This window comes from Palaemon carinicauda, chromosome 1 (assembly GCF_036898095.1).
Source record: "Palaemon carinicauda isolate YSFRI2023 chromosome 1, ASM3689809v2, whole genome shotgun sequence".
Taxonomy (NCBI): domain Eukaryota; kingdom Metazoa; phylum Arthropoda; class Malacostraca; order Decapoda; family Palaemonidae; genus Palaemon; species Palaemon carinicauda.
In genome coordinates, this window is record NC_090725.1 from 69,926,398 (window position 1) to 69,988,818 (window position 62,421).

Here is a 62,421-nt window from a genome sequence, read left to right on the forward strand (position 1 = left end):
GTTACATTACAGGATCCCAGAAGCCACATGCAAAACGTTTAATGTATTATAATCGATATCATAATAGAAACAGGTCGTTTAGAGGCTCGAAATAAGTTAAATTTGATCGCCAAAATTGAAACGCCATCAGCTGATATGGGTTGAACGGTTACTTGCTGAGCGCACCGACTGCTCACACCTAACCCCTCTCCCCACAGCCACCTGGGACTCTCGCTACTTCCTTCCCACAGACCGACAGCTCCCAACACACGAGTCCCTCCAGCTTATCTCCCTATAGTTTAATCATATTCTCCTTTTGCTTTTCTTGATATTGTATTTCCTCAATTGATTCTATTATTACTATACTTACGTTTCAAGTTATATTTTCCTCTGAAATATGTAGCGAAAGGATTTGCATATACCCATGATCAGCAAGGCTGTAATAATCAAGGTCACCCATACTAGGTAGGTTTGCTGTAATCATTCAGACTAAAGTCTCCCACCATCATCAATTCACAGTGGCCAGTGTGGTGATCAAAATGGCAAAACACCAGGCATTACTAAGGACATGTCCGAGGCCCATGTCCTGCAGTGGACTAGAAATAGAGTATTGTTGTTGTATAACACACACACACACACACACATATGAAACCATTATCTGATACAGATTAGGTGTTAAAAAAAAAAAACATTGTCGGAGAATGTTAGAGGTAACCTGTGTAGACAGAACTGAAGGAGAATCACTTTTTTTTTTAATTAATGTTGGAGCCAGTGATGTAGAACGATTGTTGGAGATAGTGATGGAGACATATTGTTGGAGACAGTGAATGAGAAAAAATTGTGGTAATTTTTTTATACTTATTTTTTCAATTTATTTGTAAAATTTTTTTATTTTGTACTTAGCTTTTATCTATTCTTTTTTAATATTAGAACATTCTTTGAATCTTTTTTTTTATTGAAGAAGGTATTGAATTGGCTTACAAATTAATTTTTAATGAATTTGTTTGGACCGGGTTGAAATCGACCCATCAAAACCTATCCAAGGTGGTGAAATAACAATACCTATCCAGGGTTATTAAATTGTTATTTCTAATTATTATAAGGTTGTTTAATTGATTTGTATAATTAATTCTAATATGAAATTCTTCTTGTTGTACTGTAAGGAAACCTTAATCTAAGAAATACAATATTCAAGTTTTAGTGATAAATTTCATATCCATTTAAGCACTTTTTGAAAAGGATGTTTATGGCACAATTTATTTTTGTTCTGATTTCAGAGAGAAACCTGATAACTTAAAAGACATAGCAGCTCTTCGAATAAAAGCTATGTCAAAAAAATACTACAGTATATTATGTTAATAATAATTTACTACTTGCCATGACTAGCATAAAGATAGAAAGTCAAGCCTATTGCATAATTACTTGTTGGGGTTGGGTAGATTTAACCCTAGAAAAAAATGTTAATCTTTCGGGAATCTGCCACAATTAACGCCACTAATCCTTTGATAAGAGTTTTCATTATTGGTATTGCAAATTCTAAATTTTTAACTTATCAAAATGATACTATAAAGTACCCTTGACAGAAAATGCTAAGAAAGCTTCTGCCTGGCTCATGTCTGTAGTTAATTTCAATACTATTCTTCCCCTTTGAAATGACAAATGCTGTTGAAACATTAACATCTTTAATGTTCTGTTTCAGATGAGAAATGTTGCCTTTGATGACATTGGTCCACGATAGTACTTAGAAAGAACATTAAAAAGATTGTGAGACCTGTTTCTTGGCCTTAGAATAAACCCGGTAGAAAACTACCATTGGGAAAAGTTTCGTAACTTGGGTCATGGATGTCGGGAGCAGAATGATTGCACCCAAGTATGATAGTTGCATGCATCACATTATTGCCTACTCCTATAAACAAGGCAGTACAGATCTTATTACTCTTCAGAAGTTGCTGTACCTCTGATTAATATCGTCAGCCCTAAGACTGACGCCAGTGGACAGATTATCAACGTGCCTTTGAAGCTATCAAAGTTTTGTCTTGAAGTCTTCGTTTTGAAGGAATCTGAATCGGACAAGCTGTTTATCTCAAAGTAGAAGCTAGTGATATGGCTGTAGGAGCAGTTTTGATGCGGACCAGTGACGATAATGTACTACACCAGATTTCTTATTTAAGTAAAGTGAAGCCGCCTCAGTTCCTAGAGTACAGTGGAAAAGGAAGCTTGGGCTCTCCTTCATGCTCTTGAAAAATATTGATTCGTATATAAATCATCTAATTATTTCATATATATAAAATTAATGGATAATCCATCTCTTGTATAGTTTTTTTCTGACCGTAATCCATTTTCTTTTGTAAGTAAAATTAAAAAACTTCAAAATTAACTCTATGGGCCTTGGTCTTGCAGCAGTATAACATTGGGGTATTGCATATCAAAGGCAAGATTAAACCTCATTGCCGACATCCTTCCCAAATGTTGACTTTTGCTTCTGTATACAAAAATTCTAATCTATTAGTTTGTTATTTGGATGTACATGCTGTCTCCCCTTAAGGGGAGGGACATGTTAAGAGGCATCATGATATTTGTCTCTTTTTGTGTTCAATATGTACTTTCATGAAATTTATGTAATTGTATTGAACTGTTATTGTTTGCATTTTGTTATTCTTGCTGCTGTACTTTAATAGTTTTTTTTTTTTTTAAGAGTAGATTCACCGAGTCTGTGTAACTGTAAAGGTTAAATTCAATTATCTCCAAGTATTTCGTAATTTTCTCCCGCAGGAATTGGTTTTTATGTCATTACTTTATTTGATTAGGAGTTGTACATTAAATTTTCTCATGTGGTGATTTGATTATTTAAAGATAAACCTACATATATATAAATTATTTCTACATATAAGTCTTATTCAAATATAAGTTAGGTTAAGTTTTCCTTTAGTTTTTGTCTCCTTTATTATATATCACATCTTATCATCTCACACTCTCTTTAGACAAATTCATTATTGTTACCAATGGCATAACAACATATACATATAGATTATTTGTGTGTCGAGGAATGCTGTGCTGCCATCTTTTGTATATGTTTTTACTCCAAGGACTAAAGAAGTTATTACTTTGTTTATTTGGTTGAACTTTTTTTTTTTTTTTTTTTTTTTTTTTTTTTTTTTTTTTTTTTTTTTTTTTTTTTTTTTTTTTTTAATTCTCAACATGGAGAGTCCCCGGCATTTCTCTTATCACTACTTGACACCTAGCTATCCGTAACAGTAAGTACTGAAAAGACTCCTTTATTCAAATTGTTCTATGTATTAGTGTATTATATAATGTCATGTGTTAAAGTGATTTACTGTTTATAAGGGTATACTGTATAACTAATGAAGATTGTTTGTGTATTGGAAATGTCATATGTTAACCTGTGAGTATTTGATAGTTTATAATGTATAAACAATAAGGTTCGAATCAAGTTTTACTTCATTGTGCATTTTCTGCAGTCAAGAACTTTTATATTATATCAAGTTATATTGTTGTAAATATGTTTATATTTTGCAGAACTCCTTAGACCTTGGTCAGTCCTCTTCCTTATTGGTCCTAGACCTTAGACTCTTGGTCATTGGATCTTATTTCATCCTTAGATACACGTGATTCTTCTTCATTATTGGTCCTAGACCTTAGACTCTTGGTCATTGGATCTTATTTCATCCTTAGATACAAGTGATTCTTCTTCATTATTGGTCCTAGACCTTAGACTCTTGGTCATTGGATCTTATTTCATCCTTAGATACACGCGATTCTTCTTCATTATTGGTCCTAGACCTTAGACTCTTGGTCATTGGATCTTATTTCATCCTTAGATACACGCGATTCTTCTTCATTATTGGTCCTAGACCTTAGACTCTTGGTCATTGGATCTTATTTCATCCTTAGATACACGCGATTCTTCTTCATTATTGGTCCTAGACCTTAGACTCTTGGTCATTGGATCTTATTTCATCCTTAGATACAAGTGATTCTTCTTCATTATTGGTCCTAGACCTTAGACTCTTGGTCATTGGATCTTATTTCATCCTTAGATACACGCGATTCTTCTTCATTATTGGTCCTAGACCTTAGACTCTTGGTCATTGGATCTTATTTCATCCTTAGATACACGCGATTCTTCTTCATTATTGGTCCTAGACCTTAGACTCTTGGTCATTGGATCTTATTTCATCCTTAGATACACGCGATTCTTCTTCATTATTGGTCCTAGACCTTAGACTCTTGGTCATTGGATCTTATTTCATCCTTAGATACACGTGATTCTTCTTCATTATTGGTCCTAGACCTTAGACTCTTGGTCATTGGATCTTATTTCATCCTTAGATACACGTGATTCTTCTTCATTATTGGTCCTAGACCTTAGACTCTTGGTCATTGGATCTTATTTCATCCTTAGATACACGTGATTCTTCTTCATTATTGGTCCTAGACCTTAGACTCTTGGTCATTGGATCTTATTTCATCCTTAGATACACGTGATTCTTCTTCATTATTGGTCCTAGACCTTAGACTCTTGGTCATTGGATCTTATTTCATCCTTAGATACACGTGATTCTTCTTCATTATTGGTCCTAGACCTTAGACTCTTGGTCATTGGATCTTATTTCATCCTTAGATACACGTGATTCTTCTTCATTATTGGTCCTAGACCTTAGACTCTTGGTCATTGGATCTTATTTCATCCTTAGATACAAGTGATTCTTCTTCATTATTGGTCCTAGACCTTAGACTCTTGGTCATTGGATCTTATTTCATCCTTAGATACACGTGATTCTTCTTCATTATTGGTCCTAGACCTTAGACTCTTGGTCATTGGATCTTATTTCATCCTTAGATACAAGTGATTCTTCGTCAGACTGTAATCACGTACAGTACTCTTCCTTATCATGATTATACTCGCAAGATCTTCAGTAGACCTTTATATTATTATAAAACTTCCTGGTGTTATACACGAAGTTTGTTAATTTTGTATGTTTCAGTTTGTAAATATATTTTAAGTTAATAGAATTTATATTAAAAATTAAACATTAAACAAGGAAACTTAAAAATTAGCAATCAAATATATTTTCAAAAGAACCAGAGTTCATGGAATATAAAATGTAAAACCATTACTCGACAATGTGTGTGTGTGTGTGTGTGTATATATATACATATTTCTATGCAAACTCTTAATTCATTCTTTACTCGTAAAAGCGCATAACTCTTGAGGTTTCCAGCAAGGTAGAGGGAGAAAGATCAGTGGCCTTTAGTGAACTCTCAAATGGTAGAAATGTCCTTTGGTCCAGTGCAACCCTTTCAAGTGGGAGAAGGGTGCGAAGTATCTCACGATAAATAAATAAAGATCTTAAGTAAGTTTAAAAATCCAGAGTAAAGCTTAACATCATGGAAACTTAGTGTCCAAAATTGAACTAAGATGGCAAATTAGAGCAGCCTTTGTCAGTTCTTGTAATATATGGCCTGGATATATGTATTCACTGAAAGAAGACTTGACAGGATTCGAAAAAAAAAAAAGACTCAGATGGAGGAACGTGGTTTCTACATTCTGGGAGAGAGCATGGCAGTCCATGTCAGCAAGAAGGTTTTTCTTTTTTATTTTTTCTCACGAACTGATAATAGGGAACACATTCCTTGAACACAGATATGCGGAAAATATAGCAACCAACTTGACCATTTATCAATAATGTAAAAAGTCACTACTAGACACTTAAGACACTAAGTTGAAGACCAGGAAAAGTAATGAAAACCTAACTTATATTTCTCAGATATGACATTGAAAAACTAAGATAACACAAGTAGTAAAAAGGATTATAGTGCCAAAACAGATTTTCAGGCTTAGAAATGTTACCTGTTGATAAAGTACAAATATATTTGAATATTTATTGCAAAATAAGTTGAAATCTTTCTGGAATCTGCCAACATCACAATCAGACAGCGAAAACTATCAATCCTAGATTTTAAGATACAATCTACTTTCAGTTTATGGTGATCGTTTTACTATTCTTAAGCATATCTTACTAATTTTACATCGTACAATTATACAAGTTATGGAAGGTAATATCCCTAGAGGCATTAACTCATAAATTTGCTAAGGCGACTCTATAACAAAAAAAAACAAAAAAAAAAAAATCTTGGTGATTAAATATAATATAGTTAGCCTTAAATTAGGTTTTCTCTAAATAGAAAGTAGCGCCATTTTCTTTTACTTGAGCCCACTTTTCTAGGGGTAACTTGCTTATACATTTCACTCGTCTACTGTATATCATTTAAATATCAAATTATATTCTTATCAAATTAAGCTTTGAAATGCCAACCTAATAGTAGAAAAAGGCCGAAAATATAGCATTCAAGGCTAACTAATTATAGTTATCAAATTTAGGTAACTAGCATCCAGGTGATCTGATGATAATATGATTCATCACCTCAAGTTGAAACTAATTCAGTGTTGCTTTAAGTGTGGTAGAGTAGAGATGTCTGCGCGCGTTTTCTATTTCGGTTCATCGGAGATACATAATTTTAAGCTGCAGTGGTACATCATTGTGAAATGTAAGTACAACGTTTGATTTCAATGTGTAGCATATTGATTAATATTGTTCTATGGATGTTTCCTCTGTTTAGATGTTTTAAATTCCGCGCTTTCTAGTTGGGAAAGTGTAGCCACTAGCTGTTGCGGGCGGCTTTCGTCTGCGTAAATATTCACAAGTTTTCCTTTATAGATAAATAAATAAACAAATAATCAATGTGCATACTATTGCCCCGAATTAAACGTTAACATCTGAAAGTAGTTTTCTCGAACGTAGATTTCCATTATTCAAAGGTATATAATCATAAAGATTTCATTTATTCTGATACAATCTAAGTTCGAACCATTGCATATTTCCATTTCCTTAATAAGTGGTAACTTAGTTTTGTTAGCAAGGTCTAGATTTTTAGGCTGGGAATTCGTCTATATTTTTTTATTTACCAAACGAAATTAACAAAATTCCTTTTTAAGATTTTTCAATTTTAGTCATTATGAGCAATAATGACAGACAAAGTCTCAATTTTTATCATATTTAAAATAATCTTATAGTAACCTTCGTAAAAGATATATTTTATATGAAATAATTTGCAAATTTAACAATAGGATTAAATTTCTTAAGAGTAGGCCTACAAGCCAAAAATGATAAAATAAATATCGAGAAATCACTTAATAGAATCAACAGCCAATATTGAAAATAAATTTAGTGGAAGGCTCTATATATATATATATATATATATATATATATATATATATATATATATATATATATATATATATATATATATATATATATATATAATATAGTACAATGGGTTTTTATCCTATATTATTGTATTAATTGAGTTTTGTTTCCCTATTGGAAAATCGTCTTCCAGCAGGAACTAAAGATTATATTACGTTTTAGGTCAAATATAGATATTTCCAGTACTGAATCTTCATTGTTGATTAATTATTTTCAATTTGAAAAGAAAACACTGTCTTTAAAACGACGTTTTAATGTTATATAAGTTTTAAAGAAGTTTTTTTTTTCAGTTATGTCTCTTGCTTTGTGTTCATATGTAATAATGAACACATAAAAGCATATGATCTTTAGGTAGTAGTTTGTTCAACCAAATTTTGATTCCATTGCATATTTAAGATTTATTTATTTGGTACATTATAATTTCATTTTATGCCACGTGGCAGTTATGGAAACTGGTCTGCCACTTGTTTTACCAAACAAGAAAACAAAATCCCTTTAAATTATCTGATTTTGAAGGAAAATGTGGCATTAAAAGTATAAAAACTGGATTTAAACTTTATTTATCTAGTGATTTTTTATATAATGTAAATTTAATACGAAATTATTTTTAACATTAAACAATAGAGATATTTATGACTATCTAGAAAAGACAAAAGTTGCTAGCAGTGGTTAAAATTTTAGTTTTTTACCAGTTCGTATTTCAAGAACTCATTATATTAGGGTCGTGAATTAAAGTAGATATAATATCTATCACATACGTTTTAAATTTCATTGATTATATTGAGCAAATCTTGCACATAATACCTTTGCATAATTCGTAAAGGTATCTCGAATAGTTACTTTTACTGTCAGCAGGTGTCCATACCATCGCAGTGCCCATGAATTTCTTGGGATTACGAGACTAATTGAATAAATAAATACTGGAGAATCATTGAATAGAATGGACAGCCAATATTTTAAGAAATCATTATTAATGTTACAGTAAACAGTCGGATGATGTCTTTTGTAGTATTTTAATACTTTAGTTTGGTTTCCCTGTCAGAAAATCGTCTGCCAACAGAAAATCTATATTTTATTACGTTTTGGGTTAAAAATAGATATTTCCAGTGTTGAATATGCATTATTGATTAATTAAATTCAATTTGGAAGGAATATATTGTCTTTATAATGACATTCTACTGTTATATAAGCCTGTAAAGAAGGTCTTTCAGTTATGTCTCTTGCTTTGTGTTCATATGTAATAATGAACACATAAAAGTACATGATCGTTTGATAGTATTTTGTTCAACCAAATTTTCATTCCATTGCATCGTTAAGGTTAATTTATTGTATATATTATATTTTCATTTTATGCCACGTGGCAGTTTCGGAAACTGGTCTGCCACTTGTTATACCAAACAAGAAAGCAAAATACCTTTAAATTAACTAATTTTGAAGAATAATGTGGCATTAAAAGTATAAAAACTGGATTTAAACTTTATTTATCTAGTGATTTTTTATATAATGTAAATTTAATACGAAATTATTTTTAACATTAAACAATAGAGATATTTTTGACTATCTAGAAAAAATAAAAGTTGCCAAAAGTTTTTATAATTTTAGATTTTTACCAGTTTCTATTTCAAGAACTCAACATATTAAGGTAGAGAATTAAAGAGAATATAATATTCATCATATACGTTTTGAATTTAATTAATTATAATGAGCACATTTTGCACAAAAATACCTTTGCATAATTGTTAAAGGTATCTCAAATAGTTACTTTTACTGTCAGTAGGTGTCCATACCATCGCAGTGCCCATGAATTTCTTGGGATTACAACCCTAATAGAATATATAAATACTGAAAAATCATTGAATAGAATAGACAGCCAATATCTTAAGAATTCAGTTTTAATGTTACAATAGGCAGTCAGATGATTTCTTTTGTAGTATTTTAATATTTTAGTTTGGTTTCCCTGTTAGAAAATCGTCTGCCAACAGAAAATCTATATTTTATTACGTTTTGGGTTAAAAGTAGATATTTCCAGTGTTGAATATGCATTATTGATTAATTCAATTCATTTTGGAAGGAATATATTGTCTTTATAATGACATTCTACTGTTATATGAGCTTATAAAGAAGGTCTTTCAGTTATGTCTCTTGCTTTGTGTTCATATGTAATAATGAACACATAAAAGCACACGATTTTTAGATAGTATTTTGTTAAATCAAATTTTAATTCCATTGCATCTTTAAGGTTAATTTACTGTGTATATTATATTTTCATTCTATGCCACGTGGCAGTTATGGAAACTGGTCTGCTACTCGTTTTACCAAACAAGAAAACAAAATACCTTTGAAGTATCTGATTTTGAAGGAAGGTCCGGCATTAAAAGTATAAAAACTGTAACTAAACTTTATTCATCTAGTGATTTCTTATGAAATATATATTTAATACAAAATTATTTTAAACATTAAACAATAGATATATTCATGACTAATCTAGAAAAGCCAGAAGTTGCTAGCAGGTTTTAAAAAATATATATTTTTTCCAGTTTCTATCCCAGAAATCCAGTATATTACGAATGCCAATGAAAGTACATAATTACTATGATATACGTCGCAAATTTCCTTCATCATATTGAGCACGTCTTGCACAAAATACTTTTGCATAATTCACTAATTTGATCTTTATTATTAGCATAATTAGTTAAGTTTTCTGTCAGTAGGTGTCCATACCATCGCAGTGTCCATGAATTTCTTAAATTAAAAGCCTTAAATGGAAAATAAACATCTATAAGTCATAAAAGGAAATAAACATCTCACATTTCAAAATATTTAAAATTAGCGTTATATAAAACAATTGGATGAACTCTAGTTTTGTTTCCTTATTAGAAAATCGTCTGCTAGCAGAAATCTAGATTTATTTAATGTTTTAAGTTATATGTATAACTTTTTAGTGTTGAATATTCATTATTTATTAATTATAATTAATTATAAGATAATGTAGTCCATTTATAGGACTAGAAAATCAGTCCTTAAACAGAATAAGGAAACGATTGTCAGTCAACTTTCTTGTTACTATTCATAATTAAGTTATAAAATATAATTCCACGTTTACTGTACTGTCCATGGTTTATAAAAAAATTAGTATTATTTTATAATTTACAGGAGCAAATCGTAGATACGAAACTATATCATATTTTTTCTCGAGATTCTCGAAGTCACCAAGTCAGTGTTGCCAGATACGGGAATTTATCCCTAGATTTGGGGATTTTGGATGTCTGATGGAGATATTCTGTACCAATTTCTACGAAGAAACAAACATTTATATTGTTGCAATTAGTTATCTTGCACTTATATGCAGTATATTACTAAACCCTACGTGACCAGAAGAAAATATATTTGTGAAAATGGGGATTTTTTTATCATGAGTTTTAGGAATTTTTACACTAACCCTACAGGCAAGTGGCAACACTGCACCAAGTGAGTTCCAACTGAGAAAGAGGTTCCAGAGAATCTGAGATTTTGGAAGAAAAATGTCTCCCATACGTCATTTGTTTCTCCTCCATGTCAACAAGGAACGGCGATATATATTGAACTGTACTGTGAATTTCTTCTGTTTCATTTACTGTGAAGGTAATGCTCAATAACTTCATGATATTCAAGTTATTTTACAGTTAATGTTTGTCTTTTATTCTTGGTGTGAGATTAGCCTGATAGAAGTGTATCTTAAAGTAGGCCTATATTTCTTTCAAGACCAAGAAGTAGGATTATATTTTCTGTTAGAAATCACACCCTGTAATACAATACAACTTTACCGAAATGGTACCCTGTAATACAATACAACTTTACCTCAATTTCATGCTAGATTAGGCCTACCCTTAGAGTATACTTAACGGTACAGATTTGCGTAGGGCGTATCTTGGGCGTTTTTTTAAATAGGATTTAATAAGGCAATAAAGCAAACCAAATTATCTTAATGCTCTGGAAACCATAGGATGCATAGTTCCTCGGTGAATTCAAGTCTTATGTCTCTTTCCTGTACCATCTCTCAGTTCAACCCAATTCTCATATGCAATCTCCCGCAGCCTTTGTTATAGCTGCTGCCTTTATTATTGCTGCTGCCATTGATTCCCAAAATCCTTCTCAATGCTATCTTTTCGTGTAATTCACTACAAAAATACCGTATTTTCAAAGGCAAGACATTTTACATCAGCTGTTACAGTGCTGTACCACGACTGGTGCCCACAAGTTGATATCGATCTTACAAGTGAAATGTATATTAGGATTTTGATGTAATTTGGTAGTCGATTTGACCTTTAAACTGTTTTAGCCTGGCTATTGCTTGCTCTGCCCTCCCTAATGTCTCCTTGAATTCTGTAACTAGTGATCCATTGCTGGTAATGATGGTTCCTTCGTTAAGTTGTATTGTATTACAGGGTGTGATTTCTAACAGAAAATATATGTTTTCTTATAGTAAATAACGTGATTTAACCGAATTTGACCTTCATTTCAACCGCAAACAAACTGATCAACCAATTCGACTAACTTTAAGTTGACAAATTGGTTGCTGTTATTACATATGAAATGAAGGTGAAAAACGGTTAAATCACGTTATTTTCTACAGGAAAACATATATTTTCTGTTAAAATGGCTAAATATAACCACTGTTGTCATATGTGTTGTTAAAATATTTAAATATAAGCACTTGTTCAACGGTGTCACTTCACTCACGAATGTACTGCGAACGATAACATTAGCAGCTTTACCAATGATACACAGTGTTATCAACGATGCCTGGGACTGTTACGGTAATAATACCAGTTACACAATATATAAAAATTACAAAAAGGGTACAGAACCTAACAAACCCACCTAACCTAACCTAGGGGTTCCCAGGTCACAAAACTCTCGTATATACTAGGAATGTTAAAATAAGGAACGTTACCAATTATACACTGTTAACAACGTTACAAAGGTATTGCTAACGGTAGCAATGCTACGGTAATATTATCATGTGTATTTTAATGAATTGTTCCTATACACTTTACACTATATAAAAAGGTACAAAAAGGGTACAGAACCTAACAAACCCACCTAACCTAACCTAGAAGTTAACAGGTCACAAAACACATATAATGACTTTTGTTGAATGACTTAAGAAGGGGACGTCGAAACTTGCGGGACACGGGAGTGTGAGACTGACGGTTTAACTTTAAATATCTTCCATGGGGATAGGCGACTTTTTCCTAAAAATGTACCTTTATAAGAAGTAACGGTATAACGACACCGACATTTCTTTTTGGTTTTAGGTATCTTGGTTTCGGTATTACAATACAACACGTGAATGTCTTTCTTGTAAGATAGGAGGGAACGGCACTTGGGACACTGTAAACGGTGAGGAATTATATCGTGTACTTTAAGGAAATTATCAACATTGGATGAAGAATCATAAAAATCACCATGGAATTTAGCAAATGCGTTTAGGTATGGAATACTGTACTGCAGCCGTTACAAGTTTATATAACTTCCTCCATGGCAAAATACGAAAAAATAAATCTCACTTGAAATGACGTACACCTTACAAGGACAAAGGTTTCCAGCGAAAAGGATTTGGTGGAAGGGGTATGAATAGACCATTTAAAGAGATAAAGGAAGGGGGTAGGGAAATATTAACTGACAACCCCCTTGTGTAAACTTTGAATACGTATAGGATCGTGATTGGTTAACGGGAAAACAATGGAGTCTAGAGGGTAAACATGAATGAACTGGATAGGGAAACTTGTATAGAGCAAGTATTTATGTGAAATCTGGGTTGTGACAAAGAAATAAAAGGAATAAAACCAATATAGGAAGATAAAATGCGATGTATGATAAATAATATTGAATGGGAATATAAAATGAGTTGATTTTATAAGGTATAGGATAATAAAACGAGTAATTCTAGGGTCAAAAGTAATATGTATATGGGGTTATTACATAAGTAATCATGTAATAGACTTGAACAGAGCTGGTAGAGACGGAGAGTTACATTTCACGGTTAGGGAAGAAGAAATCTTATTGGTGGGGGAAAAGTTTCTGCGTAGGGAGGCGGGGTTTTTGCGCAGAAGATCGAAAACTGGTATGTGCGAACGTACGTACGTGAGTGTGCTAATGTTAGCATGGAATGCTAACATTTGTTCTACATCAGGCATTGGCAGCACTGGTTACTGTATTTTTTCATGAGGAATAGTCTTTGCAATGACGCCCCAAAGTTTATACAGCTATACTGTTTTGTCTTTTCCTCCGGTTATTATAAATCCAAGAAGGTAATGTATAGAGAAGAAAATGCTTGTTTTACGGCTATACATCATTTCCCCAGTATGTTTTCCCCACCCAAAACCACGAGTTCCCACTGAGGGTCCCCCATAACCATAGGATATAGATATATATTTCTGAAACTATTCATTTGCGACGAGAACGAGTGTCATTTTCGAAGAGAGCGTAATTTTTTCTATAAGAACAAGTAGTTTTGTTACTGTTACATTGCCCTGTAATATGCTTGATCTCTGTCTTTCTCGAGTTGATCACCAATCCAATCTTTCTCCTCTCCATTACTAACCTATCAATCATTTCCTGTATTTCAACCATTGTAGAAACAATTAGAACTATATCATCTGCGTATTCAAGATCACATAATCTCTGATCCACTTAACAGTGAATGCCATTATTCATTCCTTGCATTACCTTGTTCATAACATAATCAATCACCATAATAAACAACAGAGGGGACAGTATTCCACCCTGTAGTACTCCAGTCTTGACCTCAAATGTATCTGTAAGACTACCATCAAGTTCCACTATGCATAACCATTATGAGGTTTACAATCTTTTCTGGTATCCCATAGTGCCTCATATTTTTTTAGCATACTACGTGAAATGCTATCAAACGCTTTCTCAAAATCCACCGAGCATAATTACAAAAATAAAATTTACAAAATACTCTCTCTTGTTTATATTGTAGTTACCTAACCTCACTTTGGTGCCGCTATCATACCCATTCTTACCTTACATAACCTTTTCTTAACTACCTTACCTTGCTTAACCTCACTTTACCTAACCTTACTTTACTTAACCTCACTTTACCTACCCTTACTTTACCTACCCTTACTTTACCTACCCTTACTTTATCTAACCTCACTTTACCTTACCTATCCTTACCTTATCTTTAAATAGGAACGATTTCCATTTGTATTTGGCATGTAAACAATGTACAAACGAGCTACAAGCGAGGGGTGTGCTCTACAACGCTCACAGTGTCACACACAGGTGACGTTCATAAGTCATGGTTCTCTATCTCCTCCCAAGTCTTGATCGGCTAGGAAGAGACTGATTAAGTTTGAACAGTAATTAACTGGGTCATTGAGTTTAAAATGGAAAATCTTCACTGAACAGCCTGATAGTTCTGTAAATCATACTGATAAATGAATGTAATGAGGATGGTAATATGACATCTAGTCTAATAACAGGTTGATCAAACATTCTTCAAACTAGTCAAGTTACACAAAGCAATAATTACACTGATGAAAGTAATGCAATGTCTGATATAATATCAGGTCGATCGAGCATTCTACGACATTGGATATAGACATGTTAATCATGAGATGAAAAATCATAGTCTTCATGCCATTTGGGCGTTTTGACAGTCCTGGATGGCCGGCCCACGGCGAGACCAATTGGTGGGATGGGATTTGCTAGTTGGGGTGGAGCGGCTGGCGTTGAAGGTCTGACACGACTTGGTGTTGCTGGTGGGGGCAGTGGAGTTTGGTCGTTCGGCGTTGTGTGTATAAGCTGGCGAGTGTGGTTGGCCGGCTTTACAGGCGTGAGTGGGGGAGGTTGATTGACTGATGTTGGGTAATGTTGGTCAGCCAGCAGTTGTGGTTGGTCAGCAGGCGGGTCTGGCGGTGTTGATACGTGTCGGTTAGTCTCCTTCGGCTTGGTCGGGGCCGCGCTTGCAGGTGGTTGAAGGGGTATGCCACCATAGGTTATATTTTGCGGCTCTGTCGGGGTCGTAACCGGTGTGAACTTTCTCAGGAATTTCCGATTGCGCAGCGATACTTGGCCCGAGCCATCAACCTTTACCACGTACTGGTCGTACTGCCTTACCTCGACGACTGTCCCGGTCCTCTCCCATTTGGTGGGATGTGGGCCAGTTTGATTCTGGATGCGAACACGGTCACCAACCCGTAGGGGTGGCAGACGGCAAGTGTGTTGTGACCAAGTGTCCATCATGCGGACATGGCGCTTGCGTAGGGCTTCTTCCCTGGATGTCAGGGTTTCGTGCCATGTAGTGTGGGGGTTGTACTTCCCAGGAAGGATAGGGATGAGATCGCGGATCGGGTGACCGAAGACGCACATGGCTGGGGAGATTCTTGTGTCCGGGTCTGGAGTGTTCCTGTACTGGAGGACTGCTTTCTGAACGGCATCTGTGTCTAGGTCTCCATTTGTCCCCATGTTGTTAGTAATCAGGCGCTTCATCGTTTTCACTCCGATTTCCGCTCGGCAATTGCTGTGTGGAAATGCTACTGATGACAGTCGGTGGTGGACACCCCAGTCTCTCAAAAACCCACGTGTTTCGGTTGCCGTGAATTCTGGCCCACCATCGCTTCCAAGATCCTCAGGAATTCCGTACGTGACGAATGCACGGCGCAGGTTGTCAATTAGTCCTTTGGCACCACTGGTAGACTTTGATATAAGTGGCCAGTTCGAGTATCGGTCCACAATTACCAGGTAGTGGGCGCCCTTGTGAGTGAAGTAGTCGGCACACATTGACTGGAATGGGTAAACAGGCAAGACGGGTGGGGTATTGGGGGCGGATGGTTGGGAGGGGGCCATGCGGTGGCAATCCTCACAGTTATCTCTAGTCGCCTGTATGTCTGTGGTAATGCCTGGCCAGTACACTGATGCCTCTGCACGAGCAGTCATCATGGAAACACCCTGATGTGCCGAATGTAATGCGGATAGGACACCCTGGCGCAAGCACGTCGGGATGATAACACGATCTTTGAACAATGCGACACCGTCGAAGGTGATGAGCTCGTTCCGTAGGTGGTAGTACGCACGGAGGTGTTGTGGCATGTCATCTTTTGATGTCGGGAACCCATGTTCGATGAGCTCTGTGAGCGCGTGAAGGGCAGGATCGCTTGCTGTAGATTCCCGTACACGGTCCCAGGTGACCGCTGGAAGGGAATCTAGGCCTGTGAGGTATGCAGGCTCTTCAATCGTGCATGTGTCACAGTCCCTCATGCGTATGCCGGCAAGGATATCGTGGTGGACCGACGGTATGGAGTGGTCGCAGACTGATGCATTGTCGTCAGGGAGATACAGTTTTTCTGGGTTGGTGTCGCCTCTCGGATGACGTGAAATGGCATCAGCTGCTTTGTTGCGCATCCCTGGCACGTATACGATGCGGAAGCGGTAGCGCAATGTCTTCTCCTTTAGGTTGCGCAGTCGGGGATTCGGGATGTCATCCAGGGATCGGTTCCCCAACACCTTTAATAATGGCTTGTGATCTACCGCAATGACCAGGTTTGAGCAGCCGAGGACAAAGTAGCGTTATTTGTCAAGGGCATCGGCTACCGCCAGGGCTTCCCCCTCTATCGCGGCATACCTGGATTCGGCTGGGTGCGTGAAACGACTCCCGACTAGGGTCACCTTCCAACCTTCGCGGCAGCAGAATGGCTTGTCTGTTGGGCATTGGCAATGTTTTTGGAATAGCCAGAACCCGATGCCTTCTTTAGACCAATCGGTCGCAAGGCATGTCGGCTTGGTTTTGTCGAAGATGTGCACCCCGTTGGTAATTTCATCTACAATGGCCTCTTTAGATGCTTGGAATGCGCTTTCAAGATCGTCAGTCCACGTAAATGCTTTGGCGGGGTTCAGTAGCTCGCGGAATGGGAGCATGCGCTCAGCCATACTGAAAGCATAAGACACTTGGTTTACTAGGCCAAACCACAATCGAGCGTCAGTAATGTTCTTCGGGCGTGGAAAGTCTGATATTGCCTGCAGGTATTTCGCACAAGGGCGCACACTGTCCATTGAGATGGTGAAGCCGGCGAATTCTACCTCGCGACAGCCAAACAAAAATTTGTCGGGATTGAGGGTGATGCCGTGTCTCCCGCAGACGTCGAGCCAAGTGACTGCCTGGTAGAAGCTTTCCTCAATAGTGTCAGCCCACAGTAATGTGTCATCAACGCATTTCGTCATGTCACGGACGTCGGATACTATCTCATCATATCGCCTTGAGTAGCCATCGCCTGACGCGGCATAGCCTTGTGGGGCGACACAGTATCGATATCTGCCCCAGGGTGTGATAAAGGTGGTCATGTGGCGGTCCTCCTTGTGCAGTGGTACACTGTGGTATCCATTCCAGGCATCGAACACTGTTTTTAGTTTCCCTGGTGGGACACAACGGTCCTGATGAAAGGGCGATTGGGTGTGGTGTGTTTCACGAGTGGCATGAGCATTGAGAGCCTGAAGGTCTACCGTCCTTCTAGGCTTCCCCGTCTTCTTGGCACAGACTACCATTCTGTGGCACCATGTCACCGGCTCTCCTACGGGCACTGGCTCGATAACTCCCATTTTGACGTCTTGGTCCAGACCTGCTTTCACGGTTTCTTGCCAGTGTAACGCTACTGGAATGGGGGTGTGATGGGCAACGGGCTTAGCATCTGAGTCAACCATCAAGCGCATCGGTGGGCCCGCCATCATGGGGAGGGGCTGGTGGACGCACGTGTTGAATGTGCTGGAGGCATAAAGTTCCTTCAGGTACAGTGAACCCTCGCTACTTCGCGGTTCGACAATCGCGGATTCACCACTTCGCGGGGTTTTCCCATAACCCATATATATATACATATCGCGGATTTTCCGGAAAATTCGAAAATACCGCGAAATCTGAAGACAACCAAATACGATATTTTGTTACCTGTAATTCCATTAATACTGTAATTAGTAATATCTGCTCTTACTGATTGTTCATTGCATTACATATGATATATAATTCAGCACAGAAAGAAATAAAACACGAAAAGAGAATGTGATCATACGATAATTTAGTACGTAGTAAAATTACAGTAAATCGAACATGAAACGCAAATCAGATGCAGTCATACCATATTAGAATGGTGTGTACTGTAATGGATGTGCTTCTTTTCCATGAATCTTTTGTATGTATACGTACGTAGTACAGTACTGCATCCAATAATATTCTTTGTTGCAAAAATCACATTTCGAATACTGTAAGCGTACGAGAGAGAGAGAGAGAGAGAGAGAGAGAGAGAGAGAGAGAGAGAGAGAGAGAGAGAGAGAGAGGGGCGTAAAATAGCGTACGTAAATTTTTATTATTATTATTATTATTACTGTTGTTGTTGTTAATAAAATTATTATTGTTATTATTATTAATCATTATTATTATTATTATTACTGTACAGTATTATTATCATTATTTATTATTATTACGGTATTGTACTTAATCTACGTACGTTCAGTATGTGCGGGGGCATCTTCTATGAGTAACCAACGCGCCATAGTACTGTAAGACGGGTTGTGATTGGTTCAAGCGCTGATAGATGACGAATCAAAACTCAAGTTTTGTTATCTAGCCTGTGATTGGTGTTTTGCCCGCATCTTCTACCCGCAGCATCAAAGTTCTCGCGGGGCTGCATCGTTCACTTTCTCTTTCCGCGTATTGCTGAGTAGACGTTCTTAAGTTTGTGAAGTTTAATCTGTGCTGTGTGCGACTGTTTTAAGTTGAACTTTTTGTTGAACTTTCTGTTACAATGCCTCCCAAGCGTTCTGCTTCTAGTAAGGCTGGTAGTGAGCCTAAACGCCACTGAAGGATGATGACGATAGCTGAGAAAGTTACGCTTCTCGACATGTTAAAAGATGGTAGAAGTTACGCGGCCGCCGGCCGCCATTTTGGCATCAACGAATCCACCGTTCGCTACATCAAGAAGGACGAGGCGAACATTAGAAAGACTGCTGCAATCACCTTTAGCAGATCAGCGAAGCGAGTCGTTACAACGCGTAATAAAATGATCGTACGCATGGAAGGTGCTTTAGCTGTGTGGATTGCCGACTGCCGGAAGAAGAATATAGCGTTGGATACAAACACCATCCAAACAAAGGCTTTGAGCTTATATGAGAATTTTGCTGCAAAGGAACCTAAAGACGACGACGGCAACCATGCTGAAGATGATGATGATGCAGATGATCCTCAACCAGGGACATCCACTGATTCCCAGCCTCAAAAACGTTTTTCCGCAAGCAAAGGATGGTTCGCGAAGTTTCAGAAACGCTTCGCCCTGAAAAGCGTTTCCCTGCATGGGGAGTCTGCTTCCGCTGACACTGCCGCTGCTGAAACTTACGTGAACCAGACTTTCAAGAACATTATCGCTGAAGGTGGATACAAGCCGGAACAAGTCTTTAATATGGATGAAACCGGCTTGTTTTGGAAGAGAATGCCGTCGCGAACTTTCCTGTTCAAAGAGGAAGCCAAAGCCTCTGGCTTTAAGGCATTCAAGGATCGCGTTACCCTCGTGATGTGTGGCAATGCTGCTGGATTTTTGTTAAAGCCGGGGCTTATTTATAAGTCGAAAAATCCTCGCGCTTTGAAAAATAAAAATAAGAATCTCCTTCCCGTGTACTGGATGCATAATCAAAAAGCATGGATTACGAAGATGCTGACCTCCAACTGGTTCCACCTGTGTTTCATCCCGCAAGTCCATGAATATCTCTTAGAGAAGGGCTTGCCATTCAAGATCCTTTCTCCTTATGGATAACGCTGGTGGACACGCAACTGACCTGTCGCGTGAGGGCGTTCAGGTTGAGTTCCTGCCACCCAACACCACGTCATTAATTCAACCAATGGACCAGGGGGTTATCAGGGCGTTCAAGGCCCTCTACACGAAGAATACCTTGGCGGACCTCGTTGCGTGTGTGGATGCTGCCCAAGATGACGAGGATGAAGACTTCAACTTGAAGGCGTACTGGCGGCAGTACACCATAGCCACGTGCCTGCAGAATATTCAAAAGGCACTTCAAGAGATGAAACCTGCAACCGTAAATGCGAGCTGGAAGAAGCTGTGGCCCGATATTGTTTACGACGACAAGGGATTTACTCCGTCGGAAATCCAACACTCTGCAATACGGAAATCTGTGCAGTTGGCTGCCATAATTGGAGGTGACGGGTTTGGCGACATGACGACTGAAGACGTCGACGAGTTGTTGGACTGCCATTCCCAGCCCCTAACTGACGCAGACCTCGAAGACCTGACGAAATCGGCAAGTGAGGAAGAGAGTGAGGGTACCCAGGAAGAGACCCAAGAAAATGTCGAAGAAACGGGCTTAACATTAGAACGGCTTGCCAAGTTCTGCAACCATATGAAGGAGGCGAAAGAAATGTTACAAGAGTGGGACGAGGATATGGTTCGCTCGATGCAATTCTCAAATAAGGTCGATGACATCATGACTCCCTACAGGATGCTCTTGGATCGAAAAAAGAAGCAGCGGCAACAACTTCCGATCACAATGTTCTTCCAGCCTCGCAAAAAAGAGCCAGTTCCTCCTGCTAGTACGCCTTCGGAAGAAATTGAAGAAGTTGAAGAGGTGTCCCAGGAAAAGACACCTCCGTCTGAAGAGACGTAAAATACTATCATTGACTGCACAGTAGAACACATCATCAGCTTCATCATCATCATTTCTACTGTGCAGCAAATTCATCGCCATCGTCATTCAAGTTTTTCTTGAACTTCTTTCGTGGTGAGTACAGTAACAATCTTTATTTTTTACTTTAACCTGTTTTATAGTTTAGTAATGTACGTACTGTATGCATTAAGTTAAAGGGAAGGTTTTAAAAGTCTACATGTTGTAACCTATCATATTTTTTTTGTTTAAAATTTACATTTACGTACGTAAACCAATCTCTCTCTCTCTCTCTCTCTCTCTCTCTCTCTCTCTCTCTCTCTCTCTCTCTCTCTCTCTCTCTCTCTCTCTCTCTCTCTCAAATTGTTTTCCTGCTTTGCTACGTACAAGTACTGTATAATTTATATTTGTAAGGTAACATATTTTGTAAATGCTTTTACTGTAAATACTGTATGTACTGTATCATTATTTATCACTATCATCATGCGCGTTAAATGCCTTGTTTGTTCTGAGCGTGGTTGTTTACTGAGCGTACACGCCGTCGTTTCAGGCGGCGTCATAAAGAAAAAGATTTCATTTGGAAGTCCTAAGAAAAATACGTAAACTAAAACATTGGTAATAAAAAAATCAACATACAGTACTGTATAATCAATATAATCGATGCAAAAACTAACCTATACGTACATATATGTGTACGCTAAATGAGTTTGTTTCTTCATTATGATCAGAGATGAACGTAAACAAAACATTGGTTGCCATTTTTTATTGTGCTTTTTAGGTGTTTAGGAAACACATGATATAAAATCGCCTTTAATATTTGTGCCTGTTTTAGTTTAGGGTGCTGTAGTACATGCATTAAGTGTTCTGTACATTAAAGGGTGGTTTGTTAACAGTACTACGTACAAGGGAAGGTTTTAAAAGTCCGAATATACATGTTAAATAAATAGGTAAATATGCTGTCACTACTTCGCGGATTTTCACCTATCGCGCCCGCGTCTGGAACCTATCTACCGCGATAAACGAGGGTTCACTGTATTGTTGAATGGCCTCCCTGTTACCTTCTGTGGCCGGCATGGGGATAGACGTAGGTTTAGGTGGGGGCGCCGTGCGCCGAGGACAATTGCATTGAGATGTCACGCCATTGTCACATGTATCATTTTGCGGTGTACAATTGTCTGTGGTTGCCGCACTGCACGACATCTCACCCAGTGTGGGGAAATCTTTGGAGATTATGCCAAGATCGACGCAGGCGCTGCGTGACAAGAACACACTGTCGGTCGAATCCGTGACATACACTATTTGCCGAGATTCGGTTTGCGGATCTCCGGCGTGTGTTCCGCAGAATCGGACGATGGCTGTCCCTAAGATACGGATATCTTGTTTATTCACAGCCTTCATTCTCATCGAGACCGGGAGCAGGTCCGCGGTCGTCAGGCCCATCTTCTCGATAACGTTAACCCCGACCAGACAACTCTGGCAACCGGTGTCGGCCATGGCAGGGAGTGTTGCAGGTCTTGCGCGCTTGACCGGTCTGAATCCCAGGGCGAGGTAATCCCCTGCATGGATGCTGAGTCGGAGGTTTATGAACGGCTGCGGTTGGGAGTTCCGCCTGAGCCATCTGTCGCACATGTTGTCATACAGGTGGTGATCTAGTGCTAGCAACTGTTCACCGTCGATCGTTTGGATATCTGACATGGCACACAACTCTACGAATGCTGCCGTCTGTTCGTCGCATGCGTCTGCGTTGGCAGATTCAGCCGCCAATTTACTCCGGCACATTCGCTCTATGTGGTTATCGCGATTACATTTGTGGCACTTTCTACTGTAAGCCGGGCACTCAGTCTTCCTGATTCGCCAGGGCGCATTCTTGCCATGGCCCTTCTCACCACAGTACCCGCAAACAGCTTGTCTGCCACCGTCACTTGCATCCGTCTGACGTGCATCACCCCTGTTTACTGCGTTTTGGCGCTTGATGCGGCGATAGGAGCTGGTGACAGCCTCCGCGCCATGACTGTGGGTGTCCAGCAATCGGGACGCAGACTGCTTACCAGACTTTCGCTTCGATGAACCTGATCGTTTCCTCCAGGAACATCTCCTGCCGCTGGTCGCTAAGTAGATCCAGCTGGATGTCCTGGTCAGCGATACCTCGTGCAAGCACATCTTTGATCACGTCGTCCGCAAAGTTTACGTTTAGTCCACATATGCACCTCCTGACGTATTTGCACGTGTTTGCTTGGGCCTTCACGCGGGCGTGAAATGCCCGTATTGGTTCCTCGCGGCCCTGTCGCATGTTTGAGAGAGCCGCCCGCGCCACCATTGCGTTCTCCCCGCGCACCGCGAGGGCTTTTATCGCACTAAGCACCGCATCCTCCGATTCGCCTACCAGGCTCCTCCCCGCGGCGCTGGTGATGTCCTTGCGTAGACTCTCCTCATAACATTCAAGGAGCTGTACCACAACATCATCCCCTTGGAGCCCGGTTCCCTTGCGGTATTCGCCCCAACGAGTTAGGAAATAGTCCCACTCCCCACTCGTGCCGGCCGCTGATATCGTTGGGCGCTTAAGTTTTTCAACCTTGGTGCTTGGCGGGTGGTATTGAGCTACTGGGCCCTGGGCATGAGTCGTCGTGTGTGCGTTCAGGAGCGCTGCGGTAATGATGGGCTCTGTGGATGCCTCGGTTCGATAGGTGCATCCAGGCACTGGGCAACCAATGCTTTGTGCGGCCATTTTGCTGCTTATCACTGTGAATTACCTACTAGGGAATTACTGACAGAGTGAATCACTTTAATCACTGTAAACCATTTGGACACTACTGACCTTTTGAGTCCTTTTTGCTGTATTCACGTTCTCCACAGGTTTGCGGGTTTGTTCATATCGTGGTGTAGGGGGACACAATCAGGTAGATCTAGTAACAGACTTAACTTTAATACACAGCAACACTGTTCTTGACAATTCCCGGTTGCATTAGATTCAAGTCCATTCACTTTTGTTATGGCCACGTTTAGTTTACCCTAGGCTGGCACTAGTCACCACATTATCACTCAGCTCGTTGCATCACTTACAATAATGTCTTTTAACAATGACTTCTCCCTCGGATCGTTTGTACATAAATAGGAACGATTTCCATTTGTATTTGGCATGTAAACAATGTACAAACGAGCTACAAGCGAGGGGTGTGCTCTACAACGTTCACAGTGTCACACACAGGTGACGTTCATAAGTCATGGTTCTCTAATCTTACCTTACCTCATACTACCTTACCTCATCTTACCCTACCTTACCTCATCTAACCTTAACGACTCTCACATTACCTACCCTTACCTTTCATACCTATACTTTATCTAATCTTAACTTTCCTAACCATACTTTACCCACACATAATTTACATATACATACTTTGCCTGTCCTGACCTTACCTACTCTTACCTTGCCTGCCTTCACCTTACCTACTCTCTTACCTACTCATACCTTACCTGCTCTTACCTTACCCTTACCCTACCCAAACTTAACCTTACCCTACCCAAACTTACCCTACCCTTGCTTACCCTACCCTTGCTTATCATACCTTACACCCTTACCTTAGCTATCCTATCCTTACCGTACCTCACCTAACCTTAACTTAGCTAACCCACCCTTACCCTACCCTAGCCTACCTTACCCTACCCTTCACTAACCTTACCCTACCCTTCACTAACCTTACTCTACCCTTACATTACATTACCCTACCCTTACATTACCCTACCCTACCTTACCCTTCCCTTCCCTTCCCTTACCCTACCCTTACCTTACCCTAACCTACCCTTACATTACCTTACCCTACCCTTACATTACCTTACCCTACCCTACCTTACCTTACCTTACCTTACCTTACCCTGCCCTGCCCTACCCTACCCTGCCCTACCCTACCCTACCCTACCCTACCCTACTTTTACTTAACTAACTCTTACTATACCTCATACCTGTGCTTACCTACTCTTACCATACCTATCCTTACTATACCCTATACCTACCTTTAGTTACCCTTATCTATGCTACCCTAACCTACCCTACCCTACCCTACCCTAACAACATAACATAAACCTTACCTTAGCTTACCTTGCCTCCCCTTCCCTACAATACCCTAACCTACCCTACATTGTCATAGTTGAGCTTTTACTTAGTGCAGTAAATATAGAATGGAAGGGTAAATATATGATACTTTAATTTATAGCCAAATACATGAACCAAATATTTTTCCTACTTGCTATCTAAGCGCCTTTTCTGGGGCCTGCCATTAGCATTTCAGTGAATAAATCAAAGGTTAGGAGTAAAAATATAATTGAGGAAGACCCTTGTCTGGTATGTAGATGTATGGTGGCATAGAGCAGGAGACCAAATACTTCTTAATGATTTCACATGGGGATTTAATTTATACATTTTTTCAAGCTGGAGTTGGTAATTGGTTATGATTAGATATGGTGGGAGATATGTTCTCTGTTTAGGAGTAAAAGAGTCATGTTTTAATCCCCTCTATATATGTTCATTCACCAGGTGAAAAGTATCTTTAATGTCAATTTTATACAATTTTTTTTTATATTTGACTGTTACATTTATACAAATATATTAATTCAACAGAACAAGAAGCACGAGCAGTTCCACAACTTCATGCAGGAAGCAACTGCATTATACCTTCACCTAATAGTAGAAAATGGACTCCAATAAATAGTCCCGTAGCTACTGAAAGACATCAGGCTTCGACCTCTTAATTTTTGGTAAGGAGAAATTGCTATTTGTTACATGAGCCAATGTTTTTATTATAAGTTTGCATGTGAAACAGTTTTAGGATCAGACAGGCTATTCCAGGCATTTGAAACCCATTGGTAAGTAAAGAGAAAGACCTGGAGTCATAGCATAGGTAATGTGTGTGTGGTTATGTTTGCTAAAGTCCCTGTGTTCCACCTAATACAAACTCTTTTGATCTTTACTATGGATATAATACTTTGGACAAAGCTGAAACTAGTATAACAGTGTGCCGCTAATTAGTGGGATGTAGTGGGTTATATGAGGTCACTTTTGCTTTTGGCTCTGTAGAGTGAAGACGTGGTGCATGTCTCTCCCCTTGTCAGCTCTTTACATAAAATTGTCTATTTACATCAATGGTTATTTACTTTTTCAGGGTGTAGTCAGTGATCCTTCCAGTGAGAGCAGTTCAGTAGATGACGGGAGAAGTACTCCCAACTTCTTACTTCGGTGTCTCATTCCCTCCGCGTTTTCTCTGCTTGTTAGTTCTCTTCCGATGGACGAATGGGTAAGAGTGGTGATCGACTGAACCCTGGACAACTCTTAGGTGCAGAAACAGTCACTTCCCCTATACTGGGGAACACTCTCTCGTTGCCGCATGTGCAACTCTTTCCTTCTTTATGGCTTTTGGGTCTCCCCTTTAAAGAACAGCCTTTGGAGATGCTACAGTTAAGGGAACAGTCGGAGGGCACAGCTGCCTTCCCAGGGGTTATTCATGGTCTTCCCATCCAAGATTCTGGGTGACCCTCCAGAGCTTCTTGTGAACTTAGTTTCAGCACCCTTCATATCTGCGGCTCTTCCATTTGTTCATGCAGATCCAATGCATAAACATGAGCAGTTGCAGACTACCAGTCACTACCTGTTAGGTGATCCTTTCGATATGACCCAGAAGCTGACCACTGTCACACTTCTATGCTTGCTGATTACGTGGCGCACCCTCAACATGAGTTGACTCAACGCGTTGAGGTCTTACAGCATAAGAAGCATCAGCTTCTCCACCCAGGGTTGTGCACCTTTCTTGTTCACGAGCAAGGCCCTCCTCACCTGTGTGGTCAGCCCTCATTGTGGTTTTGGAAACAAATGCTTGATTCATCAATGTCTCTTTCCAGCTCTTTGGAGTAGGCCTATTTGCTCTTTGGAGCACCTAGATGGTGATTTATGCTGACCGCTTGTGGTCGCCACCTCTCCCATCGTACCCCTAGTGCACAAAAAGTCTCATGATCTACACCCTTTCAGAATTATTCCTGCAGATGGTGATGCCTGTGACCAACACCTTTCACTACAGGCACAACAAAGCTCTCTGAGGTTTGTGAAGCTAGGCCATTCGCGACCTCCACTTCGGGCTTCCTTCCCTTACGGGGAAGAGCCTTCCTTTTCTTCTGTGCGTCTGCACGCAGGAAAGCTTTCTGAGCCTTGCTTGCCACCACCCGAGCTTGTGCATCCTCCTGAAGGAGCATGCAAGGCTACTCGCCAACCTCCTGCAGGAGCGCTGATGAGAGTTCATGCTTCATCTCGTGCAGCTTTTGCAAGTGAACGCACAGACGCCTCTCACCATCAACTCACCAGTGCACAACAAGTCTCATGAGACATAACCTTGCTGGGTTATTGTCACAGATCTCCACTCCTTACTGGATAGAGAGCTCTTTGAAGCACCCTCATGGTAATGCCTACGGACTGGTTACATTAACCGCCTCTCGCCATCATTCTCCTGGTGTACGACCATTCTTGAGACATAATTCTTGGGATTTATTGCCTCAGACATCTTCTTCCTATGGGATAGAGAGCTCTTTGGAGCACACACATGGTCTTGGCGTCTGACCCCTTTCTATCTCTGCCTCAGCCCACCATGCCTCAGGGTACAACGAGTCTCATGAAATATAACCGTTCGTGGTTATTGGCCCAAGCCTCTACTCTTAACGGGATAGAATCAGCTTGCTCTTACGTTCACAAGTGATGGCAGAAGTGTTTGCTTACAGGTGAGTTTCAACACACTCTCTCTTTGCCAGCTGCATGAGCTTCTCGTGGGTGCATGCATGCTTGCGAACATGTTCATGATGCTACTGCTCGTGAACGATCAACTCCTTTTGAGCAATTATGTTGCACATTGACAAACACAAATGCGTTCACGATGCTTAAGCTAATGTACGATCACTTACCCTAAGGCAGGACATTTGTGATTTGACACATTCACATGTGAGCTGGTGAGCTACTACTGCCAACGAAGGCTGTTCGTTTCACCAGTTGCATGTGCTAGCCACGTGGGCACATGGATGTACGCTCGTGAAGAGTAGCAAGGGCAAGTTACCATCATGCAGAACCTACTGATGTTCCTTTGTATGTAAAGGACAATCTTGGGTTAAGCCAATTGATGCCTGGATCCAGACAAATTAGAATCTTGTTCCAATGCATCATTAGCTCTCTCTATCAGCCAATGTTGTATCTCCTGAGAAAAGTCAGGTTCTACAAGAACCACTGCCTTTCCATGAACCCCAGACATAGGAAGTCTGCTCTCAAGTGGGCTCCTCCTCCATCCCAGTCAAGCCCTCCCTAATATCTATGGATCATACATGTAAGTATCAAAAGTACTTGTACTTCAAAACTATACAAAGCGAGTCTGTTCCCTTGAGAGGGAACAATTGGAGCTTATTCCAGTTAATTCGATCGGGAAGCATCTACCTCTTGTCTTAGCTATACCTATCACCAGGAAGGAGGAGGTCTCATTTACTATTGGAGCTTATTCCAGTTAATTCGATCGGGAAGCATCTACCTCTTTTCTTAGCTATACCTATCACCAGGAAGGAGGAGGTCTCATTTACAATTGGAGCTTATTCCAGTTAATTTGATCGGGAAGCATCTACCTCTTTTTTTAGCTATACCTATCACCAGGAAGGAGGAGGTCTCATTTACAATTGGAGCTTATTCCAGTTAATTCGATCGGGAAGCATCTACCTCTTTTCTTAGCTATACCTATCACCAGGAAGGAGGAGGTCTCATTTACAATTATTTATCGATGTTAACTGATGGAGTTCGGGTGCAACAAACCATCCAGGTTGCTCCCCAGTCTTTGGCCTCCCCGAGGATACCTAAAACATGGGATTCCTGCCATAAAATTGAGGGGTACATATACCTTCTATAGAGGAAATTTTTCTGTGTTTATTGGTCAGTAACCCGACTTAACACACAGACTCAATCTTGTCTATTGGAAATAGTTGCTTGCAACCGATCGTTTGCTTGACAGCAATCAGCTTGGGAGGTTTTCTGTAATGCTTTTATCCGCTTGAGGTAGCTGGTTACTCATAGACGGACATGCACGGCCAACTCCCACCCTAGCGAGGGTAAGATTTCATCCTGATTTTACAGAAGCAGTTGCTTGCAGCCAATCTCATGACTTGACAGTGATCTACTTGAAATGTTCCTTTGTTAAGCGATCTCTTGGACACTCGCACTCGCATGGGAGTTGCCCTTTTGCTTGATAGTCAAATGATCCTTGTTCCTCTCAATTGAACCAACCATAGTGGTCGGAATATAAGTCATCTACAATGATAGATAAGATCAAGTAGCCCTTATTTTTCTTCCCTTTGCTTGTGGTGACAAAGTCACTCCTTCATTTGATGAATCTGACACTAAACGGAGGAAGCCACATGATCGAGCAACTTTTCTTAACAAATAAATTTTGTTTATTAGTACCTCCTCCATTCTCCCAGACAAAGGGAAGGAATTCATTGCTCACATGTAAGCAAACCCATTTCTCATAAATGAACACACATTCAGACAACATATCTTCCAAGCAGATATAGCTTCTTCCTTGTCTGTCTACCATTCCCTGGTAGTGACCAAGCTTAACACTTGCCTCATCTTTATGCTCATGTCGTTTGGAGTTCATGCCCATGTCGTTAGGAGATTGATGGGAGTCATAACTCCTAACTTCCATCTTTTTAGAGGACCAAAGTGCTTGGACAAAGCCCCAGAAAGTAAGCTAAGCAGTTATAGGGACTTCCTCCCTCCAATTAAAGGACAAAGGTTTATTAAATTCTTGTAAGAACGAATCATAAATTTTTAGGGTAATTTTTATTTTTTTCTAACTACAGTACCTGTTTACAAACCTTGAGTTCTTTAAGCTACACTTCCTGCCTCAAGAACCCCGAAAGGCCTAAATTTAGGGTCAAAGTGGGAGCTCAGTGGTCTATTGGGTTGGCGGGCCTTACACGCCACCCTCCAGGTAACTGCCACCGCCTCATTAAATTTTATTCAGCCGTATCCAGCTTCGCTGAAAGCATAAACCTATTAAAGAACCCAAGTTTTTATAGTTAAGAAAAATACAAATTACTTTTGAATTATGGAATGCAGTTTTAATGGGGCAATTTCCCATAAAGTTACTGTACTCTTAAATCTAAATTTTTCACTCGTATAACAATATGAATTTATTGTGGGTTTAACAGCTTTGCTGTTCAATATATTTAAAGTTTTAGTCTAACTTAATAGCTGTGTTTGTACAAGTTGGTGCATTAAACAATATGGTCCTCATTCCATCATCTAATCTATACAGTATTAGTCTTTGATGTACCGAGTAACAAAGTTACCAAAGCATTTATAGGAAAATTAGTGTATCTAATCCTCATAAACAATTTGTTATGGTCATTCAATGTAGGTCATCCCATGTTTAAGGAATGTGGTTCAATTTGAGTGACAGAACTTATTTAACAAAGGGGTCACCCAATGTTTTTATTGGAAATGTGGTTCGATTTGAGCGACAGAACCTATCTTTAAAATTGAAGAGTACAAAGGTTTTGCATTACATTTTAATTTGTTTATAAATGTTCAAATTGGTATCCTATGAGTAATTCATCGGATCTACATTCTGCCTGTGTCGCAACAGTGATAACGTCGGTCCGTCACCCTAGAAAAGGGACTGATCTGGTCTCGTGAGGTTACTTGTGTATGGTTTCTGAACTCTATCTTTGAATTTTGCTAAAGACTATTGAGGTTGCTATCGTATTTTTCTAAACATTTTGATATTTTGCAAAGAATTAAGAGAACCTTGAAAATTTATGGTTGATAACTGAAAAATTTAATTCTTGGTGACTTTATGTGCGCAACAACAGATTGAGTGTTGGAGATAATATGTTTTGGCCGTATTGAGTGTAGTTTTATTACTGAAAATGTAGGTTCATTAACATATGAATTCAGCATTTCCAAGTGGTTGCTGCTATATAATAATAGTTAAAACAGCCAAGTGTTATGCAGGCAGGGAAACGTGGGATTATGTATATGAGATATTTTCCTTGGAATTCGCGTTAATATTTGGTGATACTTTGTGCTATTCGTGTTTAGATTTTCTTTATGCTTTCAAGAGCCGTCAAGATGGCGATATTTTGAATTACTCAATCATCACATTAATTAGAAAACAAACCATAAATAGTTGGTATCTGAAAAGCTGTACATCTATTTATTAATACGATAGCGTGTGTGTTATTTATTTTGTGTGTCACGCTTTAAAGAAAGCGGAAATAATTTCATGGTATACTCTTACAAGTTCACATTAGACTTTGATTACTTAACCAAAGCACATCTTATATAGTTTTCCCAATTTTGTCTTTAGCACCTGACTTTTTTTTTTTAAATATTAGACAAAAAATTGAGTTCTATCAATTTCCATAACCTAGATTACAAAAATTAATCTCGGGTCATTTTATTCAAACGTGTATAGGTTAAGAACAAGATAATTAGTGTTGAAAATATAATTTCGTGTAATTTACACGGGTTCCGCTAGTTAAAATCAAAATTACAAACTATTTCAAAGGTCTGTACTTCAAAGAAGCTAGTCTCTGTATACCAAACTCCTGAATGATGTAAAACCAAAACTGCCTGTATTTACACTTTGATTAATATACTTGTCTCTATATAGATAATAGATTTACAATCTTTGCCAACTTCATGCCTGGTACCTTGCTGAAAGCAGTATCATGATTCAGGGATATATAATTATATCTAATTAACTATTTATCTGTATAATTGTGAGAATTTAATCTATTCACTTCTTAATACTTCAAATGCAATATTATCAATGCAATAACGATACTGGAAACCTTACTAGGAATAGTACTCATAAAACTATTGTTGAAAGAATAAGGTTGTTATCAAAGCACCAATCTTCATATTATACATGACTGCTACTTTGGTTTTGGATAATTTTGATATTCTTGTTTTTTTTCATGGACTTTAGTTATTATTATTATTATTATTATTATTATTATTATTATTATTATTATTATTATTATTATTAGACAAGCTACAACCCTAGTTGGAAAATCAGGATGCTATAAGTATTAGCACTGTTCTTCCTTCAGATGTTTTTGTTAATAACTGTATGGTTAAGTGTAAGGTTCAAAATTGTTATCTTGATCTCTAAAGATGAAATTAAATATACCATTTATTCTGATGAATGCTACTAAAAAGAATCTTATGTATCACATTGATTATCAAGAGCCAGGCTATGATTCGAAAGTGAAGACCATATGGAGTAAAGATATTTTTCTTTTCTTTCAGAAGCGTTTGTTTACCTGCATATTTGAAATCTAGAAGCCGAAGTCAGTAAACAAAAAAAACTTTCTAGTTGGTTACTTGATTCCCCTAATAATATGGGAAGGAGATGGAAGCTAAAGGAACGCTTGTCAACCCGATTCCTCTAATAATATAAGAAGGAGATGGAAACTAAAGGAACACTTGTCAACCCGATTCCCCTAATAATTCATTGTAATAATATTCCAGCAAAGAAGTAAAATTAATAACATATAGGCCTATAGATCCTTTTTAAGTCTAGTATTTCACTTCCCATACCCAGATAACTTAAAATCATTCATTCATTCACTTCCCATACTCCCAAAAGTTATTCATGAACTGATTTCACCCGAGACCCCTTACTAGATGTTTGAGGCGAGTCCAGCTGCTTGATTATTATAACAGGATATATTTGATTAATATCACAATTTTCCTTCCAGCACTAAAGTATAACTATTTCTAGCAATAGACTTAAAATTTTAGGTTCAATTAAGATAGCATAAACCAATTAATTCACCAAATTATCTTTATGCAATTTCTTATATAAACGTTATAATTTTACCCAACAACGAATAGCTAGCAAGTTGTAGTATATACTGTAGTCTCTAGTTAAGGTTTTAAATGTAAATATCTATTTTATCTTTAGTATATAAATTATGAGGGAAATTTACCGTGTTCCATACCTCCATTATACATGGATTTTATTCTTGCAGAAAGAAAATAATTTAAATCTTCAGGATAGAATTAACTTCTACTTCATGTTGTATTCATATAAATGGTATCTTATTGAAGACTTTGGAGGCACCATGCAAAGTGTTACAAATATGGTAGTAGGATAACTTTTAACTGAGGGATTTGCGCTACTTCTTTTTCTGATAAAAAGGTATAACTAATTCTCAATCATCACAAGAAGTTTCTTTTAGCAAAGTCATTTTCTCACAGTCAGGTACTTATCCTTCCCCTTAGTGGATTAGACAGGGTAAAGTCTATTCTCAGTCTGGTACTTATCCTTCCCCTTAGTGGATTAGACAGGGTAAAGTCTATTCTCAGTCTGGTACTTATCCTTCCCCTTAGTGGATTAGACAGGGTAAAGTCTATTCTCAGTCAGGTACTTATCCTTCCCCTTAGTGGATTAGACAGGGTAAAGTCTATTCTCAGTCAGGTACTTATCCTTCCCTTTAGTGGATTAGACAGGGTAAAGTCTATTCTCAGTCAGGTACTTATCCTTCCCCTTAGTGGATTAGACAGGGTAAAGTCTATTGGGGGTGCAGATATCTATGGTTATCTTCGGATAAGTCCCTGATTATACACGATATCTTCGGATAGTCGTTCCGGGGGTTAGAACCCCGTGATACCTGACGGTAATTCTCTGGTAATATCACTCGCAAAAATATTATAGAGTAGGAAGCTGCCATGCAGGACGACATGCCCATCTCACCCAAAAAAAAGATTTTTCCTACGTCATAATCCGTTTTAATCTGGAGTCGGTCATCTTTATACTTAAGTCTTGTTTTCAGGTGAGGAGAAGGATATATCAAATAGAATTAGTAGTTGAGTTAGGTTGCTACATTTTTCTAAAATAGTCTCAATGATTGGTGTTTATCAAAAAGGTACTTCATAAAACTGGTCTCTATAGCTTATATTGAAGAGAAGATGTTTAAAAGTTAAAGTTGCGGGTTTTAGGTGTTCACTGAGATGATTTACATCGTTCTCCTCGGGCGACCATTAGCCATCAAGGACTATCACTAGTCCCCTCTAACCTCCCCCATGGAGCCACCCTAGGAGTACTCCCTGGTAGAAGGTCTCACGGTATTCGCGTCCCTGGCGGGGACCGAACTTGGGACCTCTGTAATAGAAATCCGCGACGCTACCAACCTTGCTATCCGGATGAAGTCTGATTACTAGAGCTTTGTGAGTAGATAGTTGCCATGTAAATTTACATGAAATTATTATGGTAAACATTAAAATGCACTATAAATTAAATTTTACACGGACTCTTCCCGTTCATTAACTGATATTACATTTCTATATAAAAAGTAAAGGTCAGAAAATGATCTTCCTAGGTTTGTCTATAAACAGTAATCATAGTACCTATTTGTAAGTATGAGTTCTAGTTCAGTTTTACTAATAAGACTGTGCTAAGCTTGTAATTCTAAAGTAAGTAAATCAAAACATCCTCAAGGAATAGAATGTTCATAAGAGGGTCTTAGAATAGAATCACCTTTAATGGTACAAATTCTTTATTTTTATTAAATCTCTTTTATAGATATATTTGGGGTTCCCTTGCTGAATATTGTGAAGATTTGTTCATAAGCATGGCTAGGATATCACTTAAAGAATTACTTGATAATCTCTGAAAATTAGTCGAAAGTGGAATTTTTTTTTTTGAGAGAGAGAGAGTGCCAATGGCATCCACCCTGCTTAAATGAGTGATTGATTCTAGCAGACTTAGGGGAGATTCTTCTTCAATACTGAGTCAATCTTCCGGGTTCTGCCTCGGTTGGGGATTGGCAAAAACAGCTAGAATTCATCCCCACAACTTTCATGAAAACTGGCATATTTAGAAAGGTAAATGACCTCAAAAGAGGCAAAGTCGTTTTGTCCAATCAGAAAAAAGACCCGGGGAAGTGGCAGGTTCCTTCCTCAAACAAGACTTCTTACTGGTGCAGTGACGTCTGTGCTTGTTGGTGTTACTGATTTTCTGGGAACGTCTGGTTCCTGGTGAATGTCGTAACTTTAGTCCCCTCTAGTGGCAACTGAAAACCTTTCGGTATTAGTACGGATTCTCCAGACTTGAGTCCTGTAGGATCAGAGCAAATGAGAGACCTGAGGTGGGAGGTAGAGATTACCATCCTTAGCTTTAACTGCTTCCAGTCTATCCCTCTGAATAGTTGGAGCCCAGAATTGAACTCCATGTTCTAGATGGGGTCTTAATAGTGATGTGTACAGCTGTAGTACAGTGTCTTTGTTTCTGTATTTGAATTGTGTCTTTATGTAACCTATTAGTTTTTGTGCTTTCTTTTCAGCTTTTATGCTCTGTTTGATGAACTTCAAACCCTTGCTGATAATATTACCTAGCTCAGTCGCGGCTATGATAAACTACTGCACTGCCTTGAGGTTAGTCTTTAGAATGAACAAGGTTTTCATTTACTCCTCGACAGAATTTTGTCCCTTCATACAACTTGTCGAGCTTACTTGTTCTCAATCGGAAGTTAAACCACCTCCTCGGGGCATAGTTCCTGTACCATGCTTTTGGAAAGGATCACTTTCTTACCACTTGTCAGTCGTCAGATCATGGTTTGACTCTTTAAATCTGTTCTTCTTTCTTGTGTGGGTCTCTATTAGGAATATCTGCAAGGAATGGTCTCTTCCTCGACATAGCCCAGCCAAGTTAATGGGGGACAAATTACACTCAAGTGTGTCTCTGAGTGCGCAGCCAAGACTCAGAATCCTGGTGCGGACCGTAATTTTGGGTCTCTCCGAAGGGGGAGTCTCCTTCATGTAACCGCTGACCTCCCTTTTCAATGATTCGAGAGCATTGAGGCATGATTTCAGAGAAAGCTCAGGCAGGGTCAAGAGGAGAATCTCTAAAAGATGTTCTCAACAAAGATTCCACAATTCATGGGCTGTGCCTGGCACCGTGGCTCTCCTCATCACGAACGATTACGCAGAGCTCCCTTTGTTAGGGACTAAGCACTGCCCTAACATTCAAATAAGACTTCTCTGTTGCGCAGGTCACTCTGGCATCACCAGAGTACCTTTACAACCTATTACCTGCAAACCATTACTCGCAGAAACCTGGATATCTTCTCCATAGATGCTGTGGTGGCAACACAAAAAGCAGTGTGTTGCCTCAGCTCCCTTACAGAACAAGTTGCAGTCAGTCGTTACCCAGCATTAGTCTGGGATGAATGGTCTTTTCTTCCTTCAACTTCCCCTCTCTTGGGGTACAACCCCGAGCTCTGTACTCATACTTGGCCCGCCATCACCTGTCCCCTTAGAAAGTCGTGCTAGCAATCTAAAGTAATACTAGATGAGTGTGTGAGCGGGGCGACTGATCTAACCCCGCCAACTAGCAGTGTGTTGTTTACCTCTTAGTTTATAGTTAGTTTCCAGCTATGCCGGAACAATATATCCATTGTAGAGAGTTCAGGTTTATATGGTTATGAAAAATGGGAATTACTTCCAAATTTGTATATTTATATAAAATCTAAATTATTCATTTATATCACATTTTAAAACATTTCTATTCATAAACTAAATCAAACGCATATGCACTAGTTATGAAAAGCGAAAAGATTTTTTTTTTCTCTAGTCTTAACTAATAGCACTTTTTATGTGATTTTATTATGTTTCAGTTTGCCTATCAATGCTTCTAATTTGTCCTGAATTGTAAGAGGAGTAATTCATTATATATTTTTTTCAGGATATAATTGGTCATTTGCTTGAAATTGAACTGACAAACGGCAGACGTAATGGCGACGTCCATGAATCACAAGACTATGGGCTGCATTATTGCTAGAGCCCGTGCTTGGCCGTAAGGGCCACGCAATCAACAACAAAATAATCACAAGAAAACTTCTGTTCTACTGTTTAAATGGAAATTCGAATCTGTGACTTCATAAAAAAAAATATACATGCCATGGATTTAGGTGTGGGGAAAATTAGTAATTTTCAAAATCAATCACAAGAAAACTTTTGTTCCACTGTTCAAATGGAAATTAGAATCTGTGACTTCATAAAAAAAAAATATACATGCCATGGATTTAGGTGTGGGGAAAATTAGTAATTTTCAAAATCAATCACAAGAAAACTTTTGTTCCACTGTTCAAATGGAAATTAGAATCTGTGACTTCATAAAAAAAAAATATACATGCCATGGATTTAGGTGTGGGGAAAATTAGTAATTTTCAAAATCAATCACAAGAAAACTTTTGTTCCACTGTTCAAATGGAAATTCGAATCTGTGACTTCATAAAAAAAAATATACATGCCATGGATTTAGGTGTGGGGAAAATTAGTAATTTTCAAAATCAATCACAAGAAAACTTTTGTTCCACTGTTCAAATGGAAATTAGAATCTGTGATTTCATGAAAAAAAAAGTAGACGTACCATGGATTTAGGTGTGGGGAAAATTAGTAATTTTCAAAATTATTATGTAGATCTATTTACAGTGAGGCTCTAAGTACCTTGATATTGCGTAATCTGTTAAAGTTAGTTGTTAGAATTCATCTGCTAAACTAATATTTTTTTTTTCTATAAATCCTAAAATCTGTTGCTGTCTTTGCCATACAGTTTTCTTTTTACATTATATTGATTAAGTCTTGGCTATCGTAAATGTTTCTGTCAATTTTTATATCAATTTTTTTTTTTACAAAGAACAAAGCGTAAAGTTAAGTTATAATTTATTTGCAACTTAAAATATTACTGAATCACAACTTCAATAGACCAACCTCTCTGTCTCTTGCTAACTTGTGACATATTAAATTTACTTGAAGCCTCACATCTTCAATCATTTTGATCAACATTTCAGTCTTGTGTCATACTAAATTTATTAGAAGCCTCAGTATTAAATTTCACTCTTTGTCACCAATTGAAAATTTTACTTATATTTTTTTTTTTTCGTATTTATACGAGGTATAAGAATGTTGGTATTATCTATTTTTATCAGGACTATAGAAAAATGTTATATGATTCAGTTGTGTCTCACTTGATATCAAATTTGATTTGACCATAGTGCTTGTCTGTCTGTCTGTATAGATTGCCTTACCTTGTGTAAGACCCGGGCTCTTGCCTTTGGGCAGCCCGGAAAAGTGTGCTTGTACATTTGCCATTCTTCTAAGCATATTTGGGATTACGTTTTCATGCCACTTGAATTTGTATTTCCGGATAATTTATAACTATAATTTCTATTTAGCATTTGAAGTGATACAAATACTTGATCAAAGTACTTACTATTATAGACCAGAAAACATATTTAGCTAAATCTGTTGGTACTAATGTTAAATGGCCAGTGTTTTACAAACAATCATTTTAGCATCTCTAGGTCTTCAACCTGATTATATGGTATAATGTATGTTTTTGAAATGATGTATCATGTCCAGATATTTAATCTTAAATTCACTTAATATACTATTGTGTCTTGAAGTTCAACGCAATCAGGTGAAGTGCCCCTAGGGGAAGGACCTTTTATACGGTGATTTATATTGTTCATGTTTTTATACAGTGATTTTTCTTGTTCATGTTTTTATACAGTGACTTCTATTGTTCATTGTTTCATACAGGGATTTCTTTTGTTCTTTGTTTTTATATAGTGATCTCTATTCATTGTTTTTATACAGTAATTTCTATTCATTGCTATTATACAGTGATTTCTATTGTTCATTGTTTTCATATAGTGATTTCTATTGTTCATTGTTTTTAAACAGTTATTTCTATTCATTGTTTCTATACAGTGGTTTCTATTCATTGTTTTATACAGTGATTTCTATTGTTCATTGTTTTTATAGTGATTTCTATTCATTTTCGTTTTATACAGTGATTTCTATTCATTGTTTTTATACAGTGATTTCTATTCATTGTTTTTTAATATAAAACTTACCCGCTGGTTATATAAGAATGGCTAACGTCCCTGACGCCTCGGTAGGAAATTCAAAATCTTGCGCGGCTATCGCAGATATGCCAGGTGTACACTAATGCCCTCACGGTACAACAGGTAGAACTATACCCAACCCGCTGTGGTGGTCGGTTATATTGTATATTCTCTCTCGCTTTTTACTCTGTTTGGACGTTATTTGGTGATGTATTAACGTTTTTTGAGTTTAGGCTTTCGCTTTTTTGTTTTATTTGAACTGGTGATCACGTATTTATAACTTAAAAGGTAAGATTAAAAGGTTTTTCGACCTATTTTAAACCTCACGAAAGCATAGGCCGAAAGGTAAACATCTCGTCCATTGATGACGTCACAGCCTTATGTCGTAGGCTATAAGTCCGACTTGCTTTTTACAAAGAATTATAAGTGGATACTTTCTTTTGAAATATTAAGTTATAAATATAATTAAAGGATTATTAATCTAAGAAAATTTTATCCTTTTAATAGTCTTCTTGAGGTAATCTTCAATCTGTTTGCAAACATTAACTAGCGTTCAGTTGTTACGCAGTTATCAGTATTGTTACAATATTACAATATTTCGTAGAGATTTTATGAATAGTACATTCTTCTTACTTCTCAAGTTTTTCAGTTGTACTATATAAAAGGAATATTTTATTTTGAAATTAATTGATCCTGTCAGTATTTTTCCTTAGAGATTAAAGGAAGTTAAATTTCACTTAATGTTTATACGAATCGATGTAGCGCACTGTTCTTTTTATCGTTGTTTCCTTAGTGGAATACTAAGATTGTTCGTATATTAAGTGTAAATGTTCCAATGAATACAAGTGATGATTCATCTCTTATTGGAATTCCTTAATTTAAAGGTTTTATTTTATGAATAAACCTATTAAGGTAATATTTAATATTTAATTTTTCGCTGCATTTATATGGGATTCAGTGAATTTTCCTTCCCATTTGAATGATGGAGAGAATTGTAGGTCTCTCTTAAAGAGTTCATTTTGTTTGAGAGAACGTATATTTTGGTTTTCAAATGATTATGAAACTTTCTTTTAACAAAAAATAGAATGAAATTTTTAGTGTTAAATTACGCAGTGAATTTTATTCAGTAGTGAGTTCTGTTCGGACCTGTCGTTATCCGAGTACTTCTGTTCGGACCTGTCGTTATCCTAGTCTTAGACCTCTGTCAAGCTCCCAGAAGGGGAGAAGTTAAGTCGAACAACGAAAGGAATCGAGAGGGTAGCCGGGCGCTACAGTCTTTTTAAGACCGAACAGAAGTACTCTTGAGCTTTTTCTGTCATTCCACAGATCGCTTATCGTTATAGACAAAGCGAGGATTAGTGTTGTCAAATATTATATGCGCTTTTCAGGCGCTAAACTGAAAACAAAATTAAATTTGTTTTGCGTATTTACGTTTCAAACAACAGCTCTCGTCAATGAGGCAGTCTTATTGACCGGCTGTTGGCAGTGAGGCTGGGCGTTAGTCTTCGGTTATAGACCCGTTGTCGCACAGGCGGCCTGTTGTCTCTGAGACTTACGTGATATCGCACTGTTCAGCTGCGGGTCGAGGTAGATTTGTCTCTGCAGAGCTCTGTTTCACAGCAGCTATTAAAAGAGAATCCAGCTGATTGTCAGTCTAAACGTGATGACGTTCGCCAAATGGCGGAGCGAGCCGCGAAGCGGCAGGATCGGAGCAGGCACAAGGCGCAAGCGGAGCCTGAGCAGAAGCGTGACGAGGCTCAGAAGCTAATTAATGAAGGAGCTGAGCGTCGGCGACAACTCCAGACAGGCACCAAGCGACAGCGTGGCGACCCACGCCAGTCGAGTCATGAATGGGCAGAGCGCCAGCGCGACCAGCGAGCGGTAGCGCGAGAATCGCGTGAGCACGACGCGCCAGGACGCGGCGGAGCACCAGCGCCAGCTAGATTCATTCTATTATAAAATCAATCGTGACCGCAAACGCAAGGCGAATGGCTGTCAATTGGATGTGGGTATGGAACAACGTAAGCGCGCCCATATCGCCACTGATGTGCCTGTACAGCTCCAATCTCTAATTTGTTAGAAGAAGATCTGGATGAGGTTCTCTCTCGTGAGGAACAATTGGAGGATATCTCGGAGGGAGAGGAGGAGAAGCCACCTCTATATTAAGTACACTTCAAAAAACCTAAGGCTTGTCTTCTCGGAATCATTTCCAGACTATTTTTACATCAGTTGCTCCGCTATCTCCCCCTTCTGAGTTTGCCTTAAGGCAAGGAAGCTAAGACTTCCCTTTATACAAAAATGGTGAGCATGGATGGATTCAAGAAAAGCTCTGGGCAAGGCATGCTTAGCTTTCCCACCAGCCAAGTTAACTTCTAAGTCGAACGTTTGGTATGAGACGGGGGAGGTCTTGGGTTTGGGAGTTCCGGCGTCTGCGCAGGGAGACTTCTCAAACCTGGTGGACTCTTCCCGTCGCCTGTCCATGAGAAACACTAGAGGGTGGTGGTCAATGTCGGAGTTTGACCATCCCTTGAAAGGATTGTTCAGAGCGTTTGAAGTATTTAATTTACTTGACTGGTCACTGGGAGCCTTAAGCAGAAGAGTAACCGAGATGAAGGACATGGACACAAGTAGTCTTATCCAACTTAACTTATGTCTTGTTTGGACAGGGCAGTCAGGGATGGTTCTAACGAGCTGGCTGCTTTCTTTACTGCAGGGGATATAAAGAAAAGGGCTACTTTATGTTCCTTCCTCTCTGGGGGGGTCATTCCATGTCAGAGATCGGAGTTGCCTTTTGCACCCATGTCTTCGGCTCTTTGTCCGCAGGATTTAGTTAACGAATTGGCTGCAAATTTGACTCAGAAGGCTACTCAGGATTTGGTTACCAAAACAACCAGTAAGGTTTTGCCTACGTCCTAAGGAAGGGACATCATATTCTCATTCTGCTTAGCGCTGTCGAGGTAAACCTACAGGGAGAAGTACTTTCTAACCAGAGGCAAGGAGCAAAGGAAAGAGGAGTCGAGCCCAGTCGAGGCAGGGTCTGACTGCTCGCCCCTTCAAGCAGCGGTGAGTGCCAGGCTAAACAGCTTTTGGCAGGCCTGGGAAAAGAAGGGAGCGGACCCTTGGTCCGTACGTCTTCTATGTTATCAGAGCACAGCTTCAATCGGATGACGTTCGACGTTTTTCCTGTCTACTAGACTAGGAAGTTAATCGTCATGTAGGAACGCGAGCAGATCTTACCCTCACAGCACGTTTGTTGCGATTGTTAAATGAGAAGCAATCGAGTGTGTTTTTTTCTTCCACGAGAGGAGTGGAAGTCAGAAGAATCACATATAATCCTGGCTCCTCCTCTGGAACCTGAAGCACAGTCAGGGAAGAAAGAGTTTGTCCTCTTAGAATGACGCAAATCCTAGACTTGGTCGTCAACAATCAATACGTCCGAGACATTTCAGGAGTCGTATGTTTTCTAGTAACTTATCCCTCAGTTACTGATGTTCGCCGGAAGTTTTTTCTGTTGGAAAAAGGCGACGTGTCGGCGCCAATATCGAGTAAGACACACAATTCTTCGAGAGAAGAGGTACTCAGTCTGCTTCTGTTTACACTTCTTCTCCGCCCCCAGTTTAAGAAAATGTTTAGTACTTTCTTCTGGGGTCGAGCGACTACTGTTAACGGTTTCTCATAGCATGGGATACGTTCAGGTCACGCACAAGGCGCGCTGAAAATGTCATAGGGACTCTACCAGGTTGCTCACGGGCTGCCCCCCAGATGCTGAAGCCTTGATGAGGATGGGGGCTTAGGGATCAGCAGTTGGGGTCTAATGAACAGTGGGAACTACTTCCCACTGGACCTCGGTGCCCAGCTGTTGATCCAACTAAATCAGTCAGCACTTTCTCTTTTACTTTTGGTTATTTCTTCTTTCTCCCATCTCTTCCTTTTGGGCTCGATATTGTTGACGACTTTGGCATTCGTTATTATACTTTGGATGTTGCTTTGGATTTGGCACAGTGTGGGATGGACGGCATTCCATCTCAACCTGTGCCAATTTAGATGCCATCATCCTCTGGCAGACCCCATTGGGTGCAGACCAAGTCTGTTAAGAGTCGGGCTCCAGTGATCCGGTTTTAAGTCGCCCATATTTGCGGGTAATGGGTGACGCCAGGCATTGGAGTCGACGGTGGGAGGGGCTAACTACCCCCACTGACCAGTGTACGCCCACCTAAAGAGAGGCAGCCCCTCTCTAATAGAGGACTGGTCCCCGCTGAAGCCTCTTCTCGTGTTGGGCCACATGGGATAAGAGGACTGACATCCTCAGATAAGAGGTTGATAACCCGGCTTGCTCATAACAAAAAAACCCACCCCCCTCTGTTGACGACCTGGAAAATACAAACATGGACCTCGGCACAGACAGCTCCAACTCGGGTTCTAACATAGTAACGTTGGAACCGTATATTCGTTATGGAAATAATGATAAGAAAACCCTAGAGAAGAAGAGAGTGAGTGTGAGAAATGATGATAGTACTCAAAGATATAGAAAAATAGAAGTATTACCTGGTCACTATGAAGTAGTGAATTATGAAAATTTTTTTATCTTAGAATTTGAAAACGGAAGAAATGAGCGTTTAAATGTTTTCAAAGCTAACAGAGAAAAGGGATTTTGACGAAGGAAAAATCTATTTCTGGGGAGAGACCTGTGACGCCCGGTGAATAAGTCCTCCTTTGTACTTTTTCTGATATAAATCTTCCAAATATACCAGAGAAAATTAAAAGCATGGAATGCAGAGGTTACTACCCTCGCGCGAGCACTTCGTGAGTGTTGTGTATACATCAGGGGCGTGTGAAAACCACTATTCACAGGCTGTCTTCCATTTAGATAACTCCTCCATCAAAGGGAAGGGCCGTAACAAAGACCCCAGAAACCACACTTGGGCCACGCCACGTCACCCACACGAACGCCTTCTAGGTCATCCTTCTGTTTTGGACTTGCCCGCATAGTTGATAAGTTTTTGTATAGTGAAGCCAAAAATTTTTCCCCAAGGAAATGGAAGTCTCTTGATAGAGACACTATCCCCATTACAAGGTGAAAGGCTTAAAACACTGACAACATTGGATGGTCATTGTGTAAAATGCATTTCGCACCCTACTTTCAACCAGAGTAGAGGTGTGATATATGCTCCAGAATTGCTAGATATAGAGGAAAAAGAAATTGAGGATGAACTGAAAAGTCAAGGAGTAGTTAAAGTAGTCAGAATGAGAAAGAGAGTTGGAGAACAACGTATTCCTCTTGCTACTTTGATTATAACATTCGATCAATGTAGATTACCAAATGTTATTAAGGCTGGTTGGCTATCGTTGAAGGTGAAACCTTATATCCCTTCACCATTGCGATGTTATCATTGCCAAATGTATGGCCATTTAAGCCAGAAATGCAAAGAAAAAGTAAATAATAAGGCAGCTGTTTGTGCCAACTGTGGAAAAAGTAGCCATGGAGTATGCAGAGAAAACCCTAATTGCATACATTGTGGGGAAGCACACCCAGCTACATCTAAAAGTTGCATTAAGTTTATTTTTGAAAAAGAAATTCAGGCCATTAGGACCATGGAAAGGGTTACTGAGGCTCTTAAAAGAGCTCTTGGAAAGCAGATAAGACCAGGGCAACCTTTTTCAATGGTTCTGAAGAAAAACTTGCCAAACCACACTGACGAAAATTATATCTCTACTTCTAATATGAAGAAACAAATGAAAGTAGTTAAAGAGGTTGAAAGTCCCATCAAAAATCTATGTCCAGAAATTGTAGAAAAATCCAAACAGATACTTAAAGATCTGAAAGTTATTCAAAAGCCAACTACTCAGATTCTAAACAATAGTACAAACCTCTCTCAGGCCGTGTCCTTGCCTGATCTGATGGAGGTTCCACTTGAAACTAATTTACCTGGTGAACTGGAGTGGGGAAGGTGCAAAAACCAGACAGATCACAACCTTTTAATCGTAAAAGAGAGAGACCTCCATCTCTCTCGCCTCCTACCATAAGAAACATTAAAGTCACGACTTCAAATAAATATATCTTGTCTGCTGATGTTTCTGGTCAATTAGAAGGCAAATTGAACCAATCAGAAATTCAAGTTGAGGTCCACCATCCTCCTCAACAATTAGATCAAAAGGACACACAGAAAAAGAACACAAAACCCACTATATCAAGATCCTCTCTAGAGATACCACCGGGAAATATTGTTAGATCAAATATTGCCAATGGGAAGACTTCATCTAAGGTGTCTTCCAAAAAATAAATCATAGTTTTTTCCTCCATTCTGCAATGGAATTTCCAGGGTTTAAGGGCGAAATATGAAGAACTCAAGCTCCTCATATGTGAGCACTCCCCTATAATTGTATGTCTACAAGAAAGCAAGCTCGATGCTAATAACTCCTTGTCCCCGAGAGTACGTTAGCTATAGAACACCATATGATCAACGAGCAGGGAGCCATGGGGGAAGTCTTATATACGTTCGTCGAGATGTTCCCATATATCTTTGTCCATCTGTACCCCTCTGCAGGCAGTGGTTGTACAGATTGATATAGGGAGAAAATACACAATCCGTTCTCTTTACTTGCCTCCAAATTATAACATCTCGTATGATAATATAGTAGAGGTGATTAAACAACTCCCACAACCTTTTCTCTTACTAGGAGATCTTAATAGTAGACATCCTTTTTGGGGTGATGTTTTGGCAAACGCAAGAGGTAATATTATATCATCAATTTTGGAGAATGAAGATGTCGGGCCCCTTAATACAGGAGACCCCACATATTTTCATGTACAGACAGGTACCTTGTCCTGCATTGACCTATCAGTTGCAAGCTCTAACTGTCTTCTCGATTTTAATTGGAGAACATTAGATGATTGGCATACTCGTGATCATGCACCAATCATTATAAACACCAACAATGGTCCACCTTTACAAAGATCGCCTCGATGGAATCTTGATAAGGCGGACTGGAATAGATTTCGGGAGTTAAGTGAAATTGAAGGAAATGCAGAACAGTTTGAAAGTGTTGATGATGCCATAGACTTACTTAATGGAACTCTTCACACAGCAGGAGTGAATTCCATTCCCAAAACAACAGGGATATTCAGACGACGACCAGTCCCCTGGTGGTCATCAGAACTAACTGCCCTGCACAGAGCCACAAGAAAGTCTTTAACTTGATTGCGCATGCGCCGTACTGAAGAGAATTTAGTCATATACAAGAAATGTAGAGCACAGTTCCGCCGTGCCATGAAAGAAGCTAGGCGCCAGTCTTGGATGTCATTTGTTTCCTCCATTAACAGTAGAACACCAACATCATCTGTGTGGAGGAAAGTAAAAAAGATAGCAGGCAAATTCACCCCAAACCCACCACCAGTGTTAAAGATAAATGGCCAGTATATGACTGGAGCAACCGAAGTTAGCAATGCCCTGGCTGACCATTTTTCAAATGTATCGTGCAAGTGTGAAGCAGCTCCTGGTCACCAGTATAGGAGCATTGAAGAAAAGAAAGTTTTAAACTTTGCAACAAGAAAGCAAGAGTCATACAATTCTCCTTTTACTGAAAGAGAATTTGATTCTGCTCTTGCTACGTTTAAGGATACAGCCCCTGGACCCGATGGAATTCCATATGCAATGATTAAACATGTACCTTTTAATACAAAGTTATTTATTTTAAGCATTTTTAACAGAATATGGCATGATCATAGTTATCCAAGTGTTTGGGAACTAGCCATTATTTTAGCCTTTTTAAAACCCGGTAAGGACAAGTTTTTAGCAGCAAACTACCGACCTATTGCATTGACATCTTGTTTATGTAAAATCATGGAGAAGATGGTCAATGCAAGACTGATTTGGTACCTTGAAAAGAAGAATATTTTATCACCCATTCAATGTGGATTCAGGAAAGTGCACTCAACGACTGATGTGCTGATACGACTCGAGTCCTCCATTTGTGAAGCCTTTGCTTCCAAACAGCACCATGTGACAGTCTTTTTTGATCTTGAAAAGGTATATGATACCACATGGAGATACGGTATACTTAAAAGAATCCATGAGTGCGGATTGAGAGGAGAGCTACCACTATTCATCCAGTCATTTCTTTCACATAGAGTTTTCCAGGTGAGAGTTGGGGAAGCTCTATCACAGAGTAAATGCCAGGAGGAAGGAGTTCCTCAGGGGAGTGTGCTGAGTGTAACCCTTTTTGCACTAGCAATTAATGGGATATCCTCAGTCATTCCCCTGGATGTTCTCGCAACATTATTTGTGGATGATCTCTCCATATCATTTGCTGGGGCCAGAATGGCAATGGTTGAGAGAAAAATCCAACTCTCTATTGATAAAATTATCCATTGGGCCGATATGAATGGATTTAAGTTCTCGACAAGTAAAACTACAATTGTCCATTTCTGTCGTATACGGGGAGTACATCCAGACCCGGATATATACATCAAAGGTCAACGGATCCCATGTGCAAGTGAAGCTAAATTTTTAGGGTTGATATTTGATTGTAGGTTTACATGGGTTTCTCACTTAAAAGCATTAAAAGCTAAATGTGTTGAAGCTATGAATCTTTTAAAAGTATTGTCCCATACATCATGGGGGGCCGACCGCAATGCAATTTTGAAATTATACAAGGCCTTGATATAGTATTTTCCAAAATTAGTTATGGATGCGAAATATACTCCTCAGCAACCCCAAGCCGGTTAAAAATATTAGATTCAATACATCATGCTAGCATTAGATTGTCCACAGGAGCCTTTAGAACTTCGCCTATCACAAGTCTCCTTGTTGATGCTGGGGAGTTGCCGCTAGACATTTACCGAATGTCCTCTATTATTCGGTATTGGTTTAGATTGCAGAGACTCCCTAATTCTTCTGCCTTTCAGACTGCAAGCCTTGTAAGACACTCAACCTACTTTGAGCTGCCCAAAATCTCCTCAACCTTTTGGGTTTCGGGTGAAACAATTATTAAACAATCTGGATTTAATTAGAATTAATGTGCTTCCATTCAAGGTATCATCAACCCCTCCATGGAAATTACCTGACATATCTTTTTGTAAATACTTTATTGGAGTTAAGAAGAATATGACTGACTTAGAATCCAGGTCTCTTTTTATGGAACATGTCGAAGAACATAAGGGATCGACTTTTATATATACTGATGGCTCCAAATCTGATGCTGGCGTTGGATTTGGAGTACATAGTAATGATTTTAATTGTAGAGGTGCACTTCCTCTAACAGCTTCCATATTTACTGCCGAACTGTATGGCATACTAATCGCTATTGAGAAAAAAGCTTTGGAAAAGGAGGGTAATTTTACCATTTTTAGTGGTGCAAGGAGTGTTCTTCAAGCTTTAGAAGTTTTTAATTCTAGTAACCCTCTAGTTTTAAAGATTTTAGAATGGCTTTTTATTATTGGACGGAGAGGTATAACAGTTCAATTTTGTTGGGTTCCAGCACATGTAGGTGTGTCTGGGAAGGAGAAGGCAGATTTACTGGCGAAGAATGCGGCATCCGAGTTGCTACCAAGGAGGCATCCCATTCCCTGTAATGATATCCTACCTTACATCAAGAAATTGGTTTGTAATAAATGGCAACAGCACTGGGATAGTCAAGATGGCAATAAAATGAGGGAAGTAACAAATATCATATCACCTTGGAGGTATAACATGATACCCCGAAAATGGGAGACGACTCTTTGTCGTCTCTGTATTGGTTGACACACGAGTTTCTGCTAAAGGGCCAACACCAACCGTATTGCGAGGACTGTTTAGTACCTTTAACAGTGAGGCATTTGTTGACCGAATGCCCTAATTTTACTAACTTTAGATATAGATATCTGTTTGAGGCTCGAGGTGAGGATGGCAGGTTCATCCTTGCCAAGATTCTTGGACATGATGTGTCCTACTATTTGAGCGGAATTTTTAGATTTATTTCAGAAGCAGGTCTTCTGAAAACTATTTAACTATTGTAATGACTTCTTAATTTTTATGGTTTTAATTGAATTCTCTTTTAATTTTCATATATAGTAAATGGTATGGGCGTCAATAACCTTAGATGTCAGGATGCGAGAAAACTTTCAATCAATCAATCAATCGAGGTGAGGATGGCAGGTTCATCCTTGCCAAGATTCTTGGACATGATGTGTCCTACTATGCGAGTGGAATTTTTAGATTTATTTCAGAAGCAGGTCTTCTGAAAACTATTTAACTATTGTAATGACTTCTTAACTTTTATGGTTTTAATTGAATTCTCTTTTATTTTTCATATATAATAAATGCTATGGGCGTCAATGACCTTAGATATCAGGATGCGAGAAAACTTTCAATCAATCAATCACGGGGCTGCGGTTGATGATCTCTTCTAGCCTTCGCTCACGCTTGAGTTGGAGCACAAGCTGCCCCGTGAGTGTAGGGTTGGTCTGAGCTAAAAGAGGTCAATTTCATCTCTCTTTAGCATTTACAATTCTTGGGGGGGAAATGTTTTCTCCTGAAAGAGTAAGGACTACCATAAATCAAAGGGATAGTTTTCTGTTAGTATCAGACAGCATCGTTCTCCGATGCTCAGCAACGTCTCCTCGCAAAGATAGGCTCTTGTTGCAGGAGGCAGTAGAGCATACACTTTTAGCGACACAAACATGCACGCGGTCACAGACACTGACAGTCAAAGTTGATCCTTTAAACTAGCTGTTCCATCCTCGCGATCTGCGGGATACGCGTCTCCACTCATGCGGACGCATGCTACACGCGACATCTCTCGACAAACATGTCAACCTGAAATCCTAAGCAACCTATGCGCATGTGCCAGCCTTGACATATATTGGATAAGGTCAGTCAGGTTTTTCCGCATCAGGATAGACTAACAGTTGTTCCTTTGTGCCTATGACCGGACTCGATGCTGTTGCCTACTTGCAGCACGCTGTAGATTTACAGCAGGCGAGACATACACAGAGTGCAGAGCGCTGTATCCACTCTACAAGGTGAACGCATATAGCACGCTAGCACCTTACGGGGATGCAAGCATTATAATCCATATTAGACGCATAGTCTAGTCTTTGGCTCACAGCAGTATGGACAGACTGTTGTTTTTTCTTCGCATCGCTCTCGCCTTACAGCTAACGCTTTCTCGTGTCAAACTATGACTTTTAGTGTGTTGAACATTTGTTGCTACACACGATCAGGTCTTAACTTCCCAGCATGAGGTTCATGTTGTTGATGCTTCTTTTCCGCAGGCCTGGCTTCAGTATCGGTTTCTTGCGACTGATATGGATGCGTGTTGGAAGAAGGTCTAGATCTTGTCTCTCTCTCACGACTTGCTGAGCATATACAGCAGGCTGGAACCTTACTGGGCCCATTTTGGGATCATGCTGGGTGTTTGCTGAAAGCATGTCATCAGTCCGTGTTTTCCTGTGTCAGGATCACGAACGCTTTATTTTAAACCATCTAGCTGCCTCCAGTATTTTGGAAAACCCCCATGATCAAGAGGTTGTTCGAAGAGACAGCTGAGACTATCACTTGTAAAAGGGACCTTTGCCTCAAGGTTTTACAACCCAAATAGGGTGTTTTATGGAGTAGTGTAGAGCTAAAGGGCTCTTCATTTAGTTACTCTAAGACAAGCGGCCTGTTTCTTGTTAGACCTTGGAAGGAAAACATATTTTTTCCTCCGACCATCAAGGGTTACAGGAGTATGCAGACAGGTGTCTGCAGACGCAGAAGTTTGCATCTATCAAATAAAGACCTTATAGATCTTCAAGGGTCATTTGAGATGACTTGGAAGGGTCAGCAAGATGCGCCAGCCTAGAATTTAGGGGTCGTTTCTGGAATTTCACGGTAGTGACAGATCCGAGCCTTTACTCTTGGTTTCTTTTTAAGGCCTAACTTTGGAGACTTTTTAAGTAAGTCTACTATATTTGAGAGCCCGTGAAGTTCAATCTTTTAGCAAGGACATGGACTTCACAATGGTTAAGTCATAGGCACCTTGCAACCTGGATTCTGGATCATTAACAAACGTCCTTCTCATCCATGGCCTAAATCTTTCGGGATCTTTTATCCTCTTGAATTTGGTTTGTGAAGGGCTGTGAAGGGTATTTTACCCGATTAAAACGATGGAGTTTTATCGGGGCAAGACCAAAGAGGTTAAGAGTCTATTCATGACTCTTTGGTGCACGGTCAAGAAGGGGACCGGACAGTTTGATACTGGACATTTCGATACCGGACATTTCGCTACTGGAAATTTTGATACCGGACATTTCGCTACTGGAAATTTTGTGACTAGGATTTTTCGTTACCGGTCATTTCGATACCACTATATATATATGTGTACGCGAATATATTGGAGTTTATTTTAAGTGACATACTGTTCTTGCAAGTGATTGTTTAAATGATTGCCATACTGTTTTTGTAATTGGTTGTTTAAATAATTGCCATAAAGTTCTTGTATTTGGTTGTTTAAATAATTGCCACTGTCTTGTAATTTGTTGTCTAAATATTCTTTTTAGCTATATAAACATTGATCGGAACCTGAAAATGTATGTATATATCACTCTCAGTCTACTACTAACGCTTGGCTATCAACTACGGCTGCTGCATTTGCGGACACACACACACACACACACACACACACACACACACACACACACACACACACACACACACACACACACACACACACACACACACACACACACATATATATATATATATATATATATATATATATATATATATATATATATTATTTTATTGTATCACCCATGCCTCGTCTAATTTGCTTCAACTAAAAATGGAAAGAAATTAGTGGATGATGTAAACTATATATATGATAAACACAAAACTAATAAGGATGGTTCCAAGCAATAATGGCAGTGCGAAAATAGGTTGTGTAAAGTCCGTGTACACACCTATGTTGGTGATGGTGACAACAAAATCGTTAGAGTGTAGGCTAGCATAATGTCGAACCAGCCACTGTGATGATGGATTTTGAAAAAGCGGCCATCAATAGTTTATCAGATATATTTCCTAGTTCTGATGTTACCTGTTGCCTATTTCACCTCTCACAAAATGTTTACAAACTAGTTGTAACAATAGGTTTTAAACAGCAATATCACCAAGATGACGATTTTGGTTTAAAAGTGAGATGTTTATCCGCACTTGCTGCTTTCCTTCCCATTGACGATGTTATTGATGGCTTCGAGGAATTAACTGATGATGACGATTTTCCCCAAGAGCTTGTTTCATATTTTGAAACATATTATATTGGAGGAGTGAGAGGTCGTGGCCAACGAAGGCGAAGAGTCGAGCCAGTCTTCCCTATTCGTTTATGAAATGTTCATGAACCCATTGAAAATGGTATGCCACGCACCAATAACTATGTTGAAGGATTCCATAATGCACTAAGAACCTCCGTGATAAATGTGCATCCTAATATTTGGTCCCTTATAACTGCTTTAAAACATGAAGAGGCTCTCAGTGCAACAAGAATTGCACATCTCAATCGTGGAGACAGCGTAACCTCCAAAAAAAATACAGGGACGCCAATCAGCGTATAAGAAAATTGCTAGAACAGTATGACCCTGCAAATAAAATCCAATATGTTTGTGGCATTGCTCATAACATTAAACATTTTTAACTAGATAATATTGTTGCTTGTCTCATTTTTTATTTATACTTGTATCTTTTTTACAAAAATCCTTTTAATGTTTATAGTTTTTTTATTTGTACTTTTAACTCTTTACTTATAGTTATAATTTGGTTTCATGCCTTATGTATATATAGTGGTATCGAAATGACCGGTAACGAAAAATCCGTCAAAATGTCCAGTAGCGAAATGTCCGGTATCGAAATGTCGAGTATCAAACTGTCCTAGAACCGGTCAAGAAGCCTGCGCTATCTATGTCTAGAACGCTCTATCGTCTAATATAGACTTTAATTACAAGAGTTCTTTCATACTGTTGTGTGACAGATTGTAACATGTCAAAAGAGTAAAGACTCATGAAGTTAGAGCTATAGAAGCTTCTGTAACTTTTAAACTAATCTGTTCTCTGCAAAGCATCGCGTATACAACCTTGTGAAGGGGTATTCCTGTATCCGCCTTGCATTTCTTAGACTGTATCCAGTCTCTTTTTGAGGACGTCTAAGTTTCGAGTTCACTCGTAACAACGAGTGTAGTAGTAGGTGAGATATTCACCGCTACATTTCCCTAGATTCCTATTACCCCTGTTCTTCTCTTGGAACTGTTATATATGTTTTTGTGATTGTACGTGAAGATTGGTCGACAATCTTCCGCAATCTTTGATCTAGTCAGGTGGTCATTTTGTTCCCAGAGAGTGCCCGGAACAAGGGTATTAGTTGAAGTCCTGTCATGTTATAGGTCTCTGACCCACCACCAAGGGTGTCAATCAGCCATTCTTATATAACCAGCGGGTAAGTTTTATATTTAAAAATGTTATTTTCATAATAAAATAAATTTTTGAATATACTTACCCGGTGGTTATATAAGTTTAAAACCCACCCTCCTCCCCTCTAGAGACCATGTGGCATGGAAAATCTGAAGAGGTTGTGTATAGTTCTACCTATTGTACCGTGAGGGCACTAGTGTACACCTGGCATATCTGCGATAGCCGCGCAAGATTTTGAATTTCCTACCGAGGCGTCAGGGACGTTAGCCATTCTTATATAACCAGCGGGTAAGTATATTCAAAAATTTATCTTATTATGAAAATAACATTTTTATACAGTGATTTCTATTGTTCATTGCTTTACTATGATACTATTCTCTTGGTGGGTCCTGTGGATATTAGACTAAGGCTGATAGATTGAAAGCTACTTAATAATTCCGGGTTATTTGTTTAGCTTATGGTAATGTAAGGGTCAGTTTCTATCCTTACTTTCCATTAGGCCTTCCTATTCTGTAAACATTTGTTGGTCATGAAGCTTTACCTTCAATCAGAACACATCATAATGTAGGTAGTAGGTTGGCCAAGGCACCTGCCACCTGTTGTGATACTACCGCTAGTGTGTTACTGTTTTTTTTTTTTTTTTTTTTTTTTTTCTTTCTTTCTTTGACTGGCTAGATAGTACTACATTGGCTCCCTCTCCTCATCATCATCATCTTCCCCTACGCCTATTGACGCAAATGGCCTGGGGATTCATTGGCTAGATACATCAAAGAATAGCCAGTTCCTTGTGATGTGCAGTGCCTATCTAACTAAGGCAAATGACCCCTGCACTGTAATGTATTTGTTCAGTGTCTGCTCTCTTCTTGATAAGGGTAGAAGAGAGACTGTAGCTATGATAAGCATCTCTTCTAGGAGAAGGACACTCCAAAATCTAACCATCCTTCTCAAGTCTTGGGTAGTGCCACAGTCTCCATACTATGGTCTTCCATTGTCTTGGGTTAAAGTTCTCTTGCTTGAAGGTACACTCAGGCACTATTCTGTGTTTCCTAATTCCTTTCCTCACTGGACTATTTTGCCTGTTGCAGCCCTTGGGTTTATATCTTCCTGCTTTTCCTTAAGGTTGCCCCTTAGCTTTTAATAATATTAATAACAATATTCATCTTGATGGCATGAAACTTATGAGGATTGTTATGCATTTTTCATTTCTCAGTTTAGATGCTGCTTTTTAATTTTTTGAATAATTAAGTTTCAACAACGGGAATTTAGTTCCACTTTTTCTGCTCTGAGGTGAAGGATACTCATGGTTAAATAATCTGTAGAATTGCACATGGTATACATTATTTAGTTAGATCATAATTCAAACCTTATGTTAATTGACTGGTTTGTGTATACGGTGGTAAATTTTTCTAAGCTAACAATTTGATGTTGTTAGTAACTTATTATAAATGAAGGTTCTATCCAGAGAGTTATTCTCTCGGAAAACCTGTAATCGGATACTTTAACAGAAATCTACTGAAGATCCAAAGAAAATTATGTAAACGATTGTCTTTCCACATCAAATCGAAAATTTTCCTTTACATGCTAAGGTTTGTAAATTTTTTCATGGCTTTTATAAGTTTTAGGATTATGCTTGACTTAGGGTCATTTTAGACCCCATCGTCATACAGTTTTGAAGGGGCCAGTTTGGGATCAAAATATTTAAATTTTTTCCTTGACTCGTTTTTTGTGAGGCTTTAAATTCTGATATCCTGTGTGTCTTTCCACATCAAATCGAAAATATTCCTTAAGTTTTAGGATTATGCATGACTTAAGGACATTTTAGACCCCTTCGTCATACAGTTTTGAAGGGGCCAGTTTTGGATCAAAATATTTCAATTTTTTCCTTGACTTGTTTTTGGTGAGGCTGTAAATTCTGATATCCTGTGTGTCTGATTTTTGGTCTGTCGAGTTACTTCGGGCATTCTTTACTCAGTAGAGTCGTTTGTGAGTAATCCTTGTTTACAGATTTTTTCAGATAATTCTGTTTTAAAAATATATTTTCGGATACTTCGACCTTTCTTTAGTATTCAGGCTTTTTTGAGGGGTGGGGAACTTTGTTTGAAAATGTCTTCCAGAGTTCCTTTAGTTTTATGAATTTTCTGTGGGTAATGCCTTGATTTACCAAGCTTTCAGGATTATACCCCCTTAGCTCCAATTTGCTTAAAACTTCCTTCTTAGCCTTTCTTGTTCTATGGAGATATTTGAGGAACTCATTAGTCATTGTGGATAAATCCAGTATCTACATGATTTCTTTTAGGTTATTTGGAATAGTGATTAGTCTATGCCGTAATCTTGGAATCCTTTATCTATGGAGATATTCGAGAAATTTCATGTTTCAATAATCTATCTGGGACACTTATTTGATTTACCAGTTTTGAGTACTCCCTTGTTTGCAGAGTTATTTTGCAGCGCACAGTGGTTCGGGACGCCACTTAGTCTATGGAGATTTTTGGACCTTATTCCTTTGTCCATTCAGTTATTCACGACCCTTGTTCTTGGAAGTTATTCTGGACACTTTCGTCTTTAGTGTTATTTAGAACACTTGTCTTTGGTACCCATTGGATAATGAAGTGATCTATGGAGTTATTTTTAGAGCACTATATTACCTAAGCAATTATTAAGAGAAATCCCTTGTGTATGGAGTTATCCGCAGCACACCTTGATCTAAGGAGCTATTTTGTGTGCTCTTTAGATTTGTTATTTCCTGTCGTTGGTCGTTTTCTTGTTCCAATTCAAGTAATTCCTTGTTTCATTTTTTCTATCACTCTTGTTTCCAAGAGTTCCAGTTTGCTTGACAATCTTTAGGCTTCAGAGTTACATTGCATTGCTCTGTGAATTAAGATCTAATTGACAAAATCTTCGAAATTGGGTGGATTCAGGATTCATACATATTTATAATAATTTGCTTAATGTTTTTGGGGGATATCTAAATGAAGAATTCTCTGTCAGTGGAATTCAAGGTATGTTCACATGCAGCACCTCCAGTTTTTCTTCCTATGCTATGTACTAAACGATCATAAAATTGCGTCCCAATACCATGAGTGAATAATTTTTAGATATAACTAAACTTTCGTCCCAATACCATGAGTGAATAATTTTTAGATATAACTAAACTCTCGTCCCAATACCATGAGTGAATAATTTTTAGATATAACTAAACTCTCGTCCCAATACCATGAGTGAATAATTTTTAGATATAACTAAACTTTCATCCCAATACCATGAGTGAATAATTTTTAGATATAACTAAACTCTCGTCCCAATACCATGAGTGAATAATTTTTAGATATAACTAAACTTTCGTCCCAATACCATGGGTGAATAATGCTTGGATATTAATCAAATTTCGTCCTAATACCATGGGTGAATAATTCTTAAATATAACTTAAATTTTGTCCCAATACCATGGGTGAATAATACTTGAATATTAGTCAAATTTCGTCCCAATGCCCTGTGTGGTTAATTCTTAAATATTAGTCAAAGTTCATCCCAAGACCATGAGTAGATGATTCTTAAATTTAACTAAAATTTCATCCCAATACCATGGGTGAATAATTCTTGAATACAAGTCAAATTTCGTTCCAAAACCATGGGTGAATAATTCTTAAATATAACTAAAATTTTGTCCCAATACCATGGGTGAACATTTCTTGAATATTAGTCAGATTTTGTCTCATTACCCATCCTCCCTTTGAAATCTTGTGATGCTTTACAACAGTTGGCATCTCTCTCTCTCTCTCTCTCTCTCTCTCTCTCTCTCTCTCTCTCTCTCTCTCTGGAGAGGCTAGCCAATGAAACCTGAAAGATTATATGGCAAAGAAAGTAATGAAATATAGGTCAATTTATCTAGAAGATTATGAAACATCAGTTGGGGAAAGTAAAGGTCATAGGATTATGTTACTTGTTACTGAAAAGCTAGATATGAAATCAAATATATTATCTCTGTAGGGGTGTAGTGCCAACAGTGGGCCTCCAATGGTCCATTGTAGGCATTGCTTGATGGTCTTTGCAACATTTCTTTTGATCCAAGCTGCTCTTGCATGTTACTTCTGACCCTACCTGTAATTCCATGTTCTTTCTGACCCTACCAGTAATTCCACACTCTTTTTTAACCCTACCTGTAATTCCATGTTCTTTCTGACACTACCTGTAATTCCACACTCTTTTTGACCGTACCTGTAATTCCACACTCTTTTTTACCCTACCTGTAATTCCATGTTCTTTCTGACCCTACCTGTAATTCCACACTCTTTTTGACCGTACCTGTAATTCCACACACTTTTTGACCCTACCTGTAATTCCATGTTCTTTCTGACCCTACCTGTAATTCCACACTCTTTTTGACCGTACCTGTAATTCCATGTTCTTTCTGACCCTACCTATACTTGTACGTTCCTTTTGACCCTACATGCATTTTACACGTTCCGTCTGGCCTACCTACACTTACACACTCCTTTTGATCATACTTACACTTCCATGTTCCTTCTGACCCTATTTGCTCTTGCATGTTCCTTTTGACCCTATTTGCTCTTGCATGTTCCTTCTGACCCTACCTGCATTAAGGCATTTCTTCTAACCCTACCTGCATCAATACATTTCTTCTGACTCTACCTGTATCAACACCATCCTTCTGACCTTACCTGCCTTAACGCATTCCTTCTGACCCTACCTGCCTTAACACGTTCCTTCTGACCCTACCTGCATTAACACGTTCCTTTTGATCTTACCTGTATGAAGACGTTCCTTTTGACCCTACCTGCATTAACATGTTCCTTTTGACCCTACCTGCATTAACACGTTCCTTTTGACCTTACCTGCATGAAGACGTTCCTTTTGACCCTACCTGCATTAACACGTTCCTTTTGACCTTACCTGCATGAAGACGTTCCTTTTGACCCTACCTGCATTAACATGTTCCTTTTGACCCTACCTGCATTAACACGTTCCTTTTGACCCCACCTGCCTTAACACGTTCCTTTTGACCCCACCTGCCTTAACACGTTCCTTTTGACCCCACCTGCAATTCCACGTTCCTTCCGACCGTATTGTCACTGATATTAGAAAGGATCTCTCGTTAATAGGAGTTTTAGAAGGCAACCGATTATCGAAAACCTTTTTCAGCAAATTGCATAGTTGAATGAAAATGTTAATTTCTGGGATCAATAAGACCTTAGTGTGAAATGTTTTGTTTGGGTAAAGGGAGGGAGAAGAATTTGGAATCATAAAGTTGTGTAGATATAAGTGGATTTGTGATATGTATAACATGGATGGGATATAAACTAGATGCATTTTAATGGCCTCTCCAATCTAAGGAAGTTCCTTTAATTTCCAAGTACTTCAAGTAATTCTCTCTCTCTCTCTCTCTCTCTCTCTCTCTCTCTCTCTCTCTCTCTCTCTCTCTCTCTCTCTCTCTCTCTCTCTCTCTCTCTCTCTCTCTCTCTCGGAGCTGCATGAATATAGCTTGAAGAATAACATGCTAATTGTTAAAAGTAATGGGAAAATTTTGATCACTTTTTCCAATGAGGTTTAATTATGGAGAAATTCTCTTATATATTATACTGATACTCACCTCCAATTTCAGATCTCCCCCTCCTCATCCTTGATCCTTCCTTATCCCAAATTTGGAAATGTTATAAAAAAAAACAGACACTCGCCTCATATGGCTGATGAGTCTCCCACTGCCCCCCTCCTCTTTGATCATCAGCATTTGCCAATTTATTCCTCACCACAAAAAGGGCTAAAGAGTCCATGAGGTAGATCCTGATCTTAACTAGAGTAATCACTTGTTCTTTTGGACTGTTATTTTATTCCCCATGTACAGAATTTGTTCATTCTTTTACTGGTGTATTGAGAGCTGTAGCTCAATGTGTTGGCTTGAATATATTGTACTTGTCAAGGGCGACAGTCTGTACTGGTAAATATTTTGGACTTTAGTCTGCTTATTGATCCAGCTGTCTTGTATGTGCAGGTTTTATCTCAACGGCCAAAGTCATGAAAAATTATGTCCTGTGTTATGCCATTATTAACTTGCTCAAAAGTCTCAAATTCTTTGCTAGTAATGGTTTATCAGATTTTAGAATTTTTCATAAATGATCTTATTTGAATATTGTAGGAGGTTATAATGTCAAATGTATAGGTTTTGGTACTGTCATTTTCATTTCTAGTAAAATTGTATGCACTTGTGTCAATGACAAAAACATCAAATTTGTTACGAATTGTGTAATGTAAGTAGTGAAATATCTATCTAATGTAAAAGGATTGTGATTCAATGTGCTCCAGACATGTTTATGCTCTTTTTGAAGTTAATGTGTAATCAGTGGTAATTGTTAAATTTTTTTCATAAAAACCTTAATTTCAGGTAAAATTTAAATCTTAAATATTAATGATAAGTGTACTTAACGTAAGTGTTTCAAGGACTTAGGTAAGAGGGTCATTTTCAAGTCTTGCATTTCAGAACTTTTTATTATGGCGAGACATCTGGGCTTTCTGAAAAGGTGCACAGCTTGGTTCATAAACTCCATTTTGTTTCTTGGCTCGTGTCATTTGTACCCATGACATAAAGAAGGGATAAATAACACTTTAATCATTTTTAGATAAATTGTGTAAAAAGTTTTTGAATATCTTGCCGCTGACGCAAAGGCTGTCCAGGTTAGTTTATGTGTGTTTGTGTTGTTTAAAGGATGGGAGAACTGATATGGTATGAAAAATAGGTTTATAAATCGTGGGCAAAAAATCTCATCAGGTTTGTGGGCTTTAAGTGAAAAGTTTCCTGGATTTATGACAAGGATTTTTTTTATTTCTTTACATAGTTCAAAGTCCCATTTCCTTTAGGAATCCTCATAACCTGTGTTTCCATAAATGCATAGATTTCTGGGTGTTTTTTATTCTTTTTTAATGCAATACTGATGTGCAGAAATATTCCGTCTTCAAACAGTATCCTTCCCAGAAGAAAATTCATAAAATTCTGAGAGTTATTAGGTATCTTATACCTACGCAATTCACAGTAATTGGAATATCGTCCTCAAAACTTCGTTAACACTCTTAAATATAGATAATTCATAATCCGCTTTGTTCCTTTCTTAGTATTTTAACTATGTTTATGATGAGATATCTTGATAATGAAGAGAAATTGTAAGATTGTTGAATAATACAGTGGATCATGGGCAGGTTCATACCTGGCTTTTTTTTTTTTTTTTTTTTTTTTTTTTTTTGTAGCCAATTTAGCTTTTTTTGTTTGTTTGTTTGTTAGATTGCCTGACCCCTTTGGCCAGTTTTTATTTTAATTCATTAGATAATTGGTATTAATTTATTCCATTTGAAACTGGCGTGAACTTTTATTAGAATTGTAATGATTTGAATAATTCACACTTAGAACATGGGTGATCACATTTAGAATATGGGTGGTTATCAAAGTAATAACAAACTTTGCTCATTATTTATTATGAGAAATATAGGAATTGTCATATTGAAAAAGGGTACAGTTTAAAATGTTACAATAAAATATTATAGTAATAACAAACTTTGCTCATTATTTATTATGAGAAATATATGAATTATCATATTGAAAAAGGGTACAGTTTAAAATGTTACAATAAAATATTATTGTAATAACAAACTTTGCTCATTATTTATTATGAGAAATATATGAATTGTCATATTGAAAAAGGGTACAGTTTAAAATGTTACAATAAAATATTATAGTAATAACACACTTTGCTCATTATTTACAAATTGTCATATTGAAAGAGGGTACAGTTTGAAATAAAGTATAATAACAAAGTAATTACAAACTTTACTCATTATTTAAAATGAGAAATTTATAAATTGTCATATTGAAAGAGGGTACAGTTTAAATTGTTACAGTACAAAATAAAAGTAATTACAAACTTTACTCATTATTTAAAATGAGAAATTTATAAATTGTCTTAATGAAAGAGGGTACAGTTTAAATTGTTACAGTACAAAATAAAAGTAATTACAGACTTTATTCATTATTTAAAATGAGAAATTTAAAAATTGTCATATTGAAAGAGGGCACAGTTTGAAATTTTACAGTACAATAATAAAAGTTATGTCTTTCTATATCTTATTAAGGTTTAAATCTAGACAAGAAACAAAGTACCCTCTACTGACCTTGTAAGTAATTATTTCTGTGCCTACACCTTTCAAGGACACCTCTGGTTTAGTTGTTTTCCCTAAAGGGGTCAACTGAGTTCACTTGGACTAAAGTAGTTTTGAGTGTTGAATTGAGAATTATAAGATTAGATTGAAAATATTTGATGAAGCAGCAAAAGTAATGAAAATGAAATACTGTATGGAAAATTGGATATTGTATAACCTAGCTACCTTAGTGTTCATTTTTCCCCACAGCACATTGAAATAGGGTAACACTCTCTCTCTCTCTCTCTCTCTCTCTCTCTCTCTCTCTCTCTCTCTCTCTCTCTCTCTCTCTCTCTCTCTCTCTCTCTCTCTCTCTCTCTCAAAAACTGACTTAATCGTACTGTATCTGCAGTAGCTAATAGCCTTCAAGCGCTGGGCCATATTCCTAAATTCATTCAGTCCAAACTCAATCTTATAAAACGTCAATCACAGGATTTCCTTCGAATATTTTATTAAATTTCTTATTGGTAACAAGATCAATTGTTTTTTAAGCCACTTGTACTCTCAAGTCATTGCACATCAGTATAAATAAAATCATCAAAACCCAGTAGATCTTGATCTTTGAAAAGTATCTAATTTAATCTTGATAAAAATTTGCAAATATTAAATATTGGGACTTTGTGCTATGAAAGTGTTATGAATTCCACTGCAAGGAATGAGGGATGATTGTGCTAGTATCGAATGATTGGTGTGAGATTCTTATGAAAAAGTTAGGTCGTCACTTTGCCTATTTAACTTGAATAGATCATGTCCCAAGGTGGACATGAGAAGTCAGCTTTTGTCAGTCTTTCTTAAGGAAGTTAGATTGAAAGGATTTAAGTTAAAACTTTTTTTTTATGTAGCTGGGTAGAAATTAGGTTTTTCACGCAGAATTAGGGTAGATTTTGCATTGTAATTTACGTAACGTTGCTTTAAAAGAAATCTCATTTAACTGTGAAAAGGTGA

General features: G+C 38.4%; 1 long non-coding RNA gene across 2 annotated transcripts; it reads left to right on the forward strand.

The window, feature by feature from the left end:
* Positions 1–10,517: 10,517 nt before the first annotated feature.
* Positions 10,518–38,812, forward strand: LOC137642403 (uncharacterized). 2 transcript variants are annotated; one of them, XR_011044771.1, is made up of 3 exons: positions 10,518–10,889; positions 25,546–25,682; positions 36,695–38,812. It is a non-coding gene; the product is annotated as an uncharacterized lncRNA (long non-coding RNA). The 2 variants fall into 2 exon arrangements; XR_011044772.1 differs by lacking the exon at positions 36,695–38,812 and adding an exon at positions 32,257–34,849.
* Positions 38,813–62,421: the final 23,609 nt, after the last annotated feature.